The 72,089-nt window shown below is 34.7% G+C and overlaps 1 protein-coding gene, 1 long non-coding RNA gene and 3 pseudogenes across 5 annotated transcripts; 3 read left to right on the top strand and 2 right to left on the bottom strand.

Moving 5' to 3' along the window:
* Positions 1-14,532: 14,532 nt before the first annotated feature.
* Positions 14,533-17,009, bottom strand: LOC120188221 (annotated as a pseudogene).
* A 9,100-nt stretch (positions 17,010-26,109) lies between these two features.
* On the bottom strand, positions 26,110-39,931 carry LOC120188222 (annotated as a pseudogene).
* On the top strand, positions 28,767-31,190 carry LOC120188223 (lipid phosphate phosphatase gamma-like). Of its 4 annotated transcripts, XR_005522400.1 has the most exons (3): positions 28,769-29,634; positions 29,919-29,941; positions 29,998-30,036. XR_005522400.1 is itself a non-coding variant. In XM_039191723.1 (2 exons), exon 1 carries the CDS (start codon positions 28,913-28,915, stop codon positions 29,603-29,605), a length of 693 nt encoding a protein of 230 aa, XP_039047654.1. In that variant the 5' UTR covers positions 28,767-28,912; the 3' UTR covers positions 29,606-29,623; positions 29,919-29,936. The 4 variants fall into 4 exon arrangements, 3 of the variants coding, with proteins under 3 accessions (XP_039047654.1, XP_039047653.1, XP_039047652.1); XM_039191723.1 differs by lacking the exon at positions 29,998-30,036 and having other exon boundaries at positions 28,767-29,623; positions 29,919-29,936; XM_039191722.1 differs by lacking the exons at positions 29,919-29,941; positions 29,998-30,036 and adding an exon at positions 30,964-31,190 and having other exon boundaries at positions 28,768-29,623.
* Positions 39,932-44,016: 4,085 nt separating the features above from the next.
* LOC120188128 lies at positions 44,017-53,710 on the top strand (annotated as a pseudogene).
* A 14,178-nt stretch (positions 53,711-67,888) lies between these two features.
* LOC120188167 lies at positions 67,889-69,013 on the top strand. Its single transcript, XR_005522392.1, has 3 exons — positions 67,889-68,250; positions 68,437-68,691; positions 68,760-69,013. It is a non-coding gene; the product is annotated as an uncharacterized LOC120188167 (long non-coding RNA).
* The last annotated feature ends 3,076 nt before the right edge of the window (positions 69,014-72,089 follow it).

The following is a 72,089-nucleotide window of genomic DNA, read 5'->3' as shown; positions in this document are numbered from 1 at the left end:
TCTTATCCACGACCCGGACTTACGCTATATCCATCGCTTCCTCGATTACAATTATTCCAGCCAGAACGACTCATCATCCTCCTTAAGTCGAGTCGAGCTATTCTTTTTTTAGTGCATGATCATCGGCGAGCATGTGAATTTAGGATTTTGATTTGCTTGGGCCTTTGAGATCGTCATTCGATCCAATCGTACACTTATCCTTGGACCTTACATTATACATTTAGCTTCTCACATCACTAATTTTTACGTAACACGATTTACTTATGCTTTTTCTACAGATGCCTTAGACGAGCGATGCTTGGATTCAATGGGCCTACTTGCGGGAATCCCGAGTGCACCATACTTCGTTCCACTGGGTATCCTCACTCCTCGCAGCGAGCGAGTCTTCATGCGTCGAAACGTGCCAATACCGCCACCCGCAGCTCCCCACCCGGACATGCAATCTCAAATGGATGAAGTCCACGACCGATTCCACTCTATCGAGACGAATATCACCGAGATCCTCTCTTACCTACTTCCTAACGCTTCTCATCGCGGCCGAGGCCGTGGCCGTGGTTGAAACTAAATCCGGGGAGTACTCTATCCCTTCTTTTGCACTTTAGTTTTACGTTTTGAGGAAAAACACTTTAAGAGGGGGAGAGTAGAGTGTAGGATTGAATTTCCCTTTGCTTATCTTTATGTTTCGATACTATATGTGTTGGTTGGATTTGTCAGAAATTTCATTGATTGTATTTGTCTTGTGGAAATTTTTTTGGAATGCTATGCTTGTTTAGGAACACATGATTGTTTAGGTTAGGATATTCTTGATAGCAAATAGCATGAATTATGATCAAGTTGATACTTTTGTGATATTCCATGATTTTATTGGTTTAAAAGTGATTAGCTCAATTCATTAAACAATTTGGTGAGATTTGAGCCTTTACGAGCATATCATTTTCGCTCTCATTTTTTTGGATTGAGTGTGTCAAATCTGACATTGGTATTCTAGAACCTGCATGTTAAATACTGTCGAGAATACACATGAACATGATGTTTAAAAATGATTTGGGCACCTTAGGATTAACATTTCTGTTTCCCCACTAAATTGCCTACCCATGCTATTTTCTCCTAGTTAACCACTTTTGAGCCATTTTTATTTCTTTGTTTTTACCATATTTATAAACCCAAGCCTTTTTGTTTTATCCCTCTTTTCTACCTTTTTCAGGGCAAGTGAGCAATTATTCGATGTATGCTCCATGAAAAAAAAACAGCAACATTTCGAAGAAAAAAAAGAAAAAAAAGAGATGTGAAAATGGAAAACAAAACAACAAAGAGAAAAAAATGCATTTCGAAAATAAATTTGTTGTTTGATATGTTGTCTTTTTATCTTGGTGTGCTTAATGTTTTGATGGAGTTGAGATTATCATTTGTTAGTTCCTTGCCTTGAATATTTAGCCTTTTTCCCCACATTTACCTAAGCCACGTTACAACCAATAAAAGACCCTTTGATTTATGCATCTTGTTCTTATTAGTAGTGGAGATTTGATTTACTTACAGGCTTATGGTAATATCGTGTCGATTCTGACATTGAGCGTTTCTTTACCCCAAACACATTGAGTAATTTGAGTGAATCTCGGTAAGGTGTTGAGTTATGAGCATTGAAATTAATGAATGAATGGATATTACAATTGCACTTGACTTGTTCCAATTGGTGATGTTCAATTGATTGATTTCTTGACTTGAATAGTTATTATGGTCTCTACCTTGCTTCCTTGAATATGAAACTTGACAAAGAACGGTAAATAAAATTTTTGACTAGTTTGATTAATCATACTTGAGGACAAGCATGAGATAAGTGAGGTGGAATTTGATGAGTGTTCATAATCGTTAATATTTGCTCGTTATTTCTTTAGTTTTGAGGAATTATTACTGCTAAATTGGTCGCGTTATGTTTGCTTTCGTGCAGGTCCTTACTTTCCAGAATTAGTGACAAAACGGGCGTATTCTGTATTTTTTTTATTATTTGGTCACAACTGCAGACATGGGCACGACTCTGGGCATGACGCAGTCTGACATGGCAGTTTCTAGAAGGTCCAATCAGTGACGATTTCTAGAAGACTTCCTCCGCACGCCTTCTGGAAGATTGACGAGCAGAGTTGCATTAGGATACTAGTTTAAGTTTGAATTTAAATTAAAAAACAATTATCTTTAGGATTATTTTATTTGTTTTCTTTGTTTGTCCTTTAGGCTTTGAGAGGCTATAAATACCCACTTGGGGTAAGCCTAATCTCATCATTCGGATTACAATCTTCTTTTCTCTCTAGTTTTTATAAAAGCTTTCTCTTTTTACTTTTCAAACTCTTTTCATTTTCTTTTATTTTTCAAGCATTGTTTGCAAAATGCTAAGTATGACTTTTGTCATGCTTATCTAAACTTTTCATAAGCCGAGAGCTGTCGCGATGACTAAATCAATCGGGAGAATTGAAACAGGCCCTTAATATCTTCGGAATATCTCTCTCAATCTTTGCCCTTATTTTTCAAAATCAAAACAGTTTTCAAAATCAAAGATTGACTTTGTCAAGAGGTTGTTGCGATTAAACGTGTTGGAGGAAGATTTGGCTTATAGAAAGCAATTTGACTTTCTGGGAACACACTTGGTGAGATAGCTTCGCCAAGAGGGAATTGAGATCGGAATTGACGGTTATCAAAGCAACAATCCGAGTTAGAAGCCACTAACTTAAACGGTAATTGATCTACGACAATTGATGTTGTTAGAATCAATTACCGAAGTCGGAATCAAAGATTGACTTGGGTATTCGGTATACAAGATAGATTCACGGGGATAGCCCTTGTAGACAAAGTAACCGACGTGAATCCCGAAGAGAAAATCTTACTCGATGATCATAAGGAAATTGAGTCAAAGAAAGGCTTGAGGCTATTTTTACATTATTTATTCACAATCTCTACTCTCTTGTTTTTATTTAAATTTCTTTTATTTATTTAATCACTTTTATCACTTAAATATATTTATACCAAAACCCCCCTTTTATGACTTCCACGTCTGGTTTAAAACAATCAAACATAAAATTTTAATTTTCTAAGTCCCTGAGGATTCGACCCTTATTTTTCTACAGTATGCATTTCCTTATTGATTAATTGAGAAAAAGGAATTATTTTGACATAAAAATGACAGCTGTCAACAAGGGATTGTGATTGGATGACCAGCAGCTGCAAGCTCATTTGCAATAGATAGTTATGTGTATTTCATTTTCTTTCGTTCTTTTTTTCTTATCGGCTAAAAGCTAGTTGTAGTTACAAGATTAACTTTAAAATTGAATTTAAGAGAACTTAGTAATTTTATTAAGACAAAATTAATCAAATATATAAATTGTCAAAGATTCCCTAAACCCCAAACATGCTTTACTAGCCCATATGGTCTTTCTTCACAGGCTGCCAACAAGAATAAGGTCCTTCGGTCTTGTGACACTCGTAGACATAATGGAGAATTGTCTGGTGAATTTGCAGTGGAAGAATTTAGAAGATGTATGGGACAATAGATGAACTTGGTTGCATTGAAGATTCCATCAAGCTTAAATCAGGCTGGCTATAGTTAATAAAATTTCATAATAATCCAATAAAATAGGACTCGAAATAGAGACAGCTAAAGGATCCATTTACGAATGTAATATTCTCTTCTGTTGTGTCCATTTATTTGTTGTAATAGCAGATTTTTTTCACTTCTAATAGGTCATCCTGACAATATCATGGACTCTGGAGGCTTGGAGGTCCCGATGAATGAATGGCTCGACACGACTGTGATGTTCATTGCTACTCCAATGGCCATTATTGCGTACTTGAGATGCCAAAATAGAGAGATGAAAAATTCTATGCTCTTTTTTGTTCAATAGAATATCTGAAACATTTGTGACAGATATGGTTTCATAAAACAACATCAAATTGCATAAAAGAATCATTAAAGAACATTACATTGTACTAGGAAAGCTTGGCTAGACATGAAATCAGCCTCCAACAGTATTTACTGCTGAGCAGTGTCAACTATCTCCCAGAGTTCCACCAAACACTTCAGTGAGACCAAATTTCCTCAGTTAAGGGACTTAAAATAGCCCCAATGAAGTGGTTAAGGGAACTCCAGGGAACAGTCGACATTCCCTTTCTGACGCTACTGCTGCCTGGTATATTTATACACAGAGAATTCACTGTATAAATAGGCAAGTTTCACTAAATTTAGGCATTGAGATGATTAGAGAGAGTGAAATTCATAGCTTTCATGTAGTTGGAAATGAACCTGGCCAATATTTGAGGGAAAATAAAGGGTCTATCTAACCTTTTCTTTTTACCTTTGGAAAGTATAAAGGGAAAATTTTTCAAGTATAACACACTATCTCTCATGGTTAGCAACCTTTTTTTCAAGTGAAATTTGTTTTAGCATCTGCAATGCTTCAGATTCTTGTTATAATTCGAGTCGGAAAATGACATTTGGTGGATTCTTTACCTCTCAATTTTTCCCATAGTTGCGTCCATGTTTACTTGCCAGAGACTTGTCTTTTGGATGAATAAAACAAATGCAACACATATCCACTAAATAAAATGTTCTCATGTCATGTTTCCATAGAGGTAAACCACTTTGTTAATGAATCTTGAAGTAGATGAATAATCATTGATGTTTTCTAATGTCAGGTCCACTCGGCTCAACAATATTCTCCATTTCTTCATCTCCAATCCCCCAAACACTTCAATAGATATGATCTGCCATGACCTACTGAAGTGTTTGGAGAAACTCTGGATGCCACCTACTGAAGAGAGCGAAGAAATAGCATAATTCAATCCTCGAATGGATAAGATTTTGTTCAAAGTGGCTAAGCCTTAAGGATCAAGGAGCCCAATCAAGAAGAATTATTACTTTGATATGGGGAACATTACCCAAACAATATGATGTCTTCAAATGAATTTTTAAAGAAGTTAAGCATGATTTTCAGGGGTTTCTTGATGTCTTCAAACGAATTTTTAAAGAAACTAAGCCTGGTTTTCAGGGGTTTCTTGATGTCTTCAAATGAATTTTTAAAAAAGCTTAGCTTGATTCAGGGGTTTCTTGATGTCTTCAAATGAATTTTTAAAGAAGTTGAGCCTGATTTTCAGGGGTTTCTTAATGTTTTCAAATGAAATTTGAAATAAACTAAGCAAATTAGGGGTTTCTTGATGTTTTAAATGAATTTTTAAAGAAGATAAGGTTGATTTTCAAGGGTTTCTTGATTTTTTAAATAATTTTTTTAAAAAAATAAGTCTGATTTTCAGGGGTTTCTTGATGTTTTCAAATGAATTTTAAAAGAAGCTAAGCTTGATTTTTAGGGGTTTCTTGATGTCTTTAAATGAATTTTGAAAGAAGCTAAGCCTAACTTTTAGGGGTTTCTTGATGTTTTCAAATGAATTTGAAAGAAGCTAAGCCTAATTTTTAGGGTTTCATGATGTTTTCAAATGAATTTTGAAAGAAGCTAAGCCTAATTTTTTGGTTTTTTTTATGTTTTCAAATGAATGTTTAAAGGAGCTAAGTTTGATTTTCAAGGGTTTCTTGATGTTTTCAAATGAATTTTAAAAGAGCTAAGCCTAATTTTCAGGGGTTTCTTGATATTTACAAATGATTTTTCAAAGAAGCTAAGCATGGTTTTCAAGGGTTTCTTGATGTTTACAAATGAATTTTTAAAGAACTAAGCCTAATTTTTAAGGGTTTCTTGATGTTTTCAAATGAATGTTTAAAAGAGCTAAGCTTGATTTTTAGGGGTTTCTTGATGTTTACAAATGAATTTTAAAAAAAAGCTAAGCCTAATTTTTAGGGGTTTCTTAATGATAACTATAAATGGATTTTTTTAAAGAAGCTAAGCTTGATTTTCAGGGGTTTCTTGATGTTTTCAAATGAATTTTTAAAAGAGCTAAGCCTGATTTTCAGGGGTACTTCAAATGATTTTTTAAAGAAGATAAGCCTAATTTTTAGGGGTTTCTTGATGATAACTAAATGGATTTTTTAAAGAAGTTAAGCCTGATTTTCAGGGGTTTCTTTATGATTACTTCAAAGATTTTTTAAAGAAGCTAAGCCTAATTTTTAGAGGTTTCTTGATGATAACTATAAATGGATTTTTAAAGAAGTTAAGCATGATTTTCAGGGGTTTCTTGATGATTACTTCAAATAATTTTTAAAGAAGCAAAGCCTAATTTTTAGGGGGCTTCTTGATGATAACTCTAAATGAATTTTTGAAGAAGTCAAGTTGATTTTTAAATGTTTCTCAATGAAGTCCTTAGGCCATCATAATATATATACACTTGCATTATTCTGGCGATTTACCGTGTGTAAAGTCGAAGCACAAGAAATGATAAATGTTCTTATACTAGTAGTTGATGATGAGCCATTATGAGTTCAAGGGGTTTCTATAAATTCTAATTTCACCCATTTGGAAGGTCATGTTCTGTCTAAGCCTAATTTTTAGAGGTTTCTTGATGATAACTATAAATGGATTTTAAAGAAGTAGCATGATTTTCAGGGGTTTCTTGATGATTACTTCAATTAATTTTTAAAGAAGTAAAGCCTAATTTTTAGGGGCTTCTTGATGATAACTCTAAATGAATTTTGAAGAAGTCAAGTTTGATTTTTAAATGTTTCTCAATGATAAGTCCTTAGGTCATAATATATACACTTGCATTATTCTGGCGATTTACCGTGTGTAAATGTCGAAGCCACAAGAAATGATAAATGTTTCTTATACTAGTAGTTATGATGCTGAGCCATTATTGAGTTCATAAGGGGTTTCTATAAATTCTAATTTCACCCATTTGGAAGGTCATGTTCTGTCTGCACCAAGATTAAAAGTGGATAATTGGGAAGTTCTCTTTCCACTAAATGGACGATAGACCTTTGAAAAAAATCAATGCAAAGCTTGGAAGGCTGAATTCGATGTTAGTAATTGAGCAAACACCTTCAATTCTTGTTGTTTTAAGGTTCCAACTACCATCCTTGACATGGATGTACCGTAAGACTTGTTAGAGAACGTGAATGTTTTGTCAGTTTCTGTGATGGTAGTTCTAGACAGTGGCTATTGATTTTTTTTCAAAAGGTAGAAGCGAGTACACGATCTCCAAAGCTTAAAATGATGGATTCTCTTTTCAAAACTTTCTAGAAAATATGAAAGCTCTATTGAATTTATACAAAAGTTAAGCTAGGAGAAGCCAAATTTATCAAGGGCCAAATTTACTGAAGCAAGATATGCCCATTCACAAGTCAAGATTTGTAAGAATGCACTCAGGTGTGAAGGATAAGGAATATAGTCGAACCAGGAAAAGAATGAAGACTCTCTAGCAATGAAGACTGCTCTTGCAACCATTCCCAACAGATCAGAAAACATGCATTCATACATATTACATGAATTTGCATCTTTTCATCATACATTTCATCATTTCACAAACATGATAAATTTTGATTTACTCTCATGAGGATGCTTGTAAAATCTATTTTGGGAAGTTATTTTCTCCTTCTTAGGATCATTTCTCTAGAAATTCATTTGAGTAATTCTTAGGTCTGTTTGTCTAAATGTCGTTTGAGTCATTCTTAGGATGTCTCCCTAGAAACCTTTCAGTGATAAGTTTCATCAACTGACTTTTTCGTGTAGAGAAGTCACCATTTACCAGGAAATGGCTAGATCGCTTCAATGCGAGTGAGCAGTGTCGTTTCCAAGATGGACCAACAAAGACAAAAACTCAGCGAAGATAAAGGAGCAAAGATTCACTAGACAATAGAATTTACAACACTAAAATGACACAGATGCAATATTTAGGCATTTATAAATAAGAGCTTACACATTCATTTTTCATCAAGTTTGAATATTTGACATGAATTCAAAGAGTCAACAAAGGTTCATTTTAGGATTTCTTATAAAATATGAGAGAACTTACTCAACATTTCTTGATTCTATCACATAAGGAGTTGGAACAACATCGACCTTGGCTCATCCATCGCATAAGGAGTAGATCAGCATCATCACTTTGTTTGAATCCATCACAGAAGGAGGTGGATCAACATTTTCAATGAGAAATTCCTAATGAGAAGAACTTGTTCAATATTTCAGTCAATTTCATCACAGAAGAAAGGTGGATCAACATTTCCAATGGAATGGTTCATAATGAGAATACATCCGATGAGGGAAAACAAGTTCATAATGAGAAGAGCTTGTTCAACATGGAATTGTCTATCGCACAAGGAGATGGATAAATAAATATTTCATAATAAGAAGAACTCATCCAATGAGGGTTTGTAATGAGAAAAATCATCCAACAGAGAGAAAGTTCGTAATGAGAAGAACTTGTACAAACCTTTTCTCGATTCCATCACAGAATGAGGTGGATCAACATTCCAGTGGAGATCATAATGAGAAGAATCTCACTGAGGAGAGTGAAAAGTTTGTAATGAGGGGAACTTATAGCTGAAGAATTTCAAGCAGTCAGACCAGTTAAAATGGTGATTTATATTTGCTCAATTCATGTTTCACAGCAATGAGCAAAGAGGGGCAACTGTAATCACCAATTTTCGCCCTACGATATTATATTAGAATCAATAACAATTAAAAAAAGGTAAAAAAATAATAAAACAACAATAAGCAACAAGTAAATGGCCTGGGTGTTCCTGTCATCTCTACTCTCAGCCATTAATTGTAGCCACCATTCCCCTGCCATCACTATGACTATCATCTCCACTTCACTATAGCCACCTACTCCATCATTTCAAAGTCAGTTAAAGGCACCAAACAATCACACACAAAATAGGAGAAAGAAATCAAGTGTAATATTTTATGATTTTTTATTGTATATGGGTTGTTACAAAACCCAAACAAACCAATGTAAAATAGGGCTCCTCATTCGAGAAAAAAATGATTGTAAAAAGGGGTTCCTCGATTAAAAAAACTAGTGCAACATTCCTCATTTTAAGCAATTGGAAAGAAGCATTTTGAAGCATTTTTTATTATCGATCTTCTCATTTTTTTCCATAAACACAATATTCGAACCAAAAAATAACAGAGGAAGAAATAGATCACTTAACCACTCGACCGAAACTTAATTGGCGACCGGGATCTCCTTTGACCAATCTGAACGGTGAGGAGAAACTTGAGGGAAAAAGGAGCAACATATGTTGAAATTGGTCCGATCTAACGGTGGATGATGGAGATTAGAGCATTGGGAGCCGAGAGGTTCTCGGTTTATTTCGTGGAGTGGGAGCCAATTCTCGTGAAACCGAGGCGGATTCGTGAACACCGCGTCGAGGGAGTCGGGCTGGAAATTTTGGGCCCAAACGGTTGTTTGAGACGACGGTGGGTGCGGCGATCGACGGTGGCCTTCACAATGGCAGTGAGACCCCTCGTCGGGATTCTACAACGAGAATAGAGAGTAGGGAGGGAAGAAAAAAAAAGAAAAAAAGAGTGAAAAATTAGGGGAAATGGGGGTTATATAGTCTGACCAAAACTACGTCATTTCAGGGTTAGGACTTCTGATATCATCGCTTGGTCAAATCACCCACGGCCATCCAAATTTCATCATCTTACATTTGGTCACCAATTTCAATTTATTTCATTCTATTTTAAAATCAATGTCCTCACTTCGTTATTTCCCATTTTCATGTTTTAAATATAACTATTTGGTATATTTTCTTTCAGGTCCCTCAACTTTGTTAATTGATTGACATGTGTAGACCCTGATTGCATGATTTTCCATTATTATGTTAACTTAAAAGAGAGAAATTGTCTTTAGATCCTTAAGTTTCTGCAATTTACATTCTGATATTAACATTTACTCTCATTTAATTTTATTTTAATATTTTAACTTTTATTTCCTTGCTACTTAATTTTAGGTTTTATTTTTAAGTTTAATTACTTCCCTATTATTATACGTGTTTTTATTATAGTATAATGACTCATTTTAAAATTATGTGTTAAGTTTTTATATGTTACTGTAATAATATTTATTGCATTTATTTTTGTTATGCTTTTAAAAAATACACACACATATTTTAATAAAAAAAAATATACCTGAATATCTACGTAATATTTCAACAAGGCGATCCATTCAATATTTTGGAAAGCTGATTGTTCACTAACCTACGGAATACCTCCAAAAAAACCTGGGTGCTCTTCCAAGGGTTATTGAATAAAATATTATTAATTATATATGTGCATATTATTTTGATGTTAAGTCAACAAATATTTTATCGCACTTTAAACAAATGTATATTCTTTATACTTTCATAATTATTTTGCAAAACATAATTTTCTAACAAATAAATATTTATTGTGTGCTCTATCATATTTGTATCTTGTTTTTTTTTTTCGTTTATTCATTACACGTTACATTTTATGAACATCTCTTCCATTTTTTTTTTCATCTATTAATGTGCATTCATAAATTATGCACTTATTTTCATTTTTTTAAAATATTCCAAGGCAATGTTGTCTCGCGTCGTGGTTACGGAATTACGTCCAACATAATTGGATTTCAATTTCTGTTAATTCACGTAGCAAGATGACATCCTTTTTATATAAAATCGAGTGAATTAAATCTTTCATCAAGTCAAACATTTTAAAATGAATTCACTCGATTTAAAAAATCATAGAAATGAAAAGGATTGTAATTTAAATTTCGAGTTCAAATTTGTAAATTTCATCATTTTCGACAACATATAATCGAGAGTTACTAATCTTGAGCGTTGTGGGGTGTTTACCCTTCCCCCACGTAACCGACTCCGAATCCTTAAAATGAATTTCTGGTTAATGCAAACAATTTTTCGTCCTAAAAATGATTTTCTTAAAATTATTTTTTAAAGACGTTTTTGGGTATTCGACCTACCTAATCCAAAAGGTTGATGGCGACTCAAATTTTAAAGTTAAACCGAAAATCACAATTTCTCAAAATAAAGTTATAATTATTTTTAAATTAAATTATTTCGAAAGAAAAAAATGGCGATGACAATGATGAAATCGGTTGTTTGAATTGAAATTGATATGGACTTGATTGTAAAGGATTGGAAATGATGTTTAGAAGTTGAATTCGTGTTTGAATCAAGTTGGAAATCAAGTCCAAGTTGTTATGGTAGTTTCAGCCAAGATGAAATAAATAGGAAAATTTTGTGGAAAATTATTTTTGATGTTAGAATTGATGAATGGGTGATTATGTAAGCTTTGGGAAATTATTTGGACCAATTTGGAAGTTTGTTGAAGTTTAAGGACCAAAATGCAAGTTGTAAGAATTGGTGAAGAAATTAAGGATGCAAAACAATGAAAACTGTTTAAATTTTTGAATCTGGCAGTAAGTTTGAAATCACCAGAATTCTATAAAAAGATTAGGAGATGATTTTTATATCTGTTGTTTGTATATCAATCTAGTTGTTTAAAATAAACGGGGATCAATTTGAATTGTATAATGAAAGATAAATTGTACAAGTTGAATTAGAAAGAGTGTCTTATATGGTTAGAGATTCGTAGAACGAAAAGAAGAAACGGAATAAATTTCAGTGTGTAGATTAATACAACATAATGATTCTTTAAAGGTAGTGCAAGTGTTAGAGTATGGAAATTTTAGAATTGAAGTGGAAATGGATTAGAAGTTTAAGAGTAATGTTCAAATGTATGATTAGAATGCTTGGGTATATTTTTGGATGCGTGGAATTGAAGTTAAATGGTAAGGGACTATTTTGAATAAATTGAGAATGTTGAGGAGATTCTAAAAGAATTCATTTTAATGGTTAGCATTAACGTTTTAAAATAGATTTAGTATCGAATAAGTATCGATAGAATTTTTATGAATTTTATTACTAGATTTTGTCTATGTTAGTAAGATACTAATATATGCTTTGGAATGTATGTGATGTATAAATGATGAACATGAAGATCGTGATCAAAATCGAGATTAAAGAAAGCTTGAAAACGCTAAGGTTACTAGTGAGGCATTTCCAGGTAGTGCATTTTACTCATTCTATATAAGTATGACATGAGGAAGACTTGTGAGGTCAACCTCGAATGACTTGAAAAGAAATTGATTTCAATTTGTTTTATTATATTTTGTTTTGTTTTGTTTAATTAATTCTTATGAATAATTTTGAGCATGAACTGCCCAATGCATTTTATATGATATTTTGATATGTTTATATTTATGAATACTTTGATATTTAAATGATATGTGAATGTGATGGAAAAGTCCATAGTATTTATATTGAGATTTATATTGTGTGATACTTGATTTTGTTAATATTTAAAAGATTATGATGAGTGAATGATGTATGATACTTGATTGAGATGATGTTAGAAAAGTTTATGACAAGTGAAAGATAAATGATTTAAAGAAAATGCTCATTGTAAATGCATTAAGAGTCATAGGTATAGAGTTAGAGCATTATACATAGCACATGTCTGATGTCACGTACGTGGCGTTGATGCTACTATCAGTTGCATTATGATTATAGCACGAGTCTAACGTCTGTGTGACGGTGGTGCTATTATATGATACTTGGCACGAGTTTGATGTCTATGTGACAGTGGTGCCATTATATGATAACGAGAACGAGTCTGACGTCTGTGTGATAGTGGTGCGTTGGTACTCAGCACGAGTCTGACGTCAGAGTGATGGTGGTGCTAAAGTACCGGGAATACATTTTATGGTATGAGTCTGACGTCTGTGTGACGGTGGTGCCTGCACGTAAGTGATAATGGTGAGATGTATTCCTTAATTCTGGCACATTGATGTTGTGTTCTACAACATTTGTGCATTATATGTGTATGCTACTAGCAGCTGCAATATATTTATAATATGAGTTTGACGTATGTGTGACAGTGGTGCTAAAGTACCGGGAATACATTATAAGGCACTCATACGAAAATAGTGTCTGCACATAAATGATGATAGTGCGATGTATTCCTTAATATTGGCACATTGTTATTGTGTTCTATAGTACTTGTACATTATATGTGTATGCTCGTAGGACTCGCATACCTTGCATTCTCGATGGTTTACATTGAGCTATGAAATGAAAAAGTGAAAGATATATATATGCTATGGGATGAAAACGAATGATACAGGTTACGAAATGAATTAAATGAATGACATGTGCTATGAAATAAATGAAGTGAATGAAACATGCTATGATATGATATGAATAAAATGAAATAGTCTAAACGACGTGAATTGAAAATAATGTTGCTTTGAGAATTTTGTTTTGACTTTAAATGTTTTATGATGATTCTTTGAATCATAGACAAATATTAAATGACATTTAATTAATTATACATGCATTATATTTTGTTATAAATATGTTTTATTATTATTTTTATTTTAATGATATTAATATTTTAGTAGTAATTTAATGCCTCACTAAGTGTATACTTAGCGTGTGATGATTTTCACATGTAGGAACATAAGTGCGTTCGAAGTAAGGAGCTAGGCCCAACATCAACTTTTGAACATCAAATCCGCTCCAGAATTAGTATAATATATTTTTGAATGATGATAATACTAGTTGGCATGTATACTAAATGGTTGTGAATCTTATAAATAGTTATGCTCGAATTTGGTTTGATGGATAATATTTGTTATTATTGTTTAATAATAAAAAATAGTTGATTAATATTTTAGTTAAATGAATTTTTAATGCTATCGAAATAAAATATTTCAAGTTCTTTGATAATAATTGAATTATTTTAGAAAGAAACAAAATTTTACTGATTTTCGAATAAATAATGTATTGAAAGAATTATATGACATTTTAAACTCATATGCGGTAACATATACTGGAAATGGGTGTTACACGATATATTTTGATCAAACTAATATTTTATATAACGCTTAGTGGTCAAAATGATATTTCATATAAAGTTCAAAAGTTAAATTAATATTCTATTTAAAACTTAAGGATCCAATTGAAAATTAACTTTTTTTACTAATAACATGGTATATAATCAAACTAATAGAAATTAACAATTTAACGACCAAAAAATAACAATCAATATCGTAAGTGATTAAAAACTTTTGAATCAACAACATAAATAACGAAGCATAACTTTCTTTTAAATGGATGATAAAAATTTACATAAAATTGATCATTTCGATAGTTTAAGTTTGAAGGCCAAGTTGAAAGAAATTACCAAAGGAACTAATATCACACAAAAGACGTTTAACAACCAAGTTAGGACATATTTGTCAAATTTTAAGGACTAAATGTTACATTATACCAAAAAATGAGAGAAATCAGTGTTTTGCATTGGTACTATACTTGTGTTATGTTATTATGGTTATACATCCACAACCCCGTCTTGTTTATACCTTATTCAACAAATCAATAGAAATGGAACATTTTTAAAGGCAAAATACTTAGTTTCGTTACTTGAGAACTCTGATGCTGAATTAGTTTCAATAAAGGTTGAGTTCAACTAAGGAGGATTAGTTTCAAATAGTCGTGATACATGTACGATGTCTTGAGTTGCAGTCTGGCACATGATCATTGTATTATACCTCAAAAAACATAAATATCAAAACTATAAATCTAAGGAGGTAATTGACCAACAAAAACTAAAGCCTCTTCAACAACATTGACGAAAGTCTCAAACAGAACATACAGCAGAAAAAGCATATCAAAATTGGTCCGACAAAATGACAAAAAAAATAAACAAAAAAAAAAATTAGAAGAAAAAAAAGTATGCTCGCGGTGACAATTATTGCTGAAATGCAATCCCACTTCTTGGCGGCAGATTTGGTGACCTTGGCACCAGTTGGGTCCTTTTTCTCAACGCTCTTGATGACACCAACGGCCACGGTCTGGCGCATGTCCCTGACGGAAAAACGTCAAGAGGTGGATACTCCAGAGAAAGTTTCCACAACCATTGGCTTGGTTGGAACCATCTTCACCATCCCGGCATCACCATTCTTCAAGAACTTGGGCTCCTTCTCGAGCTCCTTGCCAGATCGTCTGTCAATCTTGGTCAACAGTTCAGCAAATTTCACAGCAATGTGGGAGGTGTGACAGTCGAGGATTGGGGCATATCCGTTTCCAGTCTGGCCAGGGTGGTTCATGATGATGACTTGAGAGGTGAAGTTGGCAGCCTCCTTGGCAGGATCTTCCTTAGAGTTTGAAGCAACATAACCACGCTTGAGATCCTTAACGGCAACGTTCTTAACATTGAACCGGACATCGTCACCAGGGAGAACTCCCGGGAGGGATTCATGGTGCATCTCAACAGACTTGACTTCAGTGGTCAGACCAGAGGGACCAAACGTCACGACCATACCAGGTTTAAGAACACCAAATCTCCACACAACCAACAGGGACAGTTCCAATGCCACCAATCTTGTAAACATCCTGAAGTAGGAGACGGAGGGGCTTGCCTGAAGGCCTCTTGGGCTCATTGATCTGGTCAAGAGCCTCAAGGAGAGCAGGACCCTTGTACCAGTCAAGGTTGGTAGACCTCTCAATCATGTTATCACCCTCAAAACCAGAGATTGGGACAAATGGGATCTTCTCGGGGTTGTAACCAACTTTCTTAAGATATGAAGAGACTTCCTTCACAATTTCATCATACCTTACCTTGGAATACTTGGGGGTTGTAGCATCCATCTATAACAAATTATAATTGATAATCAGATCAGTCACAAAACTAAGCTTTAATCAACACAATGATCATAAAGGGCCATCAATACATCAATACAATACAATACAATACAATAATAGATATGGATGATTATAAACCTCCCCTTGTTGCAGCAGCAAATCATCTGCTTGACACCAAGGGTAAATGCAAGCAAAGCATGCTCACGGGTCTGGCCATCCTTAGAGATACCAGCTTCAAAACCACCAGTGGTCGAGTCAATAATGAGAACAGCACAGTCAGCCTGAGAGGTACCAGTATTCATGTTCTTGATAAAGTCACGGTGTCCGGGGGGATCAATGACAGTGCAGTAGTACTTGGTGGTCTCAAACTTCCACAGGACAATATCAATGGTAATACCACGTTCAAGTTCGGCCTTAAGTTTGTCAAGCACTCAGGCATACTTGAATGACCTTTTGCTCATCTCGGCAGCCTCCTTCTCAAACCTCTCAATCACACGCTTGTCAATACTACCAAGCTTGTAGATCAAATGACCTGTGGTTGTTGATTTCCCAGAGTCAACATGGCCAATGAACACAATGTTGATGTGAATCTTCTCCTTACCCATTATAGAACCCGGGAGAGAAACTAAAATTCACGAATAAACACATTCATTAAAAAAAATCAATAACAAAAATCACAAGTCTAACCACAATAAGAACTGCAACATAAAATCACATCTTATGAACATTAAATGATGAGTGTGAGATCTTATGGCTAAATTTGTTTTTTAAAAAGAGAAGTCCTATAGGAAATGATTCAACTCATTTTAGAGAAAACAACAAATCCAAAGTTAAAACTCGACAAATTCAATATAAATAAAATGTGGCCGCTGGGATTCGAGCCCAGGTCCACCAGATTTGGAGTTCTTTCCACTTACTACAGCCACTATGATTTCAACACAACAATTCCGAATAAAACAATCAAAGGTTTCAATGAGAGAAAAAAGTATCATCTCTATTTTGATTATCTTCTTTAACAAAATTTCCACCAGTTTTCATTAGGTTCAATAGATCGGTGACGGATACACGTGAATTGTTTTCTCAAAAAAATAAATTGTAAAATAAATATAAAATATAAAAACACAACAAAAAAATCAAAGCAAAAGGAATCAGATCCTAAAACTACACACACACAAAAAGAACTATGCAAAGGAAATGAACAGATAAGATTCATTCAACAAGACACACAAATCGGATAAGATTTTTTTTATTCATACCAGAGCAATAAAATTAGAAGATTAATAATCAAAAGAGATTTTTACCTGTATGCTAGAAAGAAATATTTTGAGATTCGACCGACCAGAAGCTGTATAGAATGGAAAACCAGTTACAGAGGGCGAGAGAAGTGACCTGCTTCAACTTAAGTAGCCAATCTCTCAGCTTAGGTTTAACTAGGGTTTCTTTCTGTGACGTTGGCTTATCTTTAATCCAATGGATGACATTCGGCATCTCAGCTCCGCCGACATGTTTTTCCACTCTAACCTCAGTCTAGAATCAAGATGCCCTAACAAGACATTATTTTCCACTGGAAAACCAATAATACCCTTTTACAAATTAACACAAAAGTTCTTGCGCTCTTTAACCAATTTTCAGTTGACGTGCCTATTGTAACTAGAAGTTTGACCGAGTGATTGTGTGGTGCTTATTGAGAAAATAAAGGTTAGTTGAGTCATTGGATAAACCGTCAGTTTAATTATGTTGGTAAATTGCAGCTTATTAGAACTGTTTTATTTAGCATTGTGAATTATTGGTGTCGTCAGTTGACTCTTCCCAAATCTGTCATCAGTTGTATTGAATAAGTTTGTGCTAGATATTTTTGGAAGGGTTGTGATTCGACTGCTAAAGAGACTAAGGTCAGTTTAAAACAAATTTGTACATTGAAATCAGAAGGTGGCTTTGGGTGTAAGATTTTGCCTACCTGTAATAAAGCTTGCAAATTTATGTTCATCGGAAACATCCTGGTTGGAGAGGGATCGCTTTGGGTTGCTTCGATCAAAGTTTATATTTTTAAAGATTCTGATTTTTGGTCGGTGGGGAGAAATACTAATACCAACTAGATACTTAAAAAACTGATCGATTTGAGGGATGAGGTTAAGGTTCTATTTGCAGCAGCTGATCCAAAGATGGTAAAGGTCAAGGGTATTTGGTATGCCCTCTGCTGTGATGGTGGTACGGTTGCTTGGCACAAGATTTTATGGTTTCCTCTCTACATCCCTTACCATACTATAATTTGTTGGATGGCGCTGTTAGGGAGGCTTCCTACGAGAAACAGATTATTGCATATGGGAATGGAGGTGGGGGGCTTTGCGGTAATTGTGGCAGTGATTTGAAAAGAAGGGGACACCTTTTCTGTGAACGTCAATTTTCTAGAAATGTTAGAGGCACTATCTTGACCTGGTGCAATCTGTCTAGAGAGGTATTGAGCTGGCTCGAAAAGGTACAAATTATTTCTACCTCTTCGTCTTAGCTAGATACCCCTCTAGACAGATTAAGTGTGTAAACTAGTCGAGATGACCTTAGTTATACTTGATTCGAACTTGAATTCGAAAACTTTAAACGTAAGTTCGACTCAACTCGAAAACTCGCGAGCTAAAAGCTATGAAGTTCAGCTCGAACTCGAAATATATTATTAAAACTTAACTCAAATTCGAAAAGACTCGAACTCAAAAAAAATCCAAGAATTCGATTGAAGCTCGATTTTGTTCTCGATTCAAGTTCGAGGACGAGTTAATTTTCATTTGTTGAAATCCATCCCCTTTTATACACTCGACTTAGAACCACCGATATATGATATAACTCAGATGACGAACTCAAGTTGAAGGCTTTGGAGCATATGAAGGAAAGGCATTTTATCTTTCAAGCTAAATATAGTATATTGTTCATCTTCTTCCTCCTCCTCTTCTTCTCTCCCGAAACTCAACAACTCTGAGTTAATAAATCCTGATTCCAAACATTACACTTCCAATTGATCTCCCATAAACTGCAATAAAGAAGAAAAAGAAAGGTGGGATATTGCTTCAGCATCTCGACAGTGGGAATGAGAGACCAATACTCAAAACTAGGTTCCCTTGCTTTAATAGCTTTCCTCAAGAGATAAGGCTCCCGACACGTCGTTCCTTCGGGCACACAAATAGGTTCCCTTGCTTTAATAGCTTTCCCATCTTACCATCTCGATCACGATCCCTGCTCAGTCGCACGGTTTTGATCGGCGCTAGCAGCTCCGACACCCTGCTTAAGCTGCAAGTAAAGGCGGTGAGATCTTTCTCTAATGAAAATGAAAGGTAGAGACTAAAGTGGATCTAGCAGTGTTCTGTGGTTGCAAACATAGAGCCGGCCTCCTTTGGTTTTCCAATTAACGTTTAAGTTTTCGAGTGATGAATCGGATATTAAAAAAGGGGAGGCGGAACCCTGTGTAAGCTAATATGGGGATGGAGAGCTTATGAGGGAGCATTAAGGCAACAATTACTCGGATGATTGATAGGATGAAACCGAAGGGGAGCCACATGAACATGGCGAGTGTAGCTAATGGTGTTGGCTGAAAGCCACTCTTCCATCGTGAAAAATGAGTGGCTTCATGTATTCCTCTCTCAGTACGTGTTGCCTGCTTCTCTTGTCGGCTCTTTTCACCAGGTAAATTTCCTGTTCATGCACCAAATGCATAAACTAGCAACATATAATCGAAAATGTAAAAGAATGTCAAAAGAACGTACTTACATTGCAATGAGAAGCTACTAATGCCAACCAGATGTTCATGGCTTCTAATCATTGTCTCAGAGAAGAGGGGAGAAGATGGGGTTGAGAGAAGAAAACATATAAAAAGGGTAAATTAGAACTTTATCCCTCAATTAATTTGAATTTATAAAATGGTCCTAATTATTGTTTTATCTAAAGTTCAGGGTTAAAGTAAAAACTAAGCCCTTTTACTAATGTGTCACATCATCAAACGAACGGAGGTTAACGTCCCAGTGTTCACATCTTAATTAAAATGAAACAAAAGTTACCACATATTAATTTTTTTGGATCGAGTGACCATAAATTTATAAATTTGAAACAAAAGTGACCAACTATGTAGTTTACCCTATTTTAAAAATATGTTTAATATTTACCGAAAATGGCCCATAAGTAAAATTAATAAAAGAAATCAAAAATTAACTCTATCAAAACATCATTAGTTGCGCTAAATGGGTTTAAGGTTTAGGGTTTAGAGTTTATGATTTAAGGTTTAGGGTTTAAGGTTTATTACAAAGGCATTAATTAATCGACTTGGTATCAATTTATGAGGTAAGTACAATATAGTATCTTGATGTTAAATGTTCAAACCCTTGATATTTATGATATTTGAACTCGAAACCTCAAAATATAACAACAATTTAAAAAATTAGTTATTAAAAATATTATCATTAGAAATATATTAAATATTTTCATTAGATAAATAATTTTTTATTAATTTAAAATAAATATAAGAATATTTATTCAAAAATAATTTTTAACCATTTTCAATTTTTATATTGTTTGATTATTTTTTCTTATTTTTTTTATTTTATTTTTCTACGCTGTCAAGTACTTGTGCAATAAAAAGTTAAAAAAGAAAAAAAAATCAACCAAACACGTGTAATCTAACATGTGCTTAATTATATGGGTTTTTATTTTTCTTTTATTAATATACAATGTAACAATTGAACTTGGCTGGTTAATTAAAAAAATTAAAATTTGAGGGTAGTTGTATTATAGAATTTTTAATATATTTTAAAAAATTTATAATTATCAGTAGTGTATTTTTAATATATTTTTAATAATGTAATTTTAAAAAATCTAAAATTTTAATATAACATTTTTTCGAGCTGCTCACGAGCTTTTCGAGTCAAATATCGAGTAGCTCGTTTCGGCTCGTTAAAAACTCGAGTCGAGTCAATTTGATCCTAGTATTTATCGAGCCTTGATCGAGTTGATCTCGAGTAGCTCGCGATCTATCTCGTCTCATTTATAGCCCTAGGTAGAATGGGTTGTTCTATAATATCCCAAATTTTGGACTGGTGACTGGAATGTAAAATTTGAAAGTTTGGAGACTAAAGTGTAAAGTTGTAAAAGTTTAAGGATTAAAAATATAAATTTTTGAAATTTAAATTTTGGATTTGTGAATTAGTAGTTTAGCCCAAGACAATTAGTTTAGTGGGTTTGAATTTTGATATGGATTTTGCATAAAAGTTTACTGAAGGACAAAGATCGGTATATTATTCGAATAACTGAATCGAATCGAAAGATTACAAAATTTGAAGGAAGGTAGTTTTTGGTTGGAAAAATTATATGGATATTTTTAATTAATAGAATTTAAGTTGTATTGGTGGAATTTGGTGAGAATTGCACTATAAAGTGAGATAGTGCAATTTAGTGACTAAAATAAAATTTTGAAAAATTAGAGGGTCAAAAAGAAAAGTTTATAGAAGCTATTTTTATGTGTATTTAATAATATTAAAATAGTGATAATGAACTGTCATGGGTGCAATTTTGGGAATTCATTAACGGAAATTTAGTCTTTGGCCTAAAATGAATAAAAATTATTTTTAATTGATTTTTAAAGGATAATTAGGAGATATTTGGTTAGAAATGTGTGGAAATCTGTTTTCTCCTCCAGCAAGCTGACGAACCTCCATAGACAAAGGGTAAGTTTACTTTTTCTTCAATTTTGGTCCATTTTAATTAGATTTTGGACTAAAATATGAAATATAAAAATAGCCCCCATTAAATTCTCTACAATTTGGTGTGATTATTTCTTGATTTCATGCTTGAATGGTGAAATTTGTGATTTTGGTGGATGCAGGAGAGTTGAGAATTTGATGCATTTCAGTTTGATTTTGATATTAGGAGTGTTGTAGAGTTATAATTAAGCATGAAAGTTGAATAAAAATTGTTAAGGAATTAGTTTGGTGATTTAGCCATTGATGGAAATGTTAGGAACTTGGTTGATTTTGATTTGTTTTGCTTTGAATTTGGTTGGAATGAATTAGAAATGGTGTAATATGGCTAAAATTGTGATTGAATCAAAATGGAGACCATTATGGAAATTATTGAAAAGTTAAGGTCCTATGCTGAAATTTAATATCAAAACAGTAAATTGGACTTATTTGGAAGAGTTTATAAGTCTAGAAACTCAATTGTAAGTTGAAGGAAGTTGGTGGTGAGATGGTGAAGTTGTTAGGGGCATTTTACAAAGTTTAGGAAATTTAAAGGATTTAGATGCAAGCTTTGGAAAATTTGGATGCAATGATGGAAATTTTAGTTAAAATATGGGATTGAATTGAAATTATGTAAAGGCTTGAATAAGTAAAAATGATAAGGGATCAAGATGCAAGTTGTAGGAAGTATAGAAGAAATTAAGGATGCAAAATAATGAGAATTGATTAGATTTTTTAATCTGGCAATAAGTTTAAAAAATCACCATAAATTCTATAAAAATTATTTGGAACTTATTTTTATATATTTGTGTTTATATATCAATCTAGTTTTGTTTAAAATAAATAGGGATCGATCAAATTGTATAATGAAAGATATGAATTTTTTATCGATGATAGGTCAAAAAACAGGGCGGCAAATTCTGTTCAAAACAGATTCTGGAAATTGGATTAGAAAATTCACTATAAATTGTACAAGTTGAATTAGGAGTATTTTATATGGTTAGATTCATATTCGATTCTAGTTTCCAACGGAATAAACATAATTAAATTATAGTATACAAATCAATACAGAATAATGGTTCTTTAAGGGTAGTGCAAGTTGTCAGAATATGGAAACTTTAGAATTGAAGTGGAAATGGATTAGAAGTTGAAGAGTAATGTCTAAATGTTTGATTAGAATGCTTGAGTATATTTTTGGATGCTTGGAATTGAAGTTAAATGTCAAGGAAACATTTTTGAATAAATGGGAAATATTGAGAATAATTCTAAAAGAATTCATTTTAATGGTTAGAAAGTGGAATTTGAAAGTATTAATTGAGTTGAGAGTTGACATGAATGTTAAGAGAATTGAAGTTATATTTTAAGTGTTATGATTAGCATTAACATTTCAAAATGAATTTAATATTGAATAAGTATTGATAGAATTTTTATGAATTTTACTATTAGATTGTGCCTATGTTAGTAAAATACTAATATATTCTTTGCAATGTATGTGATGTATAAATGACGAACGTGAAGATCAAGATCCAAGAAAGTTTAAAGGTAAAGGAAAAGTTCAAGAGTAAAGCTAGGAACGCTAAGTAAGATTACTAGTGAAGCATTACTAGGTGAATGCATTTTACTTATGCTTTCAAAGTATGGAATGAGTAAGATTTGCGAGGAGGGTGACTTGGAAAGAAATTGTTTTCAAATCGTTTTATTATATATTTTACATTGTTTTGCTAAATGATTTCTTTGAATGATTTTGGGTATGAAATGCCCACTGTATTTCATATTATTAAATGATATTTGTTTTTATTGATTATGGTAAAGAGCTTTGAAAAGTGAAATGATGGAAGTGCCTATTGTAAATGCATTGGGAGTCATAGGTAAAATTGGCATGTCATAGAGTTAGAGAATCATTTGTGATTTGCCACATCAGTGACGTCACAAATGTGGTGGTGGTGCCATTTGCAGTTTGCATTGTGATTAAAGCACATCAATGACGTCTATGTGACGGTGGTTCTACTATGTGATTCTGAACACATCAGTGACGTTTGTGTGACGGTGGTGCGTAGGTACTTAGCACATCAGTGACGTTTGAGTGACGGTGGTGCTAATGTAACAGGAATACATTTTATGACACAAGCTTGACGTCTAAGTGACGGTGGTGCCTGCACATGAATGATGATAGTGTGATGTATTCCTTAAAGCAACACATTGATATTGTGTTCTACAATACTTGTGTATTATAGTGTATGCTCGATTGACTCGCATATATTGCATTCTCATTGATTTACATTGGGTTATGAAATGATAAAAGTGAAAGGCAAAGGTTTGAAATGGAATGAAAAGTACAAGAATTGAAGTGAGATGAAAAGTACATGTTTGAGCTACTTGATTTGGAACAAAGTTTTTATCGAGAACTTTGATTTGGAATTGAAAGCCTTTATATATATGAATTGCTTATTTACAAGTTATTTTATATGATGTTGATAAGTTAAATTAGTTTTAGTCAATATTTCTTATGACACTTATATTTTATTTATGTGATATTTTGATAAATATATTATTGCTGATTTTACTCTATTTATTATTATTATTAGAACTTAATGCCTTACTAAGTGTATGCTTAGCGTGTAATGATTTTCACTCGTAGGTAAAGGCAAGCGACCGGAGTAAGGAGCTAGGCCCAACATCACCTTTTGAAGATTAGACTTGCTCCAGAATCAATATGACATCTTTTGAAATGATGATTATACTAGTTGGCATGTATACTAGATGGTTTTGATACTTAAAAATAGTTATGTTGGAATTTGGTTTCGGTAGGTAGTGTTTATTATTACTGTTTAAAAATTAAGATGAGCTTATTAATATTTTCGTTAAAGTGATTCTTAATGCTAGTGAAATGAAATATTTTAAGACCTTAGATAATAATTGAATTATTTTAGAAAGAAATAAAATTTTACTGATTTTCGAAAAAAGACTATTTTGTAAATTCTAAGTGACATCCTGATCTCATATGCGGAAACGTATACGGGAATAGGGTGTTACATGTTCGGTCCTATAAGGGTAAATCTTTACTTGTTTTTATCCTTAAGGTGGTCTGAAATGCACATATCTACTGTTTATGAGATGAGAGGAATTGCAAGTTGTTCAAGAGGATGTTCAGAAGTGAGAATGATGTTTTGAATGTTATTAGAGAAATAGTTATTGTTAAGCTTAAAGACAAAGATATCAATGGAAATGATCTTGTAAATAGTTAGCTATGTACAAGGTGGAAGATTCGGTGGGGTATTCTTGTTTTTTGTGTGAATACTCTATATTTTGTATTAGTTGTAGTAGACTTCTGCTCACTTTAGATAATAAGGCTCACAATTTATCCACACAAAAGAAATCAGTTGACGGGTATAATTTTAGGGTAAATTATGTATTTAGTCACTCAACTATTCATGTGTTACGCTTTTGTCACAACTTTTTCTTTTTACAAAATCATACGATGTTACGTTTTGATTTTATTTTAGTTACTCATTGTTAAAAAATTAACGATGATGTTAATGTGTCACCGTAAGGTTACACTGTGTCATCGTGAAAAAAAATTACCACATCAACTGTTAACATTGATCAAATGAAAAAAACGTAACAATAATATTTTAAAATAATTTGATAACCAAGGTAGAATCTCGTGAAAAAAATAATTTAAAAAATATTTTTTTCGATAACTTCAATATATAATTTATTTGACAAGGTTACTTCATATTCTACTAATGTTTCAAAAGTAATGATTTAGTCACTGACATGATCATTTATAATAAATAAATCACTCAATCTTTAACAATCGTTATTGAGGTAACGAAATACTAATACATTGCGTCAATTGACCCGACACCATTTGACCATGTGAGACATCAATTTTGAATTATGTTTGACTCTTCCTCCTAAAAGAGGGCCCTCAATCCATTTCGAAATCATAATTTATTCATTTCGAAATCATAATTTATCCATTTCGAAATCAAATCCTCTATGAAAATGTGGAGAATTTTTTAGGAAAAAAGAAACAGTTCTTGATATGATGATAAGCAATTTGGGTGCCAGGATCTCTTCCTACATAGCTTCGATTTATTTCATTGATGTTTGAAATTACTGTTTTTCATTTTTTGGGTTTGAGGTGAACAATCACATAAGCAAAAGGTGGTAAATCAGATGAAACATGTAACGCCATCTGCTAATCCAATATTACAATGAAAATTTACAGTGGCAAACCTACAAACTAGGAAAAAACAAGAACAAAACATGCAAATTATCAATCAAGTCTCGTCATTACACAAAGGTTTCAAAACAACCCCTATGCCCATACCTAATACCTTTGAGACTGACTCTTCAAATTAGGTTTAGTACCGTGGCCGATCAACAACAAAACAACATTAACCTCGCCACCGTATCCGAAAAGAGCTTAACACTCGCGAGTTTGCCTTGCCCCAGGTAGAATCAATCACCAGAATAACTTGAGTTTGCCCGAGCAATTAGTTGTCGGGATGCAACCCACCAGTCTAAATAGTTATGAACCTTTTTTTTTTATAGATTTTACTATCACCTGCCGCTATAGAGGCTCAAGTAAATCAAAACACCAAGAAAACATAAATATCAAACCTGTAAATCTTAGAAGGCAATTGAACACGAAGAAGTACAGAAAATCAACAACAATGTTCGAAGTCTCAACCAAAAACATGACAGCAACGAAAAGCATATCAAATTGGTCCAACCAAAACTAAACAAAAATCAAAGCATAATAGGAAAATTATCCTAGCAGTAATATTGCTCAAATGCAATCTCACTTCTTCTTTGCAGCAGATTTGGTGACCTTGGCACCGGTTGGGTCCTTCTTCTCAACACTCTTAATAACACCAACAGCCACAGTCTGGCGCATGTCCCTGACGGCAAAACGTCCAAGAGCTGGGTACTCGGAGAAAGTTTCCACAACCATAGGCTTGGTGGGAATCATCTTCACCATCCCGGCATCACCATTCTTCAAGAACTTGGGCTCCTTCTCAAGCTCCTTCCCAGATCGCCTGTCAATCTTCGTCAACAATTCAGCAAATTTCACGGCAATGTGGGAGGTGTGACAGTCGAGGACTGGGGCATATCCATTTCCAATCTGGCCAGGGTGATTCATGATGATGACTTGAGAGGTGAAATTGGCAGCCTCCTTGGCAGGATCATCCTTGGAGTTTGAAGCAACAAAACCACGCTTGAGATCCTTAACGGCAACGTTTTTAACATTGAACCCGACATTGTCACCAGGGAGAGCTTCCGGGAGGGATTCATGGTGCATCTCAACAGACTTGACTTCAGTGGTCAGACCAGAGGGGCCAAATGTCACGACCATACCAGGTTTAAGGACACCAGTCTCCACACGACCAACTGGAACAGTTCCAATGCCACAAATCTTGTAGACATCCTGAAGTGGGAGTCGGAGGGGCTTGTCTGAAGGCCTCTTGGGCTCATTGATCTGGTCAAGAGCCTCAAGGAGTGTGGGACCCTTGTACCAGTCAAGGTTGGTAGACTTCTCAATCATGTTATCACCCTCAAAACCAGAGATTGGGACAAATGGGATCTTCTCGGGGTTGTAACCAACTTTCTTAAGATATGAAGAGACTTCCTTCACAATTTCATCATACCTTGCCTTGGAATACTTGGGGGTTGTAGCATCCATCTATAACAAATTATAATTGATAATCAGATCAGTCGCAAAACTAAGCTTTAATCAACACAATGATCATAAAGGGCCATCAATACAATACAATACAATAATAGATATGGATGATTATAAATCTCACCTTGTTGCAGCAGCAAATCATCTGCTTGACACCAAGGGTAAATGCAAGCAAAGCATGCTCACGGGTCTGACCATCCTTAGAGATACCAGCTTCAAAACCACCAGTGGTTGAGTCGATAATGAGAACAGCACAGTCAGCCTGGGAGGTACCAGTAATCATGTTCTATATAAAGTCACGATGTCCGGGGGCATCAATGACAGTGCAGTAGTACTTGGTGGTCTCAAACTTCCACAGGGCAATATCAATGGTAATACCACGTTCACGTTCGGCCTTAAGTTTGTCCAGCACCCAGGCATACTTGAGGTGACCTTTTGTTCATCTCGGCAGCCTCCTTCTCAAACCTCTCAATCACACGCTTGTCAATACCACCAAGCTTGTAGATCAAATGACCGGTTGTTGTCGACTTCCCAGAGTCGACATGGCCAATGACCACAATGTTGATGTGAATCTTCTCCTTACCCATTATAAAATTTGGGAGATAATCTGAAAAATCAAGACATACACATACTCATATACATTAACAAATCACACAAGTTCAAACCATAATTCTCCTTCGCCTAACCACAAAAAAAAATCCACATCAAAACCGAACAAGAAAACCCACATATTATGGAAAAAATTGATAAATCAGAGATCAGCTTAAAAACAAGATCAGTTTTTGAAGAATAATTCAAACCCATTTTCGAAAAACAAAATCAGTCCGCATTCAAATCCACCAGATTCAAAATGTACAATACGGGGCCGCTGGGATTCGAGCCCAGTTCCTCCATAGATATGGAGTTCATTCCAATGAACTACAGCCACTAGATCATAACTCATCTAGTCCCATAAAGCCAGTCAAGCATTTTCATTGAAATCAAACGAGCCTACAAAAATACTCTTTGATCATTTTGATTATTTTCAATAACAAGTTTCCCTTGAGCTGCATTTGCTTCAATAAATCAGTAAGAACTGGAATTCTTTAAACAAAAAAAAGATGTCGAACTTGAAACGAACATATATGCATGAAATAATAACATGACAATCAAAAAGAAACATTTCACAAGACACAATGAAGCGAAGGAAAATAAAAATGAACTTATATAAACTATAAGCCAATCAATCAAAAATAGAGCTGATATTTCAGCTAAGAACAAATCGGATAGGATTTTCCTTCAAATCAAAGAAATGAAATTTGAAAAACAACAATAATTTGTACACGGATTCATACCTGTGAGCTAAAAAGAGACTCTTTGAGATCCAAGAGAAGATAAGAGTAGAGAAAGCTTGTGAGAGTGCGCGAGAGCCGCGGGTTGCTTCAGCTTAAGTAGACACTCTCTCAGCATTGGCTAGACTAGGGTTTCTTTCTCAGCCGTCGATCACAAGTAATCCAACGGCTCCCGTTCGACATCTCAGATTAACAGATGGGTTTTCGATATTTTCTATCTCCTACTATATGATATAAGAGATGCTCTAATTGACTTTATTTCAATGTGGAAAACCAATATTACCCCTAATATTTTACAAAATTACATAAAGCTACCTATCAACGTGTGTTGTCTATTATTCCCACGTGTAGCCAACACCGGGGTTGTTCCTTCGTTGGACTGCCTTCCAAGCTCGCACCTTTCGTTTGTTTTTTTTCTCCTTTATCAGCGGTTTCTCGAGAAACAAACACTGAAAAGTGAAAACCCCATTTCGGAAACCTAAAACCAGATCCCACCTGAAACTGATCTGAATTTTAGTTTCTCCAAAAACCCAAATCGAGTTTTGCTTTGAATTTCACCATGGGAGCAGATCATCCATTAAAGGCCGTGACTTTAACCCACGTAAGGTATCAAAGAGGTGATCAGCTTGGACATTTCTTAGCCTGGGTTTCGTTAGTCCCCGTTTTCATTTCCCTTGGTGGTTTTGTTTCTCATTTCATCTTCCGTAGAGAGCTTCAAGGAATGTTCTTTGGATTAGGCCTCGTAATATCACAGTTCATTAATGAGCTGATCAAGAAATCTGTTCAACAAGACAGACCCGAAACATGTGTTCTATTAGAAATGTGTGATTCTCATGGCTGGCCTTCGAGTCACTCTCAATATATGTTCTTCTTCACTGTTTATTTTACCCTCTTAACTTGTAAGGGGATCGGGGGGATTTGGAAAGTCAGAGCCAAGTGGGCTGCTTTGTTTTTGCCATGGTCGTTGGCTGTTTTGACTATGTATTCCAGGGTTTATTTGGGTTACCATACTGTGGCTCAAGTTTTTGCTGGAGCTGCTCTGGGGGCTTTTCTTGGTGGGGTTTGGTTTTGGGTGGTGAACTCCTTGCTTTTCTGTTATTTCCCTTTGATTGAAGAGAGTTCCTTTGGGAGGTTTTTTTATGTCAAGGATACTTCTCATATACCAGATGTGTTGAAGTTTGAGTATGATAATGCAAGGGCTGCTAAGACTGGTATGGCTGCCAGAAAAGCCATGGCTTCCAAGAGCAATTGAATACTCGAAACTCATCGGGTATGGTAATTTTTTTCCATAAATGATGCAACTTGGCTGTTTTTTTAGCAAATTTCAGTAAATTATGGAACTAGGGATACAATTTCACAATTAACCTTTGCATCTACTTTTGACATTAATGTTAGTGCCATACCAAAACATGACTCTGTCTTTTTGACTAATATGGATTCATCTTTGCTAATCCTAAATCTATATAAAAGTCATTTAGCTATATGTGGAAATTTTCCTTGAATCTTTTAGGTATTCGATTATAACTTGGTTAAGGCTTTGACACTTTGTGTTTTTGATCCAGCAGTAAGGCTGTGAATTGAAGTGATGGACTTATTCATGGCTATGTTTTTTTCATCTTAGATGAGACACACCGTTTTTGTAAAAAAAAACATTTCAATTATACTTTGCTTAGAATGATTAATTCCTTTGTGTCATACGGAATAATATATGTTCTTCGTAAAGAGTACAAAATGCAGTAAAGCCCCCCTTTTGTGGTTTTCAGGCGTCGCTGTAGTCAAAACTAAAAAATTCATGTTATCATATATCATAAAATGTTGTCAGTGAAATTGATCTATCTTTTAAGTTTATTTTCCATTAGATACCGAATGATCCCTTGATTATGAAGTGTCCATCAAATTCTCTTCTTTAAATTGAAATGTGATTTGCTATTTCGAAACTGCTTTGTTATCTCACATGTTATAAGTAAATACCTGGTATAGAACAATCATGTTAGTTGTCTCAAATTAAAACTAGAAGAAAGCTTTTAGGATGTCTTGTATGTTTTTGCTTAAGAACTAGTTTATTTGTTTAAAAAGGGAAGTTATCAGGGGTGATTGTGGCCATGTTCAGTCTGGCTTGCTCAAATGAGGAGTGCAATGATCTTTGAAAGGATGAATCTATGTTACATGAACTTGCTTGTGTGTCAGATACGGATATGGATTCTTCACATAAATTTTTCCATGTATTAGAATGTTCTTCGAGGATCATATCCCTATAGACATGGCATTTAAAGAAAAGTAACAGTCAGAAGTCCGAACAACCTAAGAATGTACTATGGAGAAATAAGAAAATAATGAAATGATTATGCAATTAGTTCAAGTAGTACACTATGAAAGGATGAACTTTTTATGAGTTACCCTTTGAAACACTGTAGCGGAAACATGGACGTAGGTTTTGAGAAGTATTAGGGACTAGAATCCGATGCACAAGTAGGTCTTTGTGGCATGGCTTCTTTTAGGTTGTTCTTGTGGTTTGGACATTAACTATGTTGTCATGAAGTTTCAAATGCCGTTTTCAAGCATGATTCACGGAATAAACTAACAATTAAACCGACATCTTTCGTCTTGCAGGTTAGTGCTTCAAAATTCATCCTACCACTGCATGAGAAACCAAATAGGAACATCGATGTGTTAGTAAGATCACGTTGCTGTTTTCTTTTTATTGTTGCGTCACACAAAGAACATAGGCCATTTACAAATTGCTTTCTTGTATTTTACTATACTTGCAATTATCTGGCTTAACATGTCTTGACTTGCAAGTTACATCTAATGAAAGACTTGAAATATTTTTGCTTTAATCTCTCGAAAAATTCTGGAGTTGCTTTTTCTTCAAATAATTATTTACGGATTAAGTACCCTTAGTCAATTTATCAAAATTATATCCTTTTACTGATCGAACGGGTGTCGTGTTAGTCACGTGTGCCTTTGATCAGCATTTCAGAAATATTTTATTGGTTCGAATGGAATGAGTGGTTAACTATGTTTTTCGAGATTTTTCTGAAAAAAAATAACAAAAGTTCAATTTCTGGAAAAAAAAATACATTTTGATTAAAAATAAATTTGGAATGTATCATAGTAATTGTCTCTTCTCTCACATTTTACTTGTTCAAGGATGGAAAATATTTCAATTTCAGTATTGTCTAATCAATTTTGATATTGTTTATTTATATTTGATATCTGATGAAATTGAATTTAAATTTTGAAACAAAATACTTAGGAAAATTATTTAACACGTACTTAAAACTGTACTATAAGTGTTTTTTTTAATTAATTTGGAGTAAGTACAAATTAGTATCTATTTAATTATCCCAATTTTTTGATATTTAACACTCACAGATATATTATGCAAGAAGCAGGCAAAAGCTATAAAAGATGTATACGAACTATGGATGAGACTTGACAGTGACTATAGTATCCCTTACTCGTACACAGTTTTATGTTTATTTACAAAATCTATACAGCATAACTCGAACAGCCTCCATAATATACTTGACAACATCATCCATCCAGTGAACAACCCTCTTAAAATCAGCCCATGCAAGTTTGAGAATGCGCACAATAAGTGATTTCCCCTTCTTATCCATTGCCAACATTAGTCCTTCCTAATACAAGAACAGATGATGTTACCCGCAAGCTTACAAAATCCTCCCCCAAATTCCTCGAAAGAAAACTCCGAGAACAAGTGATCTCTAAACTCCTCGGTAACTTCACATAAGTTACACCTGTCATCCGTGATAATCCTCATCTAAATAAATCTATCTTTAGTAAGCAACCTATCCAAAATAGTCATCCAAGTAATGATTACATGCTTTGGATTTGGGAGGGGAACCGGATAAGATTACGCCACTATATCTTGGCCTTCTTTTCCCTCACATTATCCCAGATCCAACTGCTATTTACCAAAGCCCAATTAGTACCAATAGCAAACAGTCTTTCAATTACAGCCAACTTCAACAATTTCCTAAGGATTCAGTTAAAATGGGGTGTGCAGTCAATCTGCCAGAAATCCATACCCTTCAGCACATATTCCTTAACGCAAGCAACTCAAAGAGACCCTTACTTGCTAAGAAGTTATTTATCAGGAGCAAACTACAAGTATTCCAGTAAGTTAGACTCTTTAACCCAAAGCCTCCATCCGATTTTAAAGTGCAAACTTGATGTCAGCCTACACATGCACCCTTCGCAGCAACATCACTACTTTTCCATAAAAAATGCATGCATAATTGCTCAACCTTCATAATCAAAACTTTAGGCAAGACAAATTGCCTACTCCAATAGTAAAAAATGCTAAAAAAAAGTTAGTTTTAATAAGTTGCAACCGACCACCAAAACTAAGGTATCTATTAAACCAAAGTCCAAGTTTAATTTTGATCTTTTCCAAAAGGGCTGAGCAGTCCTTAATTGTTAGCTTCTTTGTAACCAAATACACCCCCAAGACATCTAACAGGTAAAGACCCTAACCGAAAACTAGTAACAGTCATTATATCATTGAGCTTCTCCACATCCACACCACAAGAAAATAGTTTAGGTTTAGAAACATTGAATTTCAATCCCGAAACCTCATAAAAAAGATCCAAGTACTTAAAACCCTCGTCTTAGAATTCATAGAGCCATGACATAATGTAATACCCCAAATAATAGGACAGTGATTAAATTGAAAGGAATTAAAATATGGAAGACTAAATTGATTATTTGATAAAGATGAGAATGTTGTGGAAATAGTAGTCTAGACTAAATTGTAGTGAGGAAATATTAAAAAGGGCATTTATGGGTACTTGAATATAAATGAATTTAAATTTCATTTATTATGGTAGATATATATATATATATATATATTAGAGAAATAAGGAGAGGATAAAAGAGGAAAGTAAAACACTATCTTCTTATTCTTCCTCTTTTACGTGAAAAAGCCTTCAACCCTAGCTAAAGGTAAGTTTTCAAATTAATGAATTATTCCTTTAATTTTCGTTAGTTATCAAATCATTGCATAAGATAGAAACTTAATAAAGGTTTAGAGGAGATTAAAACTAAGTTATGAATGAGATATTAGAGATTAAAGAAAATGAGTTTTATAATGATATGTTAATAAATGAAGGTTTATTAATGTTTGTTGGTAAAATTGACTTGTCATTAAGGTAAATGAAAGATTAGAAGCATTGGTTGAGTGAAATAACAAGTTAGAAATTATGGGGTGATTCTTATAATCAAATGCTCTTGAGGAATATTGAATGTTTTAAGTGTCTAAATGAAAGAAAGGAAGTAGGGCTAAGTAAAGAAGTGTTATGTAGTATTGTTAAAGGAAAATGAGAGGAAAATTGGCCAAAGTTGGGTAAATTTCGGGTTGAAAACTGGAAAATCTGGGCAGGAGTATCGGTACCTAATGAAGTGGTATCGATACCATAGGCAAAAATTGGGCTAAATCATCTAAGAAGTATCGATATTGATTCAATCAGTATCGGTGCATAATGAAGGGGTATCGATACCGGGTAACATCGAACCTAATTTTAGTATTGATACTATATAGTGGTATCGATACCTATGGTAAGGCTATCAATACTTAGCCACATCGAATCTAATTTTGGTATTGATACTGGTAGGGGGTATCGATACCATAGTAGGGTAGTATCGATACGGATAGTGGGGGTATCGATATTGAAGGGCTAGAAATTATAATTTGTGTTGATATTGTTGTAGAAAAGTTAATAATCAGTATTTTGATTAATGTTTAAGCTATAATTGTTAGGAAACACACTAACAATTGATATTACTCATGTATTTAAAGAATGTGAGATATATCAAAATAAGCTCCCGAGTCGAGTAAGACGAAAGGCAAGGGCCAAGTTCCGCAATAATTATCTTTACTTTTGGAATTTGAGTAAGGAAAGCCAGGTGAGTACATTTATTGTATGTAATTTAGATTAACATGATTAGAAATTATCCAGAATGTAATATTTATATGTTAATGTATATTTTACCGAAATTATTATGTATTATGGAATATATGAAATAGATGTTGTGAATGAAGTTTTAGAGTATGAACTGCTCTAAAACGAATGTAAAAGAATAATGCATATGGGTGCACTATTGGCATGAAAGGATGCCATAGCTAAAATGTATATGGGTACATTGTCAGCATAAAAGAATAATGCATATGAGTGCATTATGTGCATGAAAGGATGCCATAGTTGAAATGCATATGGGTGCATTATCAACAGAAAAGTATACTAGAGTTGAAATGCATATGGGTGCATTATCAACAGAAAAGTATGCTAGAGTTGAAATGTATATGGGTACATTATCAACATAAAAGTATACTATGGTTGAGATGTATATGGGTACATTATCAACATAAATGTATATGGGTGCATTATCAACAAAAAAAGATGTTAGAGTTTAAAATGCATAATGATTTATTATAAACATAAATGGAGGTTACAAACGAAAAGAAGGAATCATGAAAAATGGTTTTGATAAATGAGAGATAAAATATGTTTGAACACCAGAGGTTATTTATTATATCACGACTCACTAAGATATACTTATCATGTGTATTTCTACGTGTAGGTAATAGTAGATAATCATCAAGTAAGGAGTGAAGCTGTAGGAGCAAACATCATCTACTAAGGTTGACTCCCTAATAACATTAGGACTTTAATAACCATTTTGGAACCTGTTTGTCATGGAATCAAATATAACAAAATATTTTGTATTATGTTTTACTGAATATGTATTTATGATGTTAATTATGTGGAATTAAGTTTGCAACAAAATTTTAAAGGATTTTCACAACGAGGATATAGTATTTTCAGTAATGTGACATTTGTATTCGTATACGTAATTGTATATAGAATATGAGTGTTATATTTATTGGTATCAGAGATATAGGTTTAGTCGATTCTCGCCCAAAATTAGTTCTATTTTAAAATAGAAAAAGGATTACATGCCAATAAGGGTGTCAATGTTACTGAGATTGTATCATTAGATGATGATTGATAACACCCCTAACTGATGATAATATTACCGAGACGATGTCAAATATTACTAACGATAATGATATCATTATGTATGTTTTATTAGATGTCAGAATCCTCAAATTCTTGAAGAGGATGGGAACAAGACATGCAAGAGGGAACGGGGAGTGAAAGTTATGAGGATAACAATGCACAACCTCTTATTTCGGAAAATGCAAGTACACCTGTACCTCAAGGGATTCTGACTCCTAACTTTGTAAATTTTATGCAAGCCCTTGATGCCATTTTTACTCGGCTTCAACCTCCCCCTGCTCCTCCAGTAACTAGAATGTTGATTCTCAAGGAGCTGAAGAGTTTGGGAGCTCCAGAGTTCTGAGGGGATGAGGGTGAGGGTCCTATGGAAGCCGATATGTGGTTGAATGATGTAATGTTAATGCTTGAAAGCTTGCAATGGTCATATCAGGAAAAGTTGGGAGGAGTGGTATATTTGCTTAGAGGATCAACTAGAATGGTCTAACACTACTATATATGCACCACTGTAACAAGTCACATGTCAATTTTTCCAGGAAGAATTTAAAAAAAAATGTGGGTGAACAGTTTAAACGAGCAATGTTGACAAAGTTCCTTAATTTAAAGCAAAGGAATCGATTCGTTCATGAATTTGAGGTTGAATACAACAAGTTGAGCCATTTTGCCACTGAAAGTGTGTCAAATGATAAGGCCAGACGTGAATGGTTCATAGAGGGTCTGAGGCCAAAGCTGAAAGAAATGATGATGGCCTTGAACTTGTCGAGTCTGCAAGAAGTTATAAACAGAGCCAAAGCTATTGAAAGAGCTCAGGAGGAAACATTTGCAGCGGAGTAGAGTGTTCAAGTAAGGAAGAGAGTGGGAATACCTTCCACTCCCTATTATGCTAAAAGAGGAAAAGGCTCGAGTTCCAGATTCTCATAGAGATATAGCTTTGAAGCAGCATCATAGAAGAGTAAATAGTTCCAATCTTTTTCTACTAGCTCGGGTAGAGCTTCTGGGGAAAGAAATCCATTTCAAACTTGTGGAAAATTACACCGAGGAGTTTGTAGATTTGTCAGTGGAGCTTGCTTTTTATATGGTGATATGTGTCACTTTTCTCAAAACTTCCCTAAGAAGTCTGGTGATAATTCGGCACAGTCTGAACAATCAGTGGTAGCCTCAAATAGAATCAGAGAACGGGGTAGGTCCAGGGGATAGACAGACTCAATGCCAAGACAAGAGACTCAAGTAGTGGCCAGAATTTAAAATCTTAAGACCATTGAGGATCGAGATGACCCTGAAATCATAACAAGTATTTTCCATCTTTACGATGAACCTGTATTTGTTTTAGTTAACCCTGGTTCTACACATTCATACATTAGTACAAAGTTGGTTAGAGCTAGAGAAATTCCTTTAGAACCAATAGTGAGTGAGATGATAGTGATAAATCCTATGGGTCACAATGCGAGAAAATCTAGAGTATGTAACAAATGTCTTATAAAGATTCAGAGGATTGTGTTTTTGGCCAATTTAAGGGAATTGCCCTTCAATGAATTTGAAATTATTCTAGGTATGGATTGGTTGTCCTCACATTATGGATGGGTTGATTGTCGTAAGAAAATATTGTTTTTAAAGAATGCAGAAGATGCAGAAATAGTAGTAATCGGAGAAAAATCGAAGTTACCCTCGAATGTTTTATCTGCTATGAATGCGAAGAAGATGATGTGGAAGGGATGTATAGCTTTTCTAGCCAATGTGATAGATACCAAAATTCCAGAAGTTAGATTAAATGATATTCCTATGGCTAGAGAATTTTCGGATGTATTTCCGGAGGATTTACCGGGACTACCTCCAGATCGTGAGGTAGAATTTAGGATTGAGATTTATCTGGGTACTAAACCAGTGTCTATGGCTCCATATAGAATGGCTCTGACTGAATTACGAGAATTGGAAGCCTAATTGTAAGAATTAATTTATAAGGGTTTTGTAAGACCTAGTGTTTCTCTTTGGGGAGCACATGTTTTATTTGTGAAAAAGAAAGACGGGACTATGCTATTATGTATCGACTACCGTCAGTTGAATAAGGTCACCATAAAGAACAAATATCCTCTTCCGATGATTGATATTTGTTTGACCAATTGAAAGGAGCGTCGCTATTTTCTAAGATATACTTAAGGTTGGGGTACCATCAGTTGAAGATCAAAGAATATGATATTTCGAAGATAACTTTTCATACTCGATATGGGCATTATGGATTTGCAGTGATGCCATTTGGTTTGACTAATGCACCAGCGATATTCATGGACTTGATGAATCAAGTTTTCCAACCATACTTGGATCAGTTCATGGTAGTGTTTATAGATGATATCCTGGTCTATTCCAAGTCAAAGGAGGATCATGATACTCATCTTAGAGTGGTCCTTCAGATACTTCGTGACAAGAAGTTATATGCTAAATTGTCCAAATGCGAGTTTTGGTTGTATGAGATTTCCTTTCTTGGTCATATAGTATCGGCTGAAAGCATTAGAGTGGACCCCAAGAAGATTCAAGCCATAGTAGAATGACAATCTCCAAAGAATATTGCGAAAGTTCGGAGTTTCTTGGGGATGGCGGGTTATTATTGACGATTTGTGAAGAAATTTTCCATGTTATCTCTTCCGCTAACTAAGCTTTTGTGAAAAAAAAAATGTGTCGTTTGTGTGGACAAGAAAATGCCAAGAAAGTTTTGAGATGTTAAAGAGAATTTTAACTGAGGCTCCAGTGCTTGTGCAACCTAAGTCTGGTAAAGAATATGTCGTGTATAGTGATGCATCCCATAATGGGTTGGGTTGTGTGCTGATGCAAGAAGGCAAGGTTGTGGCTTATGCCTCCAGACAATTGAAGAATCACGAGCGAAATTACTCGACGCATGACTTAGAATTTGATGCAGTGGTTTTTACATTAAAAACATGGTGCCATTATTTGTACGGTAAGCATTGTTATGTTTTGACATATCATAAAAGCTTAAAATATTTGTTGACTAAAAAAGAACTAAATTTAAGGCAGAGAAGATGGATAGAGCTTTTGAAAGATTAAGATTTGAATATCGACTACCATTCGGGAAAAACTAATGTGGTAGTAGATACATTCAGTCGAAAAGTTTTTATAACTTTAAGGGCATTAGACGCACGTATGTCAGTGGATGGAGATGATGTTGTGATTACCGAATTAAAGTTAAAACTGATGTTGTTGGACCGAGTAAAAGAACTGCAAGGGAAAGAAAATAGTGTTTGATAAAATTGGCGATGATTGAAAAAAAAGAGAACAAAGATTTTGAAAGAAGAGATTATGGATGCCTATATTACCGGGGAAGGCTTTATATTCCCGATGATGATGATCTGAGGAGATATATTCTTTACGAAGCCCATTATAGCCCTTTGACTATGCATCCAGACGGGAATAAGATGTATCAAGACTTGAAGAGTCGTTATTGGTGGCCTGGAATGAAAAAAGCAGTAACAGAATATGTGGCTAAATGTTTATCATGTCAGCAAGTGAAAGCTGAACATCAGGTGTCATCCGGATTACTGCAGCCTATATCTATTACTGTGTGGAAGTGGGAACGAGTAATAATGGATTTTGTTTCGGGGTTATCGTAATCACCAAGTAAAAAGGACTCGATATGGGTTATCGTGGATAGATTAACTAAGACAACTCATTTTATTCCAATGCGAGTAGACTACTCGATGAATAAGCTTGCGGAATTGTATATAAAAGTGATAGTCAGACTGTATGGAGTGCCTATATCGATAGTGTCCGATCGAGACCCCATGTTTACTTCAAGATTTTGGAAATCTTTGCATGAGGCATTGGGTACTCGATTGAATTTTAGTACAGCTTTTCATCTCCAGACATATGGGCAGTCAAAGCGAGTTATTCAGATACTGAAGGATATGCTTAGGGCATGCGTGATTGAATTTATGGGATCACGGCATAGGTATTTACCTTTAGCAGAATTTGCGTATAATAATAGTTATCAATCCAGTATGAAGATGGCCCCGTATGAAGCTCTGTATGGGAGAAAATGACGAACACCATTAAATTGGTTTGAATTGAAAGATCGAGATCTAGTTGGGCTGGATTTGATGAAAGATATGGAGGAGAAAGTGAATATTGTACAGGGTAATCTTAAGATAGACCTAGATCGATAGAAGTCATATGCAGGTTTGAAAATGAAAGAAATAGAATTTCATGTGGGAGACAAAGTATTTCTGAAAGTATCGCCTTGGAAGAAGGTATTAAGATTTTAGCGAAAAGGAAAGCTAAGTCCGAGATTTATTGGACCGTATGAGATATTGAAAAGAATTGGACCCATAGCTTATCAATTAGCTTTGCCTCCGGATATGGACAAGATCTACAATGTTTTTCATGTATCGATGCTTAGGAGATACATATAAGATCCCTCACATGTTATTACTCCAGAAGAGGTAGAAATCGGACCAGATTTGACTTATGAGGAATAACCGGTACAAATTTTGGCTAAGGAAACCAAGGAATTGCGTAGTAAAAGGATTCTGTTTGTTAAAGTTCTTTGACGGAATCATAAGGTGGAAGAGGCTATCTGGGAAAGAGAAGAGGATATGAAAAATCAGTTTCCACATCTCTTTGCTTCAGGTATTTCTTAAAATTCAAGGATGAATTTTCTTAAGGGGAAAGATTTGTAATACCCTAAATTATAGGACAATGATTAAATTGAACGGAATTAAAATATAGAGGAATAAATGGATTAATTGATAAAGATGAGAATGATGTGGAAATAGTAGTCTAGACTAAATTGTAGTGAGAAAAGATTAAAAAGGGCATTTATGGGTATTTGGATATAAATGAATTTAAAATTCATTTATTATGGTAGATATATATATTAGAGAAATAAGGAGAGGATGAAAGAGGATAGTCGAACACTCTCTTCTTCTTCTTCCTCCCCTTTTACGTGGAAAAGCCTTCAACCCTAGCTAAAGGTAAGTTTCCAAATTAATGAATTATTCCTTCAATTTTTGTTAGTTATCAAATCCTTGCATATGATGCAAACTTAATAAAGGTTTAGAGGAGATTAAAACTAAGTTATGAATGAGATATTAGAGAGTAAATAAAATGGGTTTTATAGTGATATATTAATATATGAAGGTTTATTAATGGTTGTTGGTAAAATTGACTTGTCATTAAGGTAAATGAAAGATTAGAAGCATTGGTTGAATGAAATAACAAGTTAGAAATTATGGGGTGATTCTTATAATCAAATGCTCTTGAGGAATATTAGATGTTTTAAGTGTCTAAATGAAGGAAATGAAGTAGGGTTAAGTAAAGAAGTATTATATAGATTGTTAAAGGAAAATGAGAGGAAAATTGGCCAAAGTTGGGTAAATTTCGGGTTGAAAACTGGAAAATCTGGGCAGGGGTATCGGTACCTAATGAAGTGGTACCGATACCATAGGAAAAAATTTGGCTAAATCATCTAAGAAGTATCGATATTGATTCAATCAACATCGGAACCTAATGAAGTGGTATCAATACCATGGTGAGGGTATCGATATCGGGTAAATCGAACCTAATTTTGGTATCGATACCATAGAGGGTATCGATACCATAGTGTAGTGGTATCGATACTTATGGTATATGGGTATCGATATTGGGTCACATCGAATCTAATTTTGGTATTGATACTGGTAGGGGGTATCGATACCATAGTAGGGTAGTATCGATACCATAGTGGGGGTATCGATACTGAAGGGCCATAAATTGTAATTTGTGTTGATATTGTTGTAGAAAAGTTAATAATCAGAATTTTGATTAATGTTTAAGCTATAATTGTTAGGAAACACACTAACAATTGATATTACTCATGTATTTAATGAATGTGGGATAGATCGAAATCAAGCTCCCGAGTCGAGTAAGACGAAAGGCAAGGGCCAAGTTCCGCAGTAATTATCTTTACTTTTGGACTTTGAGCAAGAAAAGCCATGTGAGTACATTTATTGTATGTAATTTAGATGAATATGATTAGAAATTATCCAGAATTTAATATTTATATGTTAAATGTATATTTTATCGAAATTATTATGTGTTATGGAATATATGAAATAGATGTTGTGAATGAAGTTTTAGAGTATGAACTACTCTAAAACGAATGTAAAAGAATAATGCATATGGGTGCATTATGGGCATGAAAGGATGCCAGAGTTGAAATGCATATGGGTGCATTATCAACAGAAAAGTATACTAGAGTTAAAATGCATATGGGTGCATTATCAACAGAAAAGTATGCTAGAATTAAAATTTATATGTGTACATTATCAACATAAAAATATACAATGGTTGAGATGTATATGGGTACATTATCAACATAAAAGTATACCATAGATGAAATACATATAAGTGCATTATCAACAGAAAAGATGCTAGAGTTTAAAATGCATAATGATGTATTATAAACATAAATGGAGGTTACAAACGAAAAGAAAGAATAATGGAAAATGGTTTTGATAAATGGGAAATAAAATATGTTTGAAGACAAAAGGTTATTTATTATATCATGACTCACTAAGATATACTTATCATGTGTATTTCCACGTGTAGTAACAACAGATAATCATCAAGTAAAGAGTGAAGTTGTAGCAGTAGACATCATCTACTAAGGTTGACTCCCCAGTAACATTAGGACTTTAATAACCATTTTGGAACTTGTTTGGCATGTAATCAAATATAACAAAAAATTTGTATTATGTTTTAATGAATCTGTATTTATGATGTTAATTATGTGGAATTATGTTTACAATAAAATTTTAAAGGATTTTCACAACGAGGATATCGTATTTTCAATAATGTGACATTGGTATTCGTATACATAACTGTATATAGAATATGGGTGTTACACATAAAATAAGTAAATCATCCGCAAAACACAAATAGGTCAGGAAAATTGTCTTACACTTAGGGTGAAACCTAAAAATCTCATTAGGAACAATAGCATCAAGCTTAGAAAAGAGCACATCCATCACCATCACAAAAATATGCGGTGATAAAGGATCACCCTATCCCACCCCCTTCCACCCATGAAATACCTCACCAAGCTGCCAATAAAAGAAATAAAAAATCTAGAAGTTGTGATGCAAGCCCTAATCCACCCTCTGAAAATATGACAACATCATAACTTTCAGAACATTTAACAAAAAATCTCAATTAATCAATCAAATATCTTATAGAGATCAATCTTAATCTAGGAGTCAGAGAATTCCTAGAATAACATTTGATCGTCTCTTGAGCAAGCAAAGTATTATCCATTATGCTCATTCTCTTGATGAAAACAGATTGACAATAAAAGAATAATTGATTAGTCTACAAACCAAAATCCATGTGATTGTCTAGTAAATCACATAATAAAATAAAATAAAAATTATACATTTTATTAACCTCTCATTTAAATCAATAAAATATTTTATGTACCATTTAAATTATTATTTATTACTATTTTTAGTGGCCAAGTTTTTTTTTCTTTTACTTCTTTATTTCTAGTTAATTATAGTTAAGATTTTGACAAACCTTAATTTTCTCTCTAAATTCATTATTTTTCTAAGTGTTGGCTAAAGTGATAACCTAGTATCGTAGCCTCAATGTTTCTTTCTTCTTTGTTTTCATTTCATTTTATTTTCTTTTGATTTAGATTTAGATTTAAATAAAAAAAATTTCATTTCAATAATTTTCGTATATTCTTTAAGTGTTTATTTTTTTGTCTTTATAGCACAATTGCTTGTCTATTTATATGGTATAATTATGTCTATTGTTATGATAGTTTAGTGTTACATGTTACATTCATCATGATATATCTCCTGATCGAGAAAGGTCGACAATATCATATAACTGGATCTCATTTTATGATAGCTTGTTGATAGATTCAGAACAATTCGTAGAGCAATATGTCATACTATTCATCTTAATTTTCACGTCTACATCAAATCGCGTTTAAGTTTAAATGAAAGATGAAAAGATTATTGATAATTAAATGAATGTTTTGAATTCTTTTAAGTCATTTAAGTATCCTTCTTGGATTTTATTGCCTTTGTCATAACTTACATTTAATGAAAATTTAGTTTTTTTAAATGTATAATATCATAAAATTTTGCTAACGTTTGATTAGATAGTAATTTTTAGTTTCAACGTTTCATTTTGAAGAAGAAAAATCTCTCTATGAATCAAAATGGTTAGTACCAAAATATTTTAAAACAAATTAAATACTAAAGTGGCTATTTAGCCAAACATGAAATACTTTTTACTCTAAAATAAAATGGTAGAACTATTTTTGACATTATACCTACAAAAACATTATTCTACCTTTGTTGGATTTACTTTATCCGATTCTATACTTTCTTCTCTAAAAGAAAATGATATATTTTAGTGTCTCTCGTCTAAATATCATACACGAATACGTCGATAATATAAATATTTTATTTTTAATTTACATCTTCTAATAATCTCAAATTATTATAATTTTGTTTTTGTTTCTACAGCAAGTATGCATTGGTCTATCTAAAAAACTATTTTATGTAATAAATTAAACTCAATCTAAAAGATTATTTTATAATATTTAGTTAATTAATCAATTAAATAATACAGAAAGTAGGGTTTTAGGCTTCACTCACTGCAAACTGAAGTCTTAAAAATCTTGTTGGTTCTTATTCTTCTTCCTTCATTGCCTTTTATTTCACCATAGGTAAAAGGTTATTCCTTTTGCCTCTTTATATTGCCTATTTGTTTGATTCCTTTACTTTATCGTCCCTATACAACATTTTTTTTGTTCTTTATTGTCTGGGTTTTTTTTGCAGCTAATTGAAAAATGGCTGGGGTAAGAGAGATGACAGCGACAGAGTTCTTGCGAGAAAGTTTTTGTTTTTGTTTTTGTTCTAGTATCTGTTTGGTTTCCGAGAAAGTGTGCGGAAATGACATTCCACCAATGGGTTTTCCTTGTTTTTTTATTTCAACTTGGGAGGGTTGTAATTTGTTCCTTTGATTTGTTGCGGAAGACGACTATCAAATAGAGCAAAATCGCAACTGATAATTTGAGAAAATAAAAAAAATGAAGATAAAGAGAACACAAATTTTACGTGAAAACCCCTAAATAATATAGGGTAAAAACCACAGGCAATGGTAGAAGAATTTCTCTATGAGAAAATAGGAATTACAACCTCTTTCGATCTACCAAGGAGAAAACAATGATAATTCTCTCTTGATAAAAATGTGAAAACAACTCTCAAGAAACTCTCTAAATTCTCTAGTATTGGGAGAAAGCTAGAATGATTTGGGATGATTTTGAAGCTAAATGAGCTAGGGTATTTATAGTTGAAGCTTAAGGACTAATTTGTAAATACCCTAAATTATAATGACTAAAATTAAGATTTAACCATTGTCCAAATTCAAAAATTGTGTACTGCCTTTTTGACAATTGTATTCAGTAGATTAATATTTTTTTTCTTTTCAACATTTGCATGCTACTTTCGGTGCATGCCAAATATTCAACAATCTCCCACTTGAAGATTTCATTGGAACAATCATATCTTCATACCATTCTTTCTACCTTGTATCATCATGTTGCTTACGTCTCTGATAGGCTACAAGAGGATCGACACCAAGTAAATTTATTAACATTGATCGCCTTCGTCATGAAATCTGCTATGTTGTATTTGGTATGGATCTTCAACATATCTATTGTCTCTTCTTCCACCTTTTCATGAATGAAATGGTACTGAACTTGTATGTGCTTTGTCCTTGAATGAAATATTGTATTCATTGCTAGATGCAAGGCGATTTGACTGTCACAAAACAGAGAGACATACTCTTGATTGTGCTCAAGCTCCTCCAATACCATCTTCAACCAAATTGCTTCTTTACTGGCTTGTGTAGCTGCTACATATTTTGCCTCTGTTGTGGATGTAGCCACAACTGACTGCAATTTTGAAACCCAGCTTACAGCTCCACCATCAACTTTGAACACATATCCTATAGTAGGTTTGCTTTTATCCAAATCCCCTGTATAGTCAGAATCAACATACCCATTGATAAGTAAATATTATCCTCCATAACATAATGCAATATTTGAGGTCCCTTTTATATATCTCATGATCCTCTTTACTATATTCCAATGCTCTTTTCCTGGATTCGCCATGTATCAACTAACCACTCACACTGCTTGTGCAATGTCTGGTCTTGTGCATATCATAGCGAACATTAAACTTCCCACTGTCGATGCATACGGCACTCGAGACATCTCCATCCTCTCTTCTTCACTGTTAGGACTCATACTGGAGGATAATTTGAAGTTAATAGGAAGAGGGGTAGAAATTGGCTTACAATCTTGCATGTTGAATCGTGACAAGATATTCTTCAAGTAATTCTTTTGTGAAAGCCAAATCTTGCTATTACTTTTGTCTCGATGAATTTGCATCCCTAGAATATTGTTTGCTGATCCCAAGTCCTTCATTTCAAATTCCCTAGCCAGTTGTGCCTTCAATTCTTCAATATAATCTTTGTTGGGTCCTACAACCAACATGTCATCCACATACAACAGCAATATAACAAAATCTTTATCACCAAACCTCTTGAAATAAGCACAAGGGTCTGCATTAAGTTTATTGTATCCAAGGCACATAATGAATGAATCAAATCTCTTATACCAACACCTCGGCTCTTGCTTTAGACCGTACAGAGATTTGTTCAACCTGCAAACTAATTTCTTCTTTTCGTCTTCTTCAAAACCTTCAGGCTGGAGCATGTAAATCTCTTCTTCAAGATTTCCATGAAGAAAAGTTGTTTTAACGTCTAGCTGCTCTAGATGTAAGTTTAATGTAGCACACATTGCCAAAACTACTCGAACTGTTGTTAATCGAACCACAGGAGAAAATATTTCATTGAAATTAATACCTTCGTTTTGAGTATATCCTTTGACCACCAGTCTTGCACGATACCTCTCAACTTGATCGTCACCATTTCGCTTGATTTTGAAGACCCATTTGTTACCAATTGGCTTCTAGTGGCACAAGGTCTCATGTATTATTTTTATGAAGGGCTTCAATTTATTCTTGCATTGCCATCATCCACAGTGAAGCATCTGAGCTGTTTATTGCCTCCTGGTATGTTGATAGCTCACCATCCTCTGTTAAAAGGCAATATGTAATATTACCTTCTAATCTGAGTGTCAATTGGGACGTCTTCTCACACGATATGATTGACGAGTTGTTGGAGTTTCAGAACTCTCTAGTTCTTGTTCATCATGTGTTGGTTCTGTTTCAGAATAATCTTCTTGTTCAAACTCCTTTTCTATATGTATCTGTGTAGTCTCTGACTTTTCAACGCTACAATCTTCTTCTTTTCTTTGTAGCTTATCTTCTACAAAGATACCATCCCTGCTAATGATCACTTTGCGGGCAGTGGGATCCCACAAGCGATACCCCTTTACACCATTAGCATACCCAAAGAATTTGCATTTCCTGGAATTTGGATCTAGCTTTGAAATTTCTTAGGAGTTGTACATCACGTACACAATACTTCCAAATACATAGAGGTTTGAATAATCAGCTGGTTTACCAATCCACATCTCTATTGGTGTCTTAAGCTCTATTGCAATTGATGGAGCTCGATTCACCAAATAACAGGTGGTATTGACTGCTTCTGCCCAAAATGATTTTTCTAGGCCTGCAGCTCTCAGCATTGCTCTTGTTCTTTCAAACAAGGTTCTATTCATCCACTCTGCCACTCCATTTTGTTTAGGAGTGTTCACCATTGTGAACTGTCTTTTGATGTCTTATTTCCTACAAAAGTCATCAAATTCTTCGCTTATGTATTCTCCTCAGTTATCTATTCTGAAACACTTTATCTTGTTTCCAAAATCAAGTTCCACCCACGTTTTGATGTTTCTGAAAGTTTTTAATACATCTGACTTCTTCTTAATATGGTACACCCAACATCTCCTGGAGTAGTCATCAATAAATGAGGCAAAGTATTTTGCTCCGCCTAGGGATGTAACTGGTGCTTGCCATACGTCAAAGTGAACCAATTCTAGAACACTTTTGCCTCTAGAATTTGATGTGTTGAATTTCAACCGGTGCTGCTTACTTGTTATGCAATGCTCACATAAAGTAAGTGATATCTTTGTTAAGCCTGGAAGTAGCTTTTTCTCCACAAGGACTTTCATTAGATGTGTCCAAGTTTCTGATGCCATAGCATTGCAGAATATGAACTACATGAGGCAACAAAGGCTTCTGCTTCTAGCAAAGTCTCTCCGTTCAACATGTACAAGTTTACTGTTATCTTCATCACCACAAGCGCTCCACGGAACACCTTCATGATTCATTTCTGTGTTTCAATCTTACTTGCATTATTATCAACAATCCGTAGGATAATAAATTTTTCTTCAGGCCATTCACGTGCCGCACATCTCGAACAACTTTAATTATTCTATCATACATCTTCAATTTGATGGTTCCACGCCAACAATCTTTTAGGCATGATTATTGCAACTATACACAGATCCTCCTGAGACAGGTTCATAATGATGGAATCATTCTCTTCTTGAGGTCATGTGATATGTTACTCCCGAATCAATGAGTCATATATATGCATATCTCTTTCTACCTTCAACGGTGGTTAACGCTTCACAACATAAAACATCTCCATCATCTGAAGTGTTTGCGCTATTGCCTTGTGGATTTGAGTTTTTATTTAGACTTCAACAATCCTTCTTCAAGTGACCATTCTTTCCACAATTGTAGCACTTTAATTTCTTCTTGCTCCTCGACTTCGATCTACCATTTTTATGACTGCTGCTTTGGCCACGTTCTGTTGATCTCCATCTCATCGTTGTCAACGCTTCTGCTTATTGCAGATTTACTTGTATGTCTTCCTTGTTCTTGCACCGATTTTCTTCTTGTAGAAAAGTAGTTGCAACGTAATCGAAGACTAGACTGGTGACATTATTGTTTTGTCAAGTTGATGATGATTTGATCATACGAATCTGGTAGACTTTGAAGTAGAAGTTCAGCACGTTCTTGTTCTTCTATTGTACATCTTAAGGATGTAAGCTGAGAAAATAGCGTGTTCAGTGTGTTTAAGTGCTCCGTCACTGAAGTAGATTTTGGCATCCGGAGAGTGTACAATTTCTTCTTAAGGAAATTTTTTTTGTGCAACGATGTAGCCTCGTATAATTTGGCGAGATGATCTCATATCTCCTTAACTGTCTTCTTCTCCTCGATGCTTGACAATACTTCATCTGCTAATGCTAGATGAAAGTTTTCCATAGCATTCCCGTCCATTTCGATCCATTTGTTATCATCTGTGAAATTCACCAGCCTTTTACTAATAGCTGCTAGACAACCGTCTTTCCTCATGATGGCCTTCATCTTCAATTTCCACAATGAAAAATTTATCCCATTGAACTTTTCAATATCAAATTTCGTTGTCATAGCTTCTATTTCGGATAACTCCCACTATTTCACTATCGTGAATAGTTTTTTTGGAACCTTTTAAGAATGGGTAGTACCTTCTTACTTTCTTATCTTGGAGGATCCACCTTTTGGTGGCAACCATAAAGACAATAAGTAGATATTAAACACTCTAATCTGGCTCTGATGCCAATTGTTACGGAAGACGGCTATCGGATAGAGCAAAATCGCAACTGATGATTTGAGAAAATAAAAAATGAAGATAAAGAGAACACAAATTTTATGTGGAAAACCCCTAAATAATATAGGGTAAAAACCACGGGCAACGGTAGAAGAATTTCTCTATGAGAAAATAGGAATTACAACCTCTCTCGATCTACCAAGGAGAAAATAATGATAATTCTCTCTTGATAAAAAGGAGAAAACAACTCTTAAGAAACTCTCTAAATTCTCTAGTATTGAGAGAAAACTAGAATGATTTGGAATGGTTTTGAAGCTAAATGAGCTAGGGTATTTATAGTTGAAGCTTAAGGACTATTTGTAAATACCCTAAATTACAATGACTAAAATTAAGATTTAACTATTGTCCAAATTCAACAATTGTGTACTGCCTTTTTAACAATTGTATTCAGTGGATTAATAATTTTTTTCTTTTCAACATTTGCATGCTACTTTCGGTGCATGCCAAATATTCAACATGATTTTGAGTTCTTTATTCTCTTATGCAAACTGATTTAGTTTCTTAGCTTTCTTCTTCATTCTTTTGGTGCATTATGTTTTCTTTCAGGGTACAACAAGACAGGCTCTGTTTTTGCAGAGAAATACTTTGATCAAGCGAAGTAATTTGTTATGTAATCCGAAGTTTATTTATTTGGGGTGCTCTTCTCATTCAAAGGTTAAAGCAATGGCTTTTGAAAATGTTCGTACTAGTTTGGTTGATGTACAAAATGGGTTGATTGGAAAGCCTTCCCAAGAGGTCATACATTTCTACCGTGTTCTCTGATTCAATAAAGTGCAAATGATGAGCTTCGCAAATCGGTTTAGACCAAAGTTTCCAATCAGATTGTTGGGTTGAAAACTGAGCAGTGTTTTAATATAGGGATTGCTTCGAAGATTTCGACAGAGAAGCTCTCAACGCTTAAATGGATTCTTGGGGAAACACACGAGCCCGAGAATTTAGAAACCGAGAGTTTTCTTACTGAGAAGAGACAAGAAGGATTGAATGCAGTGATTGTTGAAGTTGGACCTAGGCTGCCTTTTACAATAGCATGGTCCTAGAATGTTGTTTTGATTTGTCAGTCATGTGGCTTGACTGAGGTGACTCGAATGGAGAGGTCGAGAATATACTTACTATATAGTAAGGGAGCGTTTCTGGAAAATCAGATTAACGAGTTTGCTGCGATGGTTCATGATTGGATGACTAAGTGTGTTTATAAACAGAGGCTCACATCATTTGAAACCAGTGTGGTTCGTGAGGAGGTTCATTTTGTGCCCCTCATGGAGAGGGGAAGGAAATCATTGGAGGAAATGAATCAGGAAATGGGTTTAGCATTTGATGAACAAGACTTGCAGTATTATACCAAGTTGTTCATGGAATACATTAAGTGGAATCCAACAAATGTAGAGTTATTCGATATTGCCCAATCTAACAGTGAGCACAGCAAGCATTGGTTTTTCACAGGGAAGATTGTTATAGATGGACAACCTATGGACATGACCCCCAAACAGTTTTAAGGATAATTCAAGTGCAATAAAGGGGTTTCTTGCTTATCAATTACGACCAGTTCAGTCTGGAATGGCATGCCCACTCAATGAAACAACCCGTGAAATTGATGTCTTGTTTACAGCTGAAACACATAACTTCCCATGTGCAGTGGCACCCTACCCTGGTGCGGAGACAGGTGCAGGTGATTGCATTAGGGATACACATGCCACTGGAACTGGGTCATTTGTTATTGCAGCCACAACTGGTTACACAATTGGGAATCTTAATATAGAGGGATCATATTCCCCCTACGAGGACCCATCTTTCACATATCCTTCAAATTTGGCTTCTCCTTTGGAAATTCTAATTGAGGCTAGCAATGGTGCATCCGATTATGGTAACAAATTTGGTGAGCCGTTGATTCAGGTTTTACCATAACATTTGGAATAAGACTCCCTAGTAGTGAATGGCACGAATGGTTGAAACTTATCATGTTCAGTGGAGGGATTGGACATATTGATCACACTCATATATCGAAAGGAGATCCTGAGATTGGAATGATAGTTGTAAAGATTGGTGGGTCTGCATATCAAATTGGAATGGGTGGTGGAGTTGCCTCTAGTATGGTTAGTGGTCAGAATGATGCAGAACTTGATTTTAATGATGTACAGTGTGGAGATGCCGAAATGGCAAAAAATTATATCGTGTAGTTCGTGTCTGCATCGAGATGGGGGAGGATAACCCAATTATTAGCATTCATGATCAGGGAGCTGGAGGGAATTGCAACGTTGTGAAGGAAATCATATATCCGAAGGGGGCTGAAATTGACATTAGGGCGATTGTTGTTGATGATCACACTATGTCAGTCTTGGAGATATGGGGTGTTGAGTATGAAGAACATGATGCAATATTAGTGAAGCCCGAAAGCTGCCACCTTTTGGAATCAATAAGTGCAAGGAAAAGACTCTTAATGGCCATTATTGGTGAGGGACATGTTGTTTTAGTTGATAGCTTGGCTATTGAGAAAAGCCATGCTAATGGACTCCATCTTCTTCCCTAGCTGTTGTTCTTGAGCTCGAAAAAGTGCTTGGTGACATACCTCAAAAATCATTTGAATTCAAACGAGTGACTTATGTACAAGAGCCACTTGATGTTGCTCCCGGAACCACAGTTATGGATTCATTGAAGAGGCTATTAATACTTTCGTCTCTATGTTCCAAACGGTTCTTGACAATAAAGGTTGATAGATGCATAACAGGTATTGTAGCACAACAACAAACTATCGGTCCCTTACAGTTACCTCTTGTTGACGTTGCATTTATTGCTCAAAGTTATGTCAACTTAAATGGGGTGCTTGTGCCATCGGTGAATAACCTATCAAGGGGGTGCTTGATCCAAAAGCGATGGCTAGACTGGCTGTTGGAGAAGCCCTCACAAATCTTGTTTGGGCTAATGTTACTTTTTTGTCTGATGTTAAAACAAGTGGAAATTGGATGTATGCTGCCAAGCTCGAGGGGGAAGGAGCAGCCATGTATGATGCTGCTATTGCTCTTTCAAATGCAATGATTGAACTTAGTATTGCTATTGATGGCGGGAATGACAGTATTTCAAAGGATTCCTATGCAGATGGTGAGGTTGTTAAGCCTCCAGGAAATCTTGTAATTAGTGCCTATGTCACTTGTCCCGACATAACAAAAATAGTTACATCAGATTTGAAGCTAGGAGATGATGGTATTTTGCTTCATATTGATTTGACAAAGGGAAAGCAGCGATTGGGTGGATTCGCTTTGGCTCAGGTTTTTTATCAAATTGGGGATGATTACCCTGATCTTGATGACGTTTCTTATCTTAAAAAGAGTTTTTGAGGGGGTGCATGACCTTCTTGGAGATGAACTTATTTCTGCAGGTCATGATATCAGCGACAGCGGGTTACTAGTTTGTGCTTTGGAGATGGCATTTATTGGAAATTGTGGAATTGTGTTGGACTTGGCTTCTCAAGGGAATAGTATTTTCCTAACAGTTTTCACCGAAGAGCTTGGTCTCGTTCTCGAGGTAAGCAAGAATGACATAGATAGCGTAATGGAGAAGCTCAGCAGTATGGATGTTACTGCTAAGATAATCGGACAAGTAACTGCCTCACCCATTATAAAGTTAAAGGTTGATGGAGTGACTGATTTAAATGAAAAAACTTCTATTCTTAGAGATATGTGAGAGGATATGAGTTTCCAGTTTGAAAAGTTGTAAAGACTTACTTTTTGTGTGGAATCGGAGAAAGAATGTTTGAAATTCCGGCATGAGTCGTCTTGGTCATTGTCTTTCATACCATCCATTACAGATGATAAATACATGACTGGAACTTCAAAACCGAAAGTAGCTATCATCCGTGAGGAAGGGAGCAATGGAGACCGAGAAATGTCAGCAGCCTTTTATGTTGCTGGTTTTGAGCCTTGGGATGTTGCAATGTCAGACCTACTTAAAGGAGTTATTTCTTTAAATAAATTCCGTGGAATTGCATTTGTTGGAGGTTTTAGTTATGCCAACGTGCTTGATTCTGCCGAGGGTTGGGTTGCATCTATTCGATTCAATCAGCCTCTTCTCAGTTAGTTTCAAGAGTTCTACAAGCGCCCTGATATGTTCAATCTCGGTGTTTGCAATGGATGTCAGTTGATGGTTCTGTTAGGATGGGTCCCAGGGCCACAAGTTGGGGGTGTTCTCGGTGCTAGTGGAGACCCATCACAGCCTAGGTTTATACACAATGAGTCCGACCGATTCAAATGTTGCTTCACAAGCGTGAGTATAAAGGACTCACCAACCATGATGTTTAAAGGAATGGAAGGAATTACATTAGGTTTATGGGTTGCACATGGTGAGGAAATAGCATATTTTCCCGATGATGCCATTTTGGATCATGTAATGCATTCAGATTTAGCTCCATTGCGATATTGCGATGACGAGAATCCAACAGAGGACCCTTTCAATTTGAATGGCTCTCCACTAGGAGTCGCTATGATTTATTCTCCAGACGGTCGATATCTTGCCATGATGCCTCATCCGGAGCGGTGTTTCCTGATGTGGCAGTTCCCTTGGTATCTGAAGGACTGGAACGTGGAGAAGAAGGCCATAGTCCAAGGTTAAGAATGTTCCAAAATGCCAGAGAGTGGTGCTCATGATATTGGTTAGACTTAGAAAAAATGAAGAAATAATATGTTTCTTCTTTCTTGAATGAGTACAAGGCTTCCTTTTATACAAAGGGAAATTACAAAAAAAAAAAAAAAAGAAACTAATTAGAGCCAATATTTGACAGCTTCTACTTTCCTACTTTGTCTTGATTTACAGCTTTTACTTTTTATATTTACATAGAAAACAAATCCTATAATATCTCACTGATTATGATTAAATCAAGGCTTTCAATGACCGAATTTCCAACACTCTCCCACAAGCTGGTTTAAAGATATCTTCCATAGCCAGCTTGCTAGTCAGCTTACCAAATTGCTTCGTGTGTAGTCCCTTCATTAGTACATCAGCTAATTGTTCATCAGTTGGAAGATATGTCATGCATATTATTCCCGCATTGACCTTCTCCTTGATGAAATGTTTATCCACTTCTATATGTTTCGTGCAATCATGAAGAACTGGATTATAAGCAATAGCAATAACAACTTTGTTGTCACAATAGAACTTCATTGGATTCGAGTAAGAAAACTTCAATTCTTCAAGAATCCTTTTTATCCACATCACCTCGTAGATTCCATGGGCAACGGCTCTGAATTCTGCTTCAGCACTACTTCTAGCTACCACATTTTGTTTTTTACTCCACCATGTAACTAGGTTTCCTCCAACAAAGAAATGTTGAAATAGAGAGAAGAGTAAAGAGAAACAATGGCTTGAGTTTTCCATTGATTAAGAGTGAATATATATATACACAAAATTGGATACATAGAAATAGGAAACTAGCCTAGAGTTAGGGGATTACAACTAATTACAAGGCATAGAAATAGGAGACTAACCTAGAGTAAGGGGATTACAACTAATTACAAGAATATTATAATTGATTACAATAATTTAAAATATAGATAAAATCTATTATAATTAATTCTCTAATATGCCCCCTCAAGATGGAGCTCCGGAGGAGACACCAATCTTGACCCTTAAATCTTGGAATCGGCTTCGTGGAAGCGGTTTGGTAAGAGCGTCGGCAAGTTGATCTGCTGAGGAAACATGAGTAACACGAAGAGCACCTGATTGAACTTGACCCCCGAATAAAGTGATAGTCAAGTGCCACATGTTTCATGCGCGAATGAAAGACTGGATTAGAACAGAGATAGGTGGCACCAACATTGTCGCAGTAGATAACAGGCGGTGTAGAAAGAGTGATGCCAAGTTCTGTGAGAAGGGAATAAATCCAATTGAGTTCAGAAGTAGTAGCGGCAACTGATTGATACTCAGCCTCCGTGGAGGATCGAGCAACTGTACGTTGTTTCTTGGATGACCAAGAAATAGGATGACGACCAAGATAGACAATATAGGCACTCGTTGAGGTATAATCATCTTTGTTTCCAGCCCAATCAGCATCTGAGAATGCATGAAGGGAAAGTGGATTTGCCTTGTGAAGGAATAATCCATGAGTTAATGTGCCACATAGATATCGAAGCAGTCGTTTTGCAGCATTCCAATGTTCAGACGTCGGGCGATGCATGAATTGAGAAAGCTTGTTGACAGCATATGCTATGTCTAGGCGAGTGAGGCAAAGATACTGTAGACTGCCAACAATTGTTCTATATTCTGTGCAGTCAGTTAGAGCTGTACCTGAATGAAGTGTAAGATTTCCATCTGTAACAAGTGGTGTAGCAACAGGTTTTGCACCAATCATTTTTGTCCGGGCAAGAAGATCAGTGATGTAGCGCCTTTGAGTAAGCAGCAGACCGGATGGAGTAGTTAAAACCTCAATGCCGAGAAAATAAGACAATGTGCCAAGATCCTTGATTGAAAATCTTTGTGCCATGAGGTCAATGTAGCGCTGAATAATATTGGTGTTGGTGCCTGTGATAATAATGTCATCCACATAAACAAGTAGATATATAGTGTCACCTGAGTGAAGAATGAATAGGGAAGTGTCTGCTTGAGAGTTTGTGAACCCAGACTCAATGAGGAATTGGTGAAGTTCAAGGTACCAAGCCCGTGGGGCCTGCTTGAGTCCACATATTGCCTTCTTTAGTTTGTATACATGTGTTGGATTGTCTTTATCAACAAATCCTGGAGGCTGGGCCATGTAGACATCTTCGGAAAGATGGCCCTGAAGAAAGGCATTATTAACATCCAATTGTCGCAATTGCCAACCTCTACTGACTGCCAGGCTTAGAACAAGTCGTATTGTTGTCGGCTTGACAACCGGACTAAAGGTGTCATGATAATCCACTCCAGGTATTTGATGAAAGCCTTTGGCAACTAATCTAGCTTTGTACCTGTCAATAGAACCATTAAGAAGCCGTTTAATACGAAAGACCCACTTACATCCAACAAGATTCTGCAGAGAAGTAGATGGAACAAGCTCCCAAGTTCCATTCCGAACAAGAGCATCAAACTCATCATTCATAGCTTGTCTCCATTTGGGATCTTTAGGGCTTGAGAAACAGTATGAGGCTCAATGTCTGATGGTTGAGAAATGATAGCAGTAAGGTTTATTTTGGTTAGGGGTTTATGGATGTTGTTTTTCGATCTAGTGGTCATGGGATGGGTATTTTGATGGGTGGGTTGCGCTATGATTGAAGCAGAAGAGGTCTCAGAATTGTGTGGTTCTAGTGGTAAATGGTCGACGATGGTTTCTTGGCGATTAACCGAGCGTGTTCGGGTAAAGGGAGGTCTATGGATAGGGATCGACGGTCGACTGATGAGGAAGGGCAGTGGTCTGTTTGGGTATTTTGTGACGGATGTTGACATGAGAAATCCCTTTGTGGAGGCGTATTGAGTGAGCCACTTGAAATTGGTAAAATTTGGACCGGGGGAAGCCATTTGGAAATGATCTCTGGGGTGGGACGCGCTAGATGGATTTGGTGAGTGCTAAAGGGAAATGAGTTTTCAAGAAATTTGACATGACGAGAAATGTATATTTTAGAAGGATAGAGCGAGACAGATATATGCACTTTGTGTTAAGAGTAGCCAAGAAAAACACAAGGAGTGGAACGAGAGTCAAGTTTGTGCTGAGAATAAGGACGAAGCCACGGATAACATAAGCAACCAAACACCCGAAGTTTAGTGTAGTTGGGTTGAGACTCAAAGAGTTTCTCAAAAGGAGATGAAAAATGTAGTGTGGTGTGGGCATACGGTTGATGAGATATACAACAGTGGCAAAGGCGTAAGTCCAATAAGTTAAAGGCATTGATGCATGAGTAAGGAGAGATAGACCAGTTTCAACAATATGTCGATGACGTCGTTCAGAAAAACCATTATGTTCTGGTGTATGGGGTGGTGTAGTAAGATGTGATATACCATTGGTGGAGAAAACGATCAAGGGCTTGATATTCACCACCATTATCTGAATAGAGGGTAATAATTCGGTGTTTAAATTGGTTTTCGACTAATGCCTTGAAACGTACAAAGACGTCATGCACATGAGATTTTCGTTTAAGGGGATAATACCAAATATATCGTGTATAATGATCAACAAAAATAACATAGTATTGAAAACCATCAACAGAATAAACAGGAGAGGTCCAGACATCAGAAAAGATAAGTTCAAGCGGGTGAGATGAAGTTAAGGTAGAAGAAGAAAATGGAATTTTATGACTTTTATTGCATGAACATGCATTGCAATGTGTGAAGGAGGATAACGGACTAGACAATGGTAAAGGAAATTTGGAAACAATATTTTTCATAATAGTAAATGACGGATGACCTAGTCTAGAGTGCCACTCGGACGAAGTGGTCTTGACACTGGAAAATGCAAGCAATGGTGAAGAGGAAAGTGAAGGGGATGTAGTCGGCCACTCATATACGCCATCCTTAGGTTCACCCATCAAAAGGATTGTCCCCGTGTTTAGATCCTTCACCTGAAAAGCAGAGGGTGAGAATTCAACAGAAACATGGTTATGAGTGCAAAATTGATAAATCGAAATTAAGTTCTTTTTCATGGAAGGGACACAAAGGACATTTTGTAAAGTAAAGGTGCGAGAGGAAGTTGGTATGGTGGTAGAACCAGTATGGGTTATGTGAAGGGCCGATCCATCGCCAATCATGAAATCATCAGATCCTTGGTACGAGCTATGAAGAGAGAGATTGCTCAAGTCAGACGTAACGTGGTGAGATGCTCCACTATCCAGCAGCCAAGTAGGTGTAGTGTTTTGCCCAGAATAGTATGATTGGCTCGTGGTTGCCAGGGTGTGGAAGGGCGATATCCCTGAGAGCCTTGAGGACGAGATGCTGGTGATTGTTGATATTGACAAGCCGAAACATCGGGCATCGTTTGGCAGTGTGTCCTTGAGTGCCGCATGCTTGACAACGACCCAAATAAGGTTTGGGTTGGCGTTGATCATGAGGAGAAAGTATAGTGGTAGGGCCTGATTGTTGTGAATTGGTGGCTGGTGGACGCCAATTTGGACGATTCCGAAAAGCCGTGGGATTTGTCGTGGCTGGTAGTGATAGGGAAGGTGGTTGAGCGGTTTGAAGAGATGTTTCTTTGTTGAGAAGTTTCTCATGAAGTTCAGCAAAAGAAATTGACGTGTCACGGGCATTAATGGCATCAATGACAGATTTATACTCATCACTTAGTCCTTCTAGAACCCGATCAATAAGATCCTCATCATCAATTGGCTTCCCTAGAAGAGCAAGTTCATCGGAACGAGTCTTTATCGCTTGCATGTATTCACTAATTGATTTTGAGCCCTTGTTACCGCTTAATTGTTCCTTCAATTGTTTAATATGACCACGAGATGGTTTGGCGTAGGTATTAGTTAAGGTTTGCCATGCATCAAGGGAAGTGGTGGTGCGGGCAATAAGTGGTTGCAATGAAACGGAGATGGCACCAAGGAGAGCGCTAAAAAGGAGACGATCCTGACGCTTCCAGGTTGTGTACGCCAGATTTGGAGATGTAACACCATTGACGGTGATGGTGGGTTGTGGTGGAGTTTGAGTGCCATCAATAAAGTGATGAAGATCATAACCTTCAAGAAGAGATTGGATTTGAAGGCTCCATGTGAGATAATTGGTGGATGACAATTTGGTGATATTGGAGAGATTTATTGTAAGGAGAGGATGTTGAGGATCTTGAGAATTTTGGATAGTAATAGGATCGTTGGTGGAAGAGGAAGTCGTATGGGAAGCCATTGAAGGGACTAGTGGCGTAGTTTTAGATATATGTATATGAAGGATCGTGGTGTTTTTGAACCAAAAAAAAAGGAGAAGAAAATATGCTCAGGAAGATTAGGCTCGTGATACCATGTTGAAATAGAGAGAAGAGTAAAGAGAAACAATGGCTTGAGTTTTCCATTGATTAAGAGTGAATATATATACACAAAATTGGATACATAGAAATAGGAAACTAGCCTAGAGTTAGGGGATTACAACTAATTACAAGGCATAGAAATAGGAGACTAGCCTAGAGTTAGGGGATTACAACTAATTACAAGAATATTATAATTGATTACAATAATTTAAAATATAGATAAAATCTATTATAATTAATTCTCTAATAAGAAACAGTATCCAGACATTGATCTTCTGTCTGTAACACTTCATGTCTAATCTGCATCTATGTAGACTTCAACTTGAAGATGTCCATGTTTCTTGAACAGTAAGCCTCTTCCTAGAGTTCATTTCAAATATCTTAAGACCCTATAGATGACCTCAAAATGCTTCGCCCCTGATGAGTGTATGAATTGACTTACCATGCTAACTGCAAAAGCAATTTCAAGCCGTATATGAGACAAGTAAATCAACTTCCCTACAAGTCTCTGATATTGTTCCCTGTCCTTTACGTCTTCAACCTTAGCAGCTTGTAACTTCAAGTTTGGCTCAACTAGAGTTTCAACCATCCTACAACCAAGTAGACTTTTTTCTCCAATGAGATCAAGAATATATTTTCTCTAATTGACAAATATATCTTCCTTATATCTTGCAAATTCCATCCCAAGGAAATACTTAAGAGCTCCCATGTCCTTAATTTGGAACTCATTTGCTAGTTTTTTCTTCAGAATAGTTAATTTTGTTTCATCATCACCAGTGAGAATAATATCATCAACATAAACAATCAAAATTGCAACTTTACCATCTTTTGAATGTTTATAAAATAATGTGTGATCAACTTGACTCTGCAAGAAGCCATAACTGATAACTGTCTTTCCAAAGCGGTCAAACCAAGCTCTTGGTGACTGTTTGAGTCCATATAGTAACTTATGTAATCTGCATACTTTGTTACTGTCAAGTTTCTTCTCAAATCTCGGCGGTAGGCTCATATACACTCCTCTTTCAGATCACTATTGAGAAATGCATTTTTAACGTCAAGTTGATGTAGAGGCCAATCGGAGTTCACTACAAGAGATAACAACACTCTAATAGAATTTATTTTAGCAACAGGAGCAAAAGTCTCTTGGTAGGCAATCTCATATCTCTGAGTAAAGCCTTTAGCCACCAATCTCACCTTGTATCTCTCAACGCTTCCATCAGCTTTACTTTTTATTGTAAACACCCATTTACACCCGACTATTTTCTTACCTTTGGGTAGATCAACAATCTCCCATGTATCACTTATCCTTAGAGCATTCATCTCATCCATGACTGCTAATTTCCAATTCGGATCATCTAATGCTTCCTGTATATTCCTTGGAATAAACAAATGTGGAATCCTAGACGTGAAAGCTTTATGGTTTTTTGATAATCTGTGATAGGAAAGATATTTTGCAATGGAATGTTGAGTGCAATTTCGGACACCTTTCCTAAGTGCTATAGGGACATCAAGATCAGGAATACTAGGTGAATTATTGGACAAAGTGGAGGAAATCAAAGGTGTAGTAGGGATAGGATTACCTGAAGTTTCGACATCAGAACTCATATCTTCATATTGGTTTCATGCATGGTTGATATTTGATTCTTTATTTCTCAGATGAAATCTCTTCCTATTATAAACCTGAAGCTCAGAATTCAAATCACGTTGATTAGTTTGTAGTATTTCTCCCCCTAAACGAGAATCTCCTTCACTAGGCACCAACGAACCTGGTTCTCCTAAGCAATCATTATTAAAAACACTTGAATTTGGATTTTCAAAGTGACCACTCTCAGAAATACGTGGTTTTTGTGCAGGATAAATGACATTGAGTAGTGGGATAGAAATGTCCCAAAAATTGTATTCTACATCACTTGTATCCCCATGAAGAGAATTTTTTATGAAATAAGGTTTTGTTTCCAAAACGACACATCCAAACTCGCATGAAATTTTTTATTTGAGGATCAAATACTTATACCCTTTTTATTTGAAGAGTACCCAAAAATGCATTTAATAACACATGGGTCAAGTTTTGAATGAAATTGGCATGGAACATGAACGTAGACAGTACATCCAAAAACTTTGACAGGTAAATCAGAAAACAACCTTGTTCCAGGAAAAATTGATTTTAGGAAATCAAGTGGTGTTTTGTATGTTAACACCTTAGTAGGCATCCTATTTATCAAGTAAGCGGCTGTTAAAACTGCTTCACCCCATAAGTATTTGGGAACATGCATGTAAAACATTATGGCACGTGCTACTTCAAGTAAATGTTTATTTTTTCGTTCTGCAATGTCATTTTCTTGAGGGGTATCCCGACATGTAGAGTGATGAAAAATCCATCTCTTTCAAAAAATCACCTAAGTTCTCATTAAAATATTATGTTCCATTGTCAGAATGTAAAATACTTATCTTGGTTTGAAATTGGTTTTCAATCAGAATGTAAATTTTTTTGAATAAATCTTTCACGTCAGATTATTTATTCATTAGATAAATCCAACATAAACGTGTGTGGTCATCAATAAAAGTAATAAATCACCTTTTACCAGAAATAGTAGTAACTTTAGAAGGGCCCCAAACATCACTATGAATCAAATAAAAAGGTTTGGAGGCCTAGTAATCTTTTGGTAAATAGGGGGAATGACGGGTTTTAAAAAAAATACAATTTTCACAATGAAAAGAAGAACAATCAATCCCTTTAAATAATTCTGGAAATAAGTGTTTCAAATAAAGAAAACTAGCATGTCCTAGTCTATAGTGCCACAACATTATTTTTTCTCGAACAAAAATTGAACTAGTACTACTAAAGCTCTGAACTATTTTATTATTGATAGATACTTCATCAAAGTAATAAAGACCTTCAGTCATCCTAACACGTCCAATCATCATCCCCGAGTTCTGGTCCTGAAATTCACAATGTGATTCAAAGAAGGTAATGTAAAAATTAGAATCTCTAGATAGTTTACTAACAGACAAAAGATTGCAAGCTAATTTAGGGACATGAAGAACATTATTGAGATTAATTTTCTCTGTCAGTTTAATGAGTCTTTTTCCTGCAATAGGTCAAAAACTACCATCTGCAATTCTAATCTTTTTCATTTCTAGGGCAAGGTGAATAGGTATTAAATAAATAAGAAAAAATAGTCATGTGATCTGAGGCTCTGGAATCTATTATCCACGGAGAGGAATTTGGACAAGAAAGGGCTTTAGGATTACTACCTGTTTGTGCCAAAGAAACACTAGAAATACCGTATGAGGAATTGGATTTTATCAGCTTCAAGAGTTGATCAATCTGATCTTAGTTGAAGGGACCTGAGTCAACTTTACTTGCAGTAGGAATTCCACGATTCTTCTCTCCTTGCTTGTTGCTTTTCTAGTTAGCAGGTTTGCCATGAATTTTCCAACATGTCTCACGTGTATGGCGGGGTTTGTTGCAAAAATTGCACCAGACCCATGGTTTATCATCATACCTGCGTTGGTAATTTGCTACCTTGTAGGCTGTAACATCACTCAATAAGGAAGAATTTTCAATTAACTCACCAGTACTCCTTGTTTTGAGCATGACATTCCTTTGGCTTTCTTCTCTTCTAACTTCGGCAAATACTTCGTCAATGGATGGAAGAGGAGGTCTGCCAATAATCCTTCCTCGTACTTCATCAAACTTAATATTGAGGCCGGCAAGAAACTTGTAAATACGACTATCTTCTACAGTTTTCTTATAGTGATTACAGTCGTCAGTACTTTTCCATTCGTATGCGTTGAAGATATCAATATCCTTCCACAGCCTTTTCAACGAATGAAAATATGTGGTGACAAAATTATCTCATTGATGAATCTCCTCCAATTTTAAAGTCAACTCAAAAACCTGAGATTGGTTGCCCAGGTCAGAATACATCTGACTAACATTATCCCACAATTTTTTTGTAGTAGGATAGCACATGTAATTAGAGCTTATGTCCTCCTCCATGGAATTGACCAGCCATGTCATAACCATGGAGTTTTCAGCATCCCAAGTGGCGTACAGCGGATCATCAACAACATGAGCCTTCATATCACCAATGATGTAACCGATTTTCCCTTGCCCACGAATATACATCCGGACTGATTGTGACCATTGGAGGAAGTTGTCACCATTTAAGCAGATGGTGGTGATTTGGACGGATTGAGAGATGGAGTGGTGTTGCAGGGTTTCAGACGTTTTTTTCAGAGTGGTCGCAGTAGGGGTTGAGGTGATTTCCGATGCGACTTCGGACATGGCTACAATGATTTTGGAGTTGCTGTGTTTTAGGGTTAAGACATGATTATAGCTCTGGTACCAACTTAGAAAAAATGAAGAAATAATATGTGTCTTATTTCTTGAATGAGTACAAGGCTTCCTTTTATACAGAGGGAAATTACAAAAAAAAAGGAAACTAATTAGAGTCAATATTTGATAGCTTCTACTTTCCTATTTTGTCTTGATTTACAGCTTTTACTTTCTATATTTACATAGAAAACATATCCTAGAATATCTCACGGATTATGGCTAAATCAAGGCTTTCAATGACCGAATTTTCAACAGTTAGTTTACTCAGCTCATAATATTTGATCTCTTAGCCAGATATACTTGAAAACTGTTTCTTAATCATCTCATGCTTGCAACTTAGTAGAGTTTGTTTCTTTTACAAATTTCAAACCTGTTGGTGTTGATGCCAATTTTCCCTTCTAATTATAATAAATGAAGATCAAAGTATCTTGTTTTTTTTCCTGAAATATTGCGTTAAATGCTCTCAATATGCAGTGTGATTTTCAAGCAATATATGCCAGTGGTATAAAAGGGGAAGGCAGGACTATCTCCGGTCAATTGACAAAGATGCATTGCTGGTCCACATATTGACAAAGATGGTGCACTTCAAATTCTTGTCAGTGGTTTTTTCCCCTCACCTGACTCTCATTTATATCCTGTTTTCCTGGTTAATTATGGTTATAGTACCTAAAACTATGCTATAATCACTTGTTCTCGAATCCGAGATAAGGCCAAAATGTTGCAATGGCTATGTTTAATTGAATTTTATGCTTAGAAGTTGTTCAGTCTTTATTTTTCCCTCGCAAGTACCTTTTTTTTCCCCCTCAAACTAAGATTAATCTGTGAACTTTTGACAAGAAAGATAATTGCTACTTGTCCATTTGCCTAGAAATAACTGACATGTAATCGATACAATGGTAAATATAAATGGATATGGTTAGCAGATTAAATGTTAGCCTGTCTCGGTATGCTATATTTGGTATTTGACATTACATCTATATGACTCAGCAGCGAGATATATGTATTTAGTTCCAGTAAATAACTTTATTGGATGAGACCAGAAGTTGTAATTAAAAGGTTTCCTTGCAGTTAATTTCAAGGGGAACTGAGAAAGTATGTTGCTTAATCTTGTCTGAATGTATTTTGGGTTTACAGTTTTATATTTTGATGTCATATATCTGAAAGTTATTACTTATTGGAGAAGAATTCGTTGAAGTTGAAGCAGATATTTTATGTGATTTACCTGAGTATGATCTTCCTGTCCAAGATAAATACCAATGATGGCATCTATAGTTCTATACTTTAAAGGAAATGCTGCTGAGTGCTATCTGAGATGAATCAATGTCATGGGTGCTTTTGCACTGATCCAACAATTAAGGAGAGTAAAATTCGATTCTGTTTCAGATTTTTTTTTAATTGTGTTGTTGAGTTATTTGACTCAATTTGAATTTTAAATTCGAAATTTTAAGTTCGAGTCGAGTTTGAATTTATAAAGCTTGAATAATTGAAAAATAAAAAATTAGCCAAGTAAATTAACAGTTTTACAATTTGATCCATGATATATTTTTTCAATTCCTCTTCCATTATAAGTTCATTTTTCATCAAATTTGAAAAACATACTTGAACCATTATAGAATTTTTGTCTTCAATTTATTTTCTTACAAAAAATTGTCTTTTACAGTTTAACAAAAAAAATTAATAATAAAATATAATTTATCAACTTGATTGATTTAATTTTTTAGGCAAAAGGGTATGTGAGGCCCTCATACTAAAAAAAAACAATTTGACCCTCGTAATTTTTTTGCACCCAATGTGGCCCTCAAACTTAGAAAACAAACTGAATGTGACCCTTTGACCAACAATTTCCGTTATTGACCGTTACGGTGCTGATGTGGAGGTCCATAGTGGCTGGTGATGTGACAGATAGGTTAAACTGATTTTTTAGTCAAATTGAGGGTCAAATTGATTTTTTTTAAGTTTAAGGCTTATTTAACTTTTTAGAAAAAAATATTTTAGATTTTAAATTTTAAATTTAAACTATACAAATATAGAAAAATATTAAATATAAAAAATACTAAAAATAAAAATAAAATAAAATAAAAACAAATTAAATATATTTTAATTTTTTTAAAATTAAATTACTAAGGAAATATGAAAAACAAATGAAACTTGACCATCCAATCAAATATACTTGCTCGAAAATATTTTTTTAAAATTATGATACTTAAATTATTTTGAATCTCAACCTTTAAGTTAAAAATAATAATTTTAAATACATATAAATATAATAAAATATAATAATAATATCAAGTAAATTAATATCCAATTGATAATTAAATAAAATAACTCGAAGAAATATATTTATATTAACCTTATGTTTTTAATTGTTTCCAGCGTTTATACAAATTCTTTCATTTTGTCGTCACAATCTTTAAATATTTATACCCTTTGTACATTCAGTTTTAGATCATCCATAATCCAAATCATTCAACTTTTCAAAGGAATCAAATTTCTATATTTGTATAGTTTAAATTTAAAATATAAAATATTTTTTTGAAAAATCAAATAAGCCTTTAAACTTTAAAAAATCTAATTTGACCATCGAACTCAACAAAATACTTCATTTAACCTCATCTTTCACGTCATCTGCCACATCAACACTGTGAAGTGTTACATCAATATCGTAACGGTCAACGAAAAAATTATTGATTAAGGATTATGTTAAATTTATTTTATAGGTTTAAAGGTCGCATTAGTGGAAAAAAACAACGAATGTCACATTATTTTTTTAAAAAAAAAAGTGCGAGGGCCTCACCTCCTTTTTTTTGCCAAATTTTTATTCAACTATGTCGAATAGCCACCCTTACAGCTGATGCTCTATCTTAGGGAAAGTTTTAGAAACTGCACTTAACATGTGTTATTTACATTATTATTTTGGAACATGATGCTCTCAATCTAAAATTTTAAGAACTTTGGATTTGAATTTTACTAGTATTATCAAATGTGAAATTCAAATGGTACCGGAATTTGATTATGACATGTAGTAGAGGAATAATGATGAAAATATTATTTAAATGCTTTGTTGATTATTTATTAATATTATATAATTATTCATTCAGAAATATTAGATAATTATAATTTAATTACACTTTTATAAATATATTATATCTTATATCCAATATATGATATATTTAAAATACATGAAACAAGTACAACGTGTTTTATTTATTTTAATCTTAGTTTATTAATATTATTAGTTCATTCTTTGATATTGCATTACCATTTAGATGATAATAATTTGGCAATTTCATTAAATAAATAACAATTTACTTAAATATTTAGATAACATTATTTACAAATTTGTTTTACATTTCCAAAAAATTTGAACCGTAGTAGATTGGTACAAAACTGGGGAAATAATGGAGCAGAGCGGGAAAATTGTGTCCGAAATTAAGAAAGTTAGCAAATTGTCACCAACACTACCACCTACCTCCTATCTCTCACTGTATAACCAAAAATTACCCCTTTATTGGCTCTTTGATCTCCCAATGTGGCAACTTCTCTTGGGCGCTGGCTGTTGCAGGATCCACCGGATTCCTGCTAAAACTTCTTTAACCCTCTCCCAACGACCCCATTTCTCGAGATTCCCCGAACGCCAAATCTTGATCAAGAAAAACAAGATCTTCGTCTACAAAATGGGTTTTTGGAATCTGGGTGTGAGAGCAATTGTGAGGAAAAACAGAAGCAAGGTGGGATCTTTAGATTTTCCAGTTCAGACTCTGCTGAAAATCTGGGGTTGAAGCCAAGTATAAGAGTTTAAGAAAAAGGTCGCCTTGAAACAGGGCTGAGAAGAGATCAAGTGGTGGCGGTGGCGGTAGTGGTGGTGTGGGGGGAATAGAAAGAAGGTTGCTGTTTGCTTGAAGAAGAGACTAAAAATGTGGCCTATCAGTGTGGGACATTCCCTCCTAAGTATGACCCTGTTCATATTTTGATCTTTTCACTAACTTTTGTTGAGAAATTCTGGATTTGATCTTTTGCTTCTTCATTTAGGTCTGGAAAAGTTAGAATTTGACATCTTTGTTGTTCATTCTTTGAAATTCGTTGTCATTGTAACATAAATTTCATGAAATACATATCTTTTAAGTTACACAGAAATGATTCCAGTTTTCATTGTGAATAGTCATTAAAAGATTGTTCTTTTGGCAAAGAAACTCCTTACTTTATAATTGTTGTAATAGAAAGATGAACAATTCTAGTTTTAATAAAGATTGTGTAAAGTTCCATGTTTGTTTCTCAAAGATATACCCATGCCATTTCCACTTCCATTTTAGTGTACATTAGCTGCTATAATCGCCCTTTAACGGAAAAACATTTATCTCCGTTGTCGGTCAAAATATCATTGGAAATCTTCGGTTACATATCACCAGCCCCGGTGCTAGTTCTATTGGCTTTGTTAGTTTGCATTGCACTGGTGTCATTGTACTTTAAACATGTTTAGTGCTCCGAGTTGACAATCTCGATTTACTTTGTATTTAACTCCTTAGACAGCTCTGTATTTCATTGGGGACTTGGCTTTGGTATATGTACATGATGTCAGCCGGGAGGATGAGATCGATAAAACTCAACTCGACCATAGATGAGATGCAAGAGTGGTCCAGCAGTTAAAAACTAAGCTATGTAAAAGAAAATCATCGTGCGATCTACAAGCTTCAAACTCTGCAAATGAAGTTTCAGGCTCAAAGAGGTTTAGTGGCAAGAATTCGCAGTTACTGCTCAAGAAGTCAAGTACTGGGAACTTAGACCACAATGATCAAAGACTGTAGTCTCTCCCGGTAATTGATGACCGCGATTGTGCTAGTGTTCTCACTGAAGAGCCTGAACCGGAGTTAGAGGGAATGGAAATGGATCAACTAGAGGCTGAGCTCGTGTTAGAACTGCAAAAATTGAGTGAGGTCTACTTTTTCGAGTACCTTTCCTTATTTTAATTACTTTACAAAGTTTGCCTTCTTTACCGGTTTATCCGTATCTCCAACACGCTAAATCTTTAGAAAGAGTTATCTCAAGTTGTAGTTAGACTTCTAACAACTATGAATCTTGAATCACGTTATTTTTGCTACTGACCAGAAAAGCTTTTGCAGACCGGGGCTTCAGCCAAAAGTCGGCACGATCTGATGGAGGAGGGCTTTCATTATACCATGCCAGGGAGTATTGCCATCCGAACTAGATCAGAAACTATGCCATCTGTTAATCGAACAGCAGGAAAAACCAAATCGGGGAGCTAGAATCCGAATTGGATTCTGTTCAACCAAAACTCCGCACGAAGGAAGCCGAACTCCAAGCACTAAAGGTTTGTGTTAGACGCCTGACTAACTTCTCCCTGTCGACCGTCTACGGTAACATAGATCAGATGCATTGCTGCTCTATTGTTGTCTCCGAAATAACATACTGTCCTCATTCTCAGATGATGACACCAAGGCCCAAGGGGATCAAGAATGTATGAAGGACAGGATTGCCCTACAAAAACCGGATCTGAGACGACGAAATCATCGGTCGCATGAAAAGACATGGAGTTTTAGTCCCCACTGATATTGCATAACTCACAGTGTAGGTCACACCATTGTGAAAATCAAGCGTGTGAACCCTTCAAGTGGTTCAAAAATTGACTTAGGTCTAGTTCTTTTCTCGAGTGCCTTAGAGAAACCCTGTAATCATAGTTGACTTTTTGTGCTGTTATAAATATATCTCTTTTTTTCATTTAGGTATTTAATTTTTTTTATCATATAGATGTCTAATGTTATTAATGTATCCTTTTATGTATTTAGTCTATACAATAGTTAAAAATTTTTGTTAAAAATCAGTTCAACTAATCAATGTTTAACATATAGCCTATTTTTAATTCCTTAGGATCGTGGATCGAGTCTCACCGGGGCAATTCATAATTTGGAGGTCTCATAGAAGTTGTTCTTAACTTGGCGTTGGAGGCAGTTTACTATCCTACTCTTTACCTCATTACATATGGGAATAAGGGTCAGCTCATTCCACAATTTGTAATATCTTAATTCTTAAATCTCTAAATTTTAATTGTTCTCGCATCATTTCACCGAAGTCATTGTTATTGTTGTCAAAAACCACCCATCAGTCGTTGTTTCACTACCAGCCCCCCTTTGCCGTGGATAAAATACGAATTAGGTTTAGAGATTTAGAAATTAGGGTATTATGAAATGTGGGATATTTTGTGTAAAATATAAAATTATATATATTTTTTAAAAATAAAATAAAATTAGTCACCTGTCAACACTGCTTGGTTGATTGATTTTTAAACGTAATTTTTAACAATCATCACGGATTAGAGACTTAAAGTGATAATATTAGACATCTATATTAACTGAAAAAAATAATAAATGTGAAAAGAGATGTAAATTGGATATTATTTTTTATATTAAACCCTTTATATGATGGAACCATTTCACATTATCAGGCGCTATTGAAGGTATTGAAAGCAATAATAGAAGGCCAAAGCAGCCATGATTCCAAGAGCTTACAGAACTTTGTGATTATATAAAAAAGGGTGATTGATTCTCTTAAAATCTCACTTTTTACTCATGGTAAGTTGACTGCTTTTCCATACATTTGTCATAATCATTTTTTTGTAAAACAATTAAATATTATTTTTAAAAAACGATTATAACTTTAATTTAAAAAAATTAGAGATTATGGATTAATTAAAATTAAATTGAAAATGAGTCGCCATCGACCTTTGGGTTAGGTAGGTCGAATACCTAAAAAACGTTTTTAATTTAAAAAACAATTTTAAGAAAATCATTTTTTTATACAAATACAAGTCTGCGTTATCAGAAGAAAATTAGGGGTTCGGAAGTCGGTTACGTCTGGAAAAGATAAACATCCACAACGCCCACAATCGGTACTTAGTCGCTTATATATCGTCATAAATGGTAGAACTTAAAGTTTGAATCAGAAGTAAAAATATGATCTATTTATTGAAATTTGTTAAAAATAGAAATACTTCACTGGTAAGAAATCTCAAGATTTGCAATCCTCCAACGGGAAAGCTATCTCATCTATTTCTTATCTATAAGTATATTCTATCTTTGATTACCACCAATAATATCGACATGAGTAGAAAATAAAATATGCTTAATTTATCTAAAACATGTATCGTTAATATTAACATAAAAACCATTAATACAATAAAAATTATAAAAATAGAATAATAAATAAATTATGATCTATTTATTGAATATTAGTTAAAATAAAAGAAAAAACCCTTTCTTGACAAGAAATCCCGATATTTGCAATCCTCCGTCGGAAAGCACCTCGTCTATTTCTTACTTGTAAAGAATATTTTTTCTCTTTAAATTAAAAAATAATATCGAAAATTGACATAAAATGCATTTTATTTTTCCAAAAATACATCACTCATATTAAGATTCAATGAAGAAATAATAATAAAGATTAAAATTTAAATATAAAAATATGAACATCAAATAAAAAATAGAATAACAATAAAAATAATTTCTATAAGCTTGTAAAAGGAAGAATTTGCATTTTTTTCATTCTTGTTTGAATGTCGTATTAGATTGTACCACTTCGATCAAGTGATACTCTCCACGCCCATTCTACAAATACGTGTTCTTGAATACATTCGAATAACACATAAATGAGTAAAATTATAGCTAAATGCATATTTAAACATGTAAGAGATTATAAAAAGAATAAAATTGAAATAATAAATAAATATGCGATAATATAACACAAAATAAACATATTTAGTGTATATATATATACGTTATCTATAAAATAATGATTTATTACACAAAGTACTATGCGTGAGTTGTAGAAAATATAAGGGAATATATATATATATATATAATAAAAATAAATATTACATCATGTTGACCAGATCTAAGAATAATCAGCCTTAAGATTATACAACAATGATGAGAAGAACAAGGACCTGATAATAAATTTCAGAAAAGAAACATGCCTAGAATCAAATAAAACCAATACCAATAAGATTAAAATGGAGATCTACAAAATAATGCACGAAATTAAATGACGTAAAAAAAAGAAACAACATGAAATAAGGACTGGAATGAAGCAAATCTAAACTCTAAGGCTCAAAATCAAATAATTACACAAAACATGTAAATGAGGACTAAACGAACACTATACAAAACAAGCAACCAAAAATCTAAACACTTAGAAAATATAATACTAATCATATAGGATTAAAACGAAACAAGAAATAAATAAAGAGCTCAAAATAGAAAGTGAAATTTCATTAAGGATCATATTACAAACATTACAAAGCTAAAGGGATTTAAAATGTAATTTACCCCGAAAATGAAAAGAAACGCGTGAGATTACAGAATTACGATGACCTATTCTGATTAACCCTAATATGAAACACGTAGACCTCCCTTAACCCTTAAACGGTGTCGTATTGATTAAAACCCAAAATAGGGTTTCATCTCTCCCTTTAACCATTTCATTTGCTCTTCTTTCAGCAAAATCACAAACAGAAAGAGAGAGTTTCTCTGCTACAACCCTCACGCCGCCGTATGTGGCAAACAAAGCCCCGGCCACCCGCGAACGGTGGCCACGGGTTAAACGCCATAAAGCCCCTCCTCTCTTTTTCCTCTACTTTCCTAAAAACCCAACATAGAAACAGAGCCCCTTTTCCCACAACCAAACTAAAACAACTAAATCTTTACCTTCGAAACAAAAGGGGTTTGGTCCAGTGAAGCTCACGACGGTGATAGCTCGGAAG

Source organism: Hibiscus syriacus, unplaced genomic scaffold, assembly GCF_006381635.1.
Source record: "Hibiscus syriacus cultivar Baekdansim isolate YM2019G1 unplaced genomic scaffold, ASM638163v2 tig00116939_pilon, whole genome shotgun sequence".
Taxonomy (NCBI): domain Eukaryota; kingdom Viridiplantae; phylum Streptophyta; class Magnoliopsida; order Malvales; family Malvaceae; genus Hibiscus; species Hibiscus syriacus.
The sequence above is the reverse complement of the archived record's forward strand: the minus strand, read 5'-3'. Positions and strand labels throughout refer to the sequence as shown.

What these genes read in the sequence shown, in the direction of transcription:
- LOC120188223 (XM_039191722.1), top strand. Translation starts at nt 28,913, where the DNA reads ATGGGAGCAGATCATCCATTAAAGGCCGTGACTTTAACCCACGTAAGG.